Source organism: Pelobates fuscus, chromosome 1 (genome assembly GCF_036172605.1).
Source record: "Pelobates fuscus isolate aPelFus1 chromosome 1, aPelFus1.pri, whole genome shotgun sequence".
NCBI classification, from domain to species: domain Eukaryota; kingdom Metazoa; phylum Chordata; class Amphibia; order Anura; family Pelobatidae; genus Pelobates; species Pelobates fuscus.
Genome location: NC_086317.1, coordinates 112,874,510 through 112,946,598, shown reverse-complemented (window position 1 = coordinate 112,946,598; position 72,089 = coordinate 112,874,510).

The window sequence follows — 72,089 nt, the reverse complement described above, 5'->3', positions numbered from 1 at the left end:
TGTATTGCTGCCTCTAAGGAAAAAATGTCTTGAGTGTATGAAGGTATATAGAATGCTTTCTTTAGAGTTGCTAGCACTCGATTTCTCTTACTGTCAAGTAGGGAAATCTCTGCATCATGTTTTTTCAGTGGGAAAAAAACAGAAGGAGCCTGGAAGCTAGAAAGGGGCACTCACAGGCAAGGGGTTAACCCTAAGGGAACTACGAAGGTAGTGTACACAAAAAGGAGAATAATGAGTGCCCTGGTGTAACTAATACATAACTTTTAATAAAGCCCTTAAAACGTGGAAGTCACCACCAACAGTGTGGCTCAATATAGTTAATACATAGCTTTTAATCAAATCTTTAAAATCACAAGTGGAATTAACCACCTCAACTATAATAAAAGAGGAGCTGTTCAAAAGTTGTCAGTCTCCTCAGAGCAAAAAATCTATTAGTGCACAGGACTAATATTCTAAAAGTCCTAAGTATAACGGCAGCAGTACAATTGATAATTCATGCTATAAAGGTATAATTAACTGATGTGGAAATAGCCTCCGTGGAAATAATATAGGTCTGAGCCTGAATCGATGGAGGGGATTTCGAGGAGGCAAAATTGCCCTTAAGGTATCCGTTAGTCAGTTCGAATGCTCGTACCCCTATGATGAGTGGCACATACCATAAATCATACAGTTAGTCGTCAAGGGGAAACACTTTGACGAAAAATACGATGTCTCAAATCTATTACGTGGGGGACTGCGTGCAAGCAATATTGTCATGAAGGTACCAATTTCTCAGATAAAATGATCATTCCAATACGATTAACAGCATATACCTTAGGTCATACAGATAGTTAACCCAGCTGAGCGTTATTTCGAAGCGCACACCAACTCAAACCTGTGGGTGGTATATAGCCCTAAAATAACAGTGTATCAGTGTGATACCAGGATGCGTATAGGCGATATTAAATAGTGCCTGGTAAAGGCCTTATATGTTCCGAATATATCGGGGATCAATCACAGTCATCAGTGATCACCAGCAGCAACTATATAGTTGGACAACACGGCTAACCACTGTGATTGCACGGATCATACACCATTAGGACTGTTGGATACAGGGTTAATCAATCAAAAGAAAGGGGTTAATAATGAGAGGCTGAGACCTCCTAGCCGGAGATCGCTAATCTGCCCACAGCTGGTATGTAGCCCTTGAGTATACAGTGTATCAGTATGCTTAACAAAAGGACGTATTCCCCGGCTTTAAGTAGTGCCTGGAAAAAAGCCTTCTGAGATCCGATCACGGTTAGATAATAAACCCCCACTGAGATACTTGATAATTCACCTATAGTGTACTAAGTAAGGTGAAATATGTGAATAGTCATCGTAATAGTACAACAAAAGTACGGGAGGAACTGTTCAAAAGTTTTCAGTGTGCTCCGTGTACAAGTCTATTGTGCAAAAAAGGGATTTTTTTGCTCAAAGTGCTAGGGAGCCTAAATGGCGCCTAGTACAACAATTAAATACAAAATAACTGTATGCCGGGAAGGGTCACGGTTGACACAAATTCCCAGTAGTAACAATTATGGATACATAAATAGTCAGACTACCAACTGAGTGGGAAGGGATCTATGTACTGAAACGGCCGGGTAGCCAAGTTTGTTTTTTCTGTGTCACACCTGCTCTCCTTTACCCATCTGCATGCTTCATTATTTTTTTTTATGACCTAAAGGTGTTATTAAAGCTTTTGTATTTTTCAGTGTAAGTAATGATGTGGGATGTTGCCCCTTTGTCAACCACAAGCCCATCAAGTTGGAAATCTCTTATTTAGAAAATGTGTCTGTTATCATTAGAGATGTCGTGAACATAAAATTCGCGAACGGCGAACGCAAATGTCCGCAAATGTTAGCAAATGCTAACGGGCGTACCGGGCGAACCGCCATAGACTTCAATGGGCAGGCGAATTTTAAAACTCACAGGGACTCTTTCTGGCCACAATAGTGATGGAAAAGTTGTTTCAAGGGGACTAACACCTTGACTGTGGCATGCCGGAGGGGGATCCATGGCAAAACTCCCATGGAAAATTACATAGTTGATGCAGAGTCTGGTTTTAATCCATAAAGGGCATAAATCACCTAACATTCCTAAATTGTTTGGAATAACGTGCTTTAAAACATCAGGTATGATGTTGTATCGATCAGGTAGTGTAAGGGTTATGCCCGCTTCACAGTGACAGACCAAACTCCCCGTTTATCGCACCGCAAACACCGCAAACTGTTGTCAGAGGCAGACACACCAAAAAAATGCCACACTGCTGAGCTCTGCAATGACGGCATTCTGGTGATGGCAACAGCATGCGTTGATTGGCATGCTGTCTGGCTGACCCCGGGTGCTGATGCATGCTGTCTGACTGTGCCACTAGCTCCTTGCGACGACTTCCCCCTGCTTCCAACTCGTCTCCTCCTCCTCTCTGTCTCCCCATCTGAACTTTCCCCTTGTTCTTCTTCTCTTCTAGCGGGCACCCATGTGACATCCACGGACGCATCGTCATCATCAACCGATTCACTTGTATCTGACAACTCAGCAAAGGAAGCAGCAGCGGGTACAACATCATCATCATCACAGCGTACGTCCATGTGTGTAATGCTGCCTGACTGAGACATATCCCTGTTATCTACATCCTCTGGCAATAATGGTTGCGCATCAATCATTTCTTCCAACTGATGTGTAAATAACTCCTCTGACAGATCAAGTGAAGCGGCTGTGGTGCTAGTGTTGGTGGTGGTGGCAGGCGGGCGAGTGGTAACTTGAGAGGTGCCCGAAGCTAAGCTGGAGGAGGATGGTGCGTCAAGGTTCCGAGCGGAAGCTGTAGAAGATCGGGTGTCCTGTGTTAGCCAGTCAACTATTTTCGAGTTCAGGGTAGGTGGCCTCTGAACACTGAGCATTATTCTAGGGCCAAAGGGAATCACAGCACCATGACCACGACGGCCCCTGCGGGGTGGCCTGCCTCTGCCTGTCATTTTTTTTCGATTAGTGGTACTATGCGTGCAAGCTACTGTGACAACAGATATGAGTGGCACTGTGCACTGGCAGAAGTTGGCAGAGTAGACGCTGTAGGCCTGACACACACGCTTGCAGACAACTAACTGCTATTCAATCTATTACAGTCAAAAAATGTTATTTTTTTTTAAATGTATACTACTGTTACACCAGATATGAGTTGCACTGGTGTGACACTGTGCCCTAGCAGGCCCTGAATCGCACACGTGTGAAGGAAACTGACTGCTATTATTTCACAGTCAAATTTCTAGGTTTGTTTTAATGTACACTACTGTTACACCAGATATGAGTTGCACTGGTGTGACACTGTGCCCTGGCAGGCCCTGAAACGCACACGTGTGAAGGAAACTGACTGCTATTATACTACAGTAAACAAGTTTGTTTTTTTTAAATGCAAGCTATTGTGACACCAGATATGAGTGGTGGCACTGGACAAGTGGGCACAGTATACGCTGTGAGCCTGACACACACACTGGCAGGCAGGCAACTGCAATTAGATTACACAGGGAAAAAAAGCAGACTGATGTTCTAGCCCTAAAAAGGGCTTTTTGGGGTGCTGTCCTTACAGCAGAGATCAGATGAGTCCTTCAGGACTGTAGTGGACACTGAATACACTAGCCTAGCTATCGATTTCCTTATTAAATCAGCAGCAGCTACACTGTCCCTCCTCTCACAAAGAATGCAGCTTCCGGGGGGCGGGGCCTAGCTGTCATGGAGGAAAGACGCACTTCGTGTGAGCTCCCTCAATATCTCACTTTAAGCAGCTTTTAACAAGCGAATTTCACCCCAGAAGGGGATGACCCAGCAATGTTGCTCCTACCTGACCGACCCGACATGCTGTCGACAGAGTCTTACTTACCTCCGCGTGGCAAGTGTGACCTGGTGCTCAGCGGACAGGAGAGGTGGCCGCTCTCCCGGATCTCCTAGGAGCAGCTACTTCCCGGCAGGAGCTCCGTTACCCCCCTCCTCGGACCGGTGGGGGTTATCCCGGTCCACCCCTGAGAGGCTGTCTGGAGCTAATGGATGCACAGAGCACAGCCGCCCAGGCTGACATACTCATCTGCGACTCTCCCAATATGGCGGCAGCCGCGTGTCCTCCTGGTACCAGCAAAGCATGGCAGGATATTGAGTCTAAGCTGGACAGACTCTTTAATCAATTTTGGAAGCAAATAACAAGCAGGAAGCCCCAGCAAGCTCCACCACAGCCCCAACAAGCTCCACCACAGCTCAGCAAAGCAGTCCCCATTAAAATCCACCAACGCAAAGGCGTCGGAGACGGGACCGGAGGCACAAACAGAAATGCAGAGCCTGCCCCACGTCAAGCACTCGCCTCCACCTTAAGCCACCACAATCCCGCACCGGACATGAACCACCACCGGGACAGATCCGACCACCCGACAAAACAAGCTTCCACCACCTCAAGCCGCGAACCTGGCACTCAGCCAGAGACTTGCCATTGTTGTTCCAGGTATCAGGGACTCCCAGGGTCTGCACCTGGCGCCCAGAAGGGATCGGATGAGTGCAAGCAGTAAACAGCAGCCTGCCAAGCATGTCCCACTATAGCCGATCCTCCACACCATGCCTTTGATCACATGAACTACTCTCTGCACATTAACTAATCGTAAAGTAGCAAGCGTTTAAACATGTCATTATTTCACCTCCTAAAGAGTTTATTGTCGTAGTTCCTTACATGCCTTTACCTTAACCGTTCATGTATAATGTTAGTCACTAGTCTCAACTCATGGGGCGACTCACACTTGATTTATAACTAGTGGTGGAGCTGCTGATATAAATACACAGTTGATAACGTGCAAGCTACACCGTAAACATGACAGCCATCTTTCACAACAATGTACTGCTATATACTCATACCCTCAGTGCAACTAGCCATGATAGACGCACGTTCAGCCTAGCATGCTCAAATATAACACACTTCTGTCTAAAAAAAAAAAGAAAAAAAAAAAAAAAGAATGCAGCTTCCGAATGAATCAAAAATGGATGCTGTCCAGGAGGTGGGAGCTTCTGGGAGGGAGGGTCTGCTGCTGATTGGCTGGAATGTGTCTGCTGACTGTGAGGTACAGGGTCAAAGTTTACTCAATGATGACGAAAAGGGGGCGGACCGAACATCGCATATGTTCGCCGTCCGCGGCAAGCGCGAACAAGCTATGTTCGCCAGGAACTATTCGCCAGCGAACTATTCAGGACATCTCTAGTTATCATACTTATCTGCATCTTGTTTAACATTATCTCTTTTCTTGAGCCTACAATCTGCATCTCCATGTGTTACACCTCTATGCCTGGCTGCCATTTTGGTCACTAGAGCACACTATGACCCTGTGCCCCTTTTTGTTGCAATTGTAAAAAGTAATATTAGACTAATCTCTTATTCTGGATCTAGAAGTCACATGGTTAACTTTTAGCACTCTATCATCATTTGAATTAACACAGTAATTTTCAGTATCTTCAAAACGTAATTGTGTCTTAAACTATACAAAGGGTACTTTTTCATCATCTTTCAAAATATAAACAGCAAATGGCTTAAACAATTCAAGGAACATTTCACAATCATTGCTCTTCATTGCTCTTCATTGCCCAAATGCAAAAAATAAAGATAAATAAAAATAAAAATACATTTTTAGTAGATATGCCCTGTAACGGAACCTTCCGTTAATGGATGCTTCCTAGCTTGCGCCGAGGACCACAAGCACCGCACTGGACACCACAACCACCGCAGACTCCACAACCGCCGTAGCTTAACTGGTGCCTCGCCGTCTTCCGTCCACCCTGGATCAGCTTGTGTCCTCCAGGTCCGTGTGGGGAAGACCTCTCCTCCAGGAGAGTGTATCAGGAACAAGCTCTTAAAATAGCTAAGGGATTCAAGCTCAGGGGAGTATGCAGAGCATAGCAATCCCCAGTGTGATTATAGCAGCTCCCTCCAATAACGAGACAAGGTTAGATATTGAGGGATAAACAGGATCTCTTTTACTTGGCACCAAAGGGCCTTCTTTTATGCAGGGTTTCCCTACATAGGACCACCCACAGGGTTTTACAGAACAACCAATAACACACGTACATTACAGAAACCACTCCCAGCAATTATACACAAATCCTCCCCCTCTGCCTGTGATATAATTATGGTACACAATGGGTTAACATAATTATCACAAGCAGGAAAAATACAGTTTTTATACATGTACTATAACTTTAAAACCACACATCCAACCTTCATAAATCAAGTATTAATCAGCATACTTGAAATATGAACATACTCAAAAATCATGCAAATCCTTCCATTAGTTCAAAAGTTAGTCGGAATCCTTTGTGACCGACCGCGGCACATTTTCCTGCCCAAAACAGTTCCATAGATTTGGGCTGTGTGGTCGATCAATTTCACATGCGGGACTTAGTCTCTGTGGCTGAAAACTCAGTGCAGGAGAAGGTAAGGGTCAGCGGTGTTTGTTGAAATGTGTAGCCGATTTCAGTTCCATTTCAGACCTCATTCGAATGAACAAAGATGGCCGCCGCCGCCACGTGTTTGTTTGTCGAATGGCGTCCACTTTGACTACTTCAGCACTTCCAATAAAATTTAAAGAGGCAGCAAGAGTCTTTTAAAATTCAATCTGCTAAAATAGTCTTTAACAGGCAATATCTTCCAGGGGCCATAGTCTTAATTGTTCTCCAAAGTCACAATGTGCCCACCGACGGTTCTTAAAGGGCCATACACAGTCCAATAAAAGTCCATGAGCCCAAATGCTGATTTAAGAGGGTACAATCTCCCCGGGGCCATAGTCGCAGGGGAGGAGGCAGGCAAGCAGGTCTCTCCAGGACAAAGTGGCGAAGGGCACTTCGTCACATGCCCCTAACAAGACCATTCATGCACTCAATTATGCATTTTCCATTGGTGGTTGTAGCAGAGCTCCCTGTACCCCCGCTGGATACCTGCACCAAGGATCCCTTCATAGCTGGAACCAGGGAAAACCTTAGTGCTTCAGTCCCAGTTGCCGTGACTTGACTGGGGTCCTCCTGGAGCCTCTCCATGCTGGAATAGCTCTATTCCCTCCCAGGAACTAGCCGACACACAGTCCTGGGATCTGTAGTCATTACAAGGACTTTCCCCACTGATTCCTCTACAAGCTGGAACAAGGTGCTGTGCAGTGATTAGCCTTTCCCCTCCCAGTAACTAGATGACACGTAGTTCTGGCAGTACAACTGATTTTAATGAGCCAAACTCAGTCTTTTATGCACAGACCACAGCACAATACAATACAATACAAGCCCCTCCTAGGAATCTCTGGGCCTGGGAGATAATTGAGTTAAATATTGGTAAGCTCATTATCTCCCAGGAACAGAGAGCCTAACACAAAACATAAAATATTAAATTATCCCAAAACTTCATAAAAACATACAATAACCTCACATGTCCTACATCCCCAAATAGCCCTGATCTGAGCTCCCAAGTTGTTCAAATAGTGCTCAGATCAATGGAGTACAGGGGAAATGGAAATGCCACCGTGTCAAGTTTTGACCGGCCGCAAACGTGGTCCTATGCCCAAAATTGTTTCAGGGCGTTTGGTGCTTTGGTCGGTCAACTATCAGAAGCTCCTGAGGTCGCAATATGGGATGCTCTGCCTGGCTCTCAGGTAGTGTTTGTTTATTTGAGTCTCAGGCACCTTCCCTACAAAGAGCGCTCTCCTGGCCGGTTTCAAAGTAGTTCAAAATCCCAGCAGTCCCAGTCCGATTTGCAAGTCGGAGCCTCAATACCACTAAACACATCTCCTATGGCAGGTTTAACTTCCTGCTGGACTCTCTTGTCAGTCCCCCAAGGTTGTGGACTGCAGATGGGCTCTACGTCTTTCTTAGCTCTCGGCCCAGAGGTAGAGCGAGATGCCAGGACATCACCAAAGGTCTCTGCTTTTGCGGGTGTGTTGAGTTGCAGCATTCCCCTGCGAGGCTCATGCCGACTCCAAAATGCTGCGTGTATTTCATCGAAGGCTACTTGGGCTATTAAATGGCACAATCTCTAAACTTTGTTAAGTGTCTGGCTGATAGATTGAAGCTATCTCTGCTTTTGCGGGTGTGTTGAGTTGCAGCATTCCCCTGCGAGGCTCATGCCGACTCCAAAATGCTGCGTGTATTTCATCAAAGGCTGCTTGGGCTATTAAATGGCACAATCTCTAAACTTTGTTAAGTGTCTGGCTGATAGATTGAAGCTATCTCGGGAAGATCCTTGGGACTACTAGTCGGATAGTGCTGGAAGGAACTGCTTTCTGCTGTATTTTCCTAAGGAGTAATAAGGACTAACACTGAATCCCCAGCCTGGGACCAGTCTTCCTCTGTCTAATACAGCTACAAACTCACTGCTAATCAACAGTTGACTATGTAAGATTTCATTGTACCCAAACTTAAAAAAAAATAGGTATACAACTCTCAAAATCAGACTTTAGCAGATAGATCTTGCATTCAACAACTTTTAATAGATCTGCATCTTTAATTAAACCATACTTAATAAAACCATTCTGTTCAATGTTAAACTATTTGTTTTGTACATATCTAAATAATAACCGTATTAAATTGTTTGAGCATGTTACCGATAAAATACTTTCTAAATAAATTATTTTGTAATAATTGTTTCTATATGTATTTTTATATTTTCCTTGAAAATTGGAAAACTGACAACAAATTTGCAAAATTTCGGACAAATAGATTTTGAGAAGCAAATGCTTTCTTGAAGATACAAAAAAATAACTTTCTTGAAGAATATTGGTGAATAGCCATGTTGGGTTAATAGCCACTTTGGAAAATTGTACTAACCTGTTTGCACACTTTAGTTTAGTTTCTATGGAAAATTTACATTGTTATACTTTGTTTTATACTGCATTTCTTTACCGTGTGCTGGAAATACTATGATTTCTATTTTTGCTGTCTCTTATTTAAAGGGTTAGAGCTTGGTTTATGAGATGGGTATGTTTTCTGCTGATGGAGAAATCAGATTTCCCAGTGGCAAAGCTACATTATGAGCACCTCTCATAGAAGTAAATGAACGAACATATTTTTTTTTCTGTGATGTGAAGTATTATGTTCTAAGAGCACATTAAATCGAAGTGCACAAAATGCTCTCTTTTCCCCACACAAAGACTAATTTCTTCAACAACAGTTATAGTTCTCCTGAGTGCTAATTTATTCAGTAACATTGCATCCACCAAAATCTGTTGCCATAGCAACAATATAATAATATTTCAGAAGAAAAATACTATATATATATATATATATATATATATATATATATATATACATGTGTATATATATATATGTAGTATGTATGTATGTGTATATATATATATGTATATATATATAACAAATATATATATATATATATATATGTATATATATATATATATATATATATTTGCTATATATATATATATATACATATATATATATATACACATACATACATACATATATATATATATATATACACACACACGTAAAAATATGTATATATCTATTTATAATAAAAACATTTGTGAAATAAAAAACTCAGAGTATTTATTATCATTTGATTATTATTATATCAAATCTTTAAATGTTCAAATCTTTCTTTCCATATAAACAAATTACATTTTAATAACTGCTTCTCTGTCCTTTTACATTCAAAATATTTATTAGTTGAAACTTAAAAAAATGGCCCAATAGCTGCCCAGCTGCTAACTGCTAACTATTTTTTACATGGTCCCACCCTCAGCAGCCTCCCTCATACTAATATAGAGGTCATATTGACCCCCATATACGTTTGTGTTTGCTGTGGCAGCTGGCTAGCCCTTACTCAGCTGAGGATTTGTAATCTATTTGCCTGCTGACTGCTTGCACTGCCACTAGGAAAATAGTTTGCCTTTCTAATATCCAGGCCCAGATTTTAAGCATCAGGGTTTGGGTTTTAACCAGCCAATAGCATTCATTCTGCCTAAAATTCAGAGCCTGGTTTGCAAAATCCATATTCTTACATAATGTGACTTTGCAGTCCAAATGTACCTCTACTATACCAAACAGTTTTGTTCTGTACAGGGCAATTTGGACTTTGTTTTCCTAGCACTATAGGATCCCTTTAACACAAATACACCTTAGGTCTGCAGTGTGCCTCTTTACGAAGCATCTGATTGGAGCAGAATTCATCAATCCTCGGACACCTGCTGTTTAAAAATTGTTTTGGTGGTGAATTACGGGTTCCATTCAAGGCTTTCTTTTTACTTTTTTAGTTAACAAATAGAAAACTAGAATCTAAAGTAAGAAATCATTCCTCTAATGTTAAACATAAATATAGTATTTGTTTAATGTTTTTCAAGAAGATTTGATGCTTTTTGTATAAATCAGTCACTGCCATGTTTGATCTAAAGATATAGAGACAAATATAATTATTCAGAGGGAGCAATATCAAAGAGCACTTGGCAAATTAGATCTCATTCAGCTTCAGTGATTACAGCTGTACATTAAAGCAGTTGATCAACCCCCTTCACATTTAGCAATTGAGACCAACCTAATAGTTTATTACAGTGGGAATATTCAGTGCGAGGAGAGAAATGTGCTTTTCTGCAGCCAGTCAGGTGTGTACATGTATTTTGAGTGACCTATGGGGGCTGTGAGTTTCTCTTCATTGTGATATGTGGTGCATGTTTGCATTTATGTAAGCATTTCTTTTGGTGGGTTTGTGTGCATGTTTGTGTGTGTGTGTGTGTGTGTGTGTGTATGTCCTGTTTTTTTTTCTCAGGAAATGTCAGTAAACTTGTGCCTTCAAATTTAAAAAATAAAATAAAAACATTTTTAATAAAAAATACAAAATCGTGAGTGTACCGAAATGTGTAATCTCAAATTTTCTAGAACTTTAAATAAACCACTCAGGCTTTATATATATAGAAATAGTAAGTATATGTTGATTTCTCTTTCATTTGCCCTCACATCAGCCTTTCAAAACAGATTCATGTCTGCATTTTTTTGTTGCAAGATGTATGCTCTGGAGGTTAAGCAGAGAAATGAAATGAATGGCAACAACACATATATACACAATAGAGCTACTATTTATAGTTACTATTATTTTTGTATTATAAGTTTCTCGTAGAGGGAAAAAATACAGTGTTTTTGTTGCAGGTGAACTCTCACACAGAGGATTATTCTTTGATCAGGGAAAAGTGAACAAATAAGAAGAAAATGGCAAATTTTAGTACGAAAACAAATTCATGTATTTTGGTCTACATTGTTAGTGAACAACTCTAACAGAATATATTATATGATCACATTCCTATTGTGGTGGAATCTCGGTAAAAATAAATTTAGTAGGCCGAGATTACCACGTGGCATGTGTACGTGCATATGCTGACGTATCGATCAGTTGGTTGCACGAGGCAAGATACGATCAGTAGTGTACGGAGCATGTGCAAGAATACAGGATATAGTATTCCCCCTCCTCCATTGTGCTGGACAAGCCATGCGGTCAAACAGGAAGTTAATTCTTATTGTGTTGATTGGTTAAGAGAATGTGCGGGTGGAGCTTAATATGGGAGGAGTTATATGCCTATATAAGGAGCCTGCTCTATTGTCCGGGGCTCAGAACTTGTGGTATTTTGGTGACGCTAGTCCCTCTGAGTCCCGATCGGTGATCCAATAAAGAATCTCTTCCTTCCTGAAGAAACCTGTGTCCATCTCTCTGTACTTGGCTTCCGTCAGTTTCTCCGGTATCATTTGGTGCATTGGCCGGGAAGCTCATCGTTCAACGGTAGCTGAGAGGCAGAGGCGTGAGACGGTCTATCTTTGCCCACGTTCTCTACGGCTGCACCCCTGAACTTCTGCGTGGACCTCCCTTCGTCTCGGCGCCACTGGGCCGTTGTCCAGGAGATCATCGGCCTCTACGTGAGAAGTGCTGGGGTGTCCCCGTCGATGAGTGTGAACTCAGGTTCAGGAACGAGGAGGTAAGACAACTGCTGTTTTAGACGGCAGGACCCACTAGGGGTATACCGATTGTGCGGTAGGCCCAAAGGGGTTTTGAATCTGTGTATCTGCCCCCTCTGTCGGAGGGAAGGAGCGAAGGCGCACCGCTCGATCGAACGCTCTTTAGTCAGACCGTTTGATTTGGTTAGTCAGGCGGGGCGCTCTGGTGTAAAATAGCCCTAGCCGGACACCGGTGTCTTGTCTAGACTAGCGTTCTAGGGTGTATATTTTGTTCGCTAGGTCGGAGGGACCGGGAGACTAAGCGGCGTCTGTGTAAATCCGGTTCGCTAGTTCTCATCCTATCTGGGCTAAGTGGGAAGGCGTGTAAATTTGGAACCCACTAGACTTTTGATAGTACGACTAAGAGGCGTCTGTGTAAATTCGGTCCTCTAGTTCGTTGTATAGTGCGACTAAGAGGCGTCTGTGTAAATTCGGTTCTCTAGCTCGCTATATATGTGGTGATTGGGCAGTGTGGCTAACCAAAACGTATGTAGATTGTTTTTAGGTAGTCCATTCAAGGTACTGGCCAATAGTTTAGTTGGGAATTGTAAATGTGTTAGCGATTGTTTAGTAAAGTGTATATCTTGTTAGATAGCGCGAGCTCAGCCGTCTAGCGAGAGTGTTAATAGTGTGTTGCTGTATTATAATGCACGGTACCATAACCCTGTATATTTACTGACATTGTATAATAAGTACTAATCATTGTCGTCCATTGCATGTTTAACACCATAACCACTAATAATTGTATTGTGACCTTAACTTGTACTTTGACCTATGCTAACCGTACTGTAACCGCTATTTGTAAAAGACGATGTTACTGGGGTGTGTTATAGACGGGTAATTCGTATATAGAGAATTATAGCGTGGGTGACTGTATAGTTACGCCAAAGGGCATAATATTGATTATCTAGTGACTGGTGTAACAGCTGTGTGTGTACGGGAATTCCCTGAGTGTTTATTGTTATTGTGTACGTTTCACTTGGTAACCGTACCACGTGGTGCTGTTGCCAGAGGAAACGGGTGTGACTGTTGAATAGTACGCGTGTATAGTATTTGTTGTCGACGACGTTCCATTGTTAAGTATGGGTGCGTCGCAGTCAACGATTCCGGATCCCTTAGGTTGCATGGTAAAGAATTTTAAAAAGGGATTTAAAACTTGTGATTTTGGGGTTAAGATGTCTCCTGTACGTTTGGTTACTTTGTGCACTAGGGAGTGGCCTACTTTGGTTGCGGCATGGCCGCCACGTGGCAGTTTGGATCTAACTCTGGTACAGCGCTTACACGTGGCTGTATCAGGTAGGCCTGAACTTTACGGCCAGTTTCCTTATATTGACTGTTGGAGACAGGCCGTAAATGACTCGCCAAAATGGCTCCAGACATGCCACGAGGAGCAGTGTCGCCTCATGGTAGCTAGGACTTGTTCGTCCACTAGGACTGGTGTTAGGCCCATTTTGGACACGCCCCCTGAGTCCGAGATCCCTTTGCCGCCCCCTTATTTTCCGTTAAGAAGAAGTGACGCAAACGCAGGAAGCCCTGCACCCCTCCCCTCATTACCCCCATCCACTTCCGCTTCCTCCTCCAGTACAGGATCCACCCCCCCTCGTACTAAATCTCCCCTTCCGGAACCAGAACCCACCCCCATTAGAAACGAATATCCTGATTTGGCGCCACTTCAGACTTCCGGTCAAGCTTCATCTAGCTCGGCTCGAAGTGTTTTATTTACGACCTTTTCCCAAAACCAACCTCCCACATCCCCATACCCTACCTCTCCCCGACCGGAACCCATGACTGACGCCTCTCTACGTAGCCCCATCCAAACCCGACAGTTAACTGGTGCCCAACAATTAAAGCACTATCAGATGCCTCTTCGCCTAAATCCCGGGTCAGCTTATATCGATGCCGCAGGTCAAATGGCACACGCTGACCCAGTCTTCGTATATGTCCCATTTACCACAACCGACCTTTTAAACTGGAAGACCCATAATTCCTCGTATACTGAGAAACCACAAGCCATGACTGATCTGTTCACCTCAATAGTACAGACGCATAATCCGACATGGGCTGATTGCCAGCAGTTATTAATGACTTTATTTAATAATGAGGAAAGAACGAGAATAAATCAAGCAGCCATTAAAGCATTAGAGGATAGAGCCCGTGCTTTGAACCAAGCTAATCCAGCAGCATGGGCCGCAACACACTATCCCAATACCGATCCCGATTGGAACGTAAATGGTGCTGACATGGTTCAACTCAGAGCCTATAGAGACGCTATAATTGCTGGCATGAAAGCAGGAGGAAAGAAAGCCATTAACATGTCGAAGACAGTTGAGGTGATCCAGAAAAGCGATGAAGCGCCCAGTGTCTTTTATGACCGATTATTGGAGGCATACCGCTTGTATACCCCCTTTAATCCGGAAGACGCAGACAATTCCCGAATGGTTAACTCCGCCTTTGTCAGCCAAGCATACGGAGATATTAAGCGCAAGCTACAAAAGTTAGAAGGGTTTGCAGGTATGTCAATCACCCAACTAATGGAGGTAGCAAATAAGGTCTATATGAACAGGGATACAGAAAATAAGAAAGAGGAAGAGCGCAAGATGCGTAAAAAGGCTGATATGCTAGCGGTAGCGATCGCAGGCGTAGATAGACGGGGCCCAGATAGAGGCGATAGTAAGTGGAATGAGGAACCTCTAAGTAGGAATCAGTGCGCTTACTGTAGGGAAGAAGGGCATTGGAGAAATGAGTGTCCGGGAAGAGAACAGTCTGAGAGAGACAGACCTAGGTCAGGTTACGGAAACTTTAGAGGCAGAGCGAGAGGTAGAGGAGGCCCCGGAGGGAGTAATGGTTATAGAGGGAGTAATGGGAACAGAGGAAGTGTTAGGGAAGATAGATATATTCCAGCAGCGCAGAGGTCCCGCGATAGAGAAGGTAGGGACTTTGTAGGATTGGCTGACACGGTCATGGAGGACTATTGATACCGACCGGGCTCCATCCCCCTTGGTCGAGCGGAGCCTATGGTCGATGTATCAATAGGGGGGAAAAGGAGTGCGTTCATGATCGACACTGGTGCTGAACATTCAGTGGTGACTAATCTAGTTGCTCCTCCATCTGGAAGGACTATTACTGTGATAGGAGCAACTGGAAGAAGTGCTGAAAAACCGGTTCTTAAAAGTCGACTCTGTACATTGGGAGGCCACGTAGTGAAACACCAATTCCTTTATATGCCTGAATGTCCAGTCCAATTGCTGGGACGTGATATGCTATCAAAATTACAAGCGCAGATTACGTTCCTACCAAATGGAACAACATCCTTAAAGTTTAATGGACCTTCAGGTATTATGACTTTATCCGTACCAAAGGAAGAAGAGTGGCGACTTTATACAGTGTTGACTAGCCAAAACCCTAGGAGTGATGAGACATTATTCAACATACCAGGAGTTTGGGCAGAGAACAACCCACCAGGACTGGCCCGCAATATTCCACCCATAAAAATTGAACTAAAACTTGGGGTTTATCCAGTAAGCCTACGACAATACCACATCCCACAGAAGGCTAAGAAGAACATTCAATCCTATCTGGATAAATTCATACGGTATGGTATCCTAAAATTCTGTACTTCCCCCTGGAACACCCCATTGCTGCCTGTTCAGAAGCCCGGTACAGATGAGTATCGACCTGTGCAGGACTTAAGAGCAGTCAATGATGCGGTTGTTAGCATACATCCAGTTGTACCCAATCCATATAACCTGCTTGCTTTAATTCCGGGCGGGGCTACTTACTTCACAGTCTTAGATCTCAAAGATGCCTTCTTTTGCCTCCGAATTGCCGCAGAAAGTCAATGTATTTTCGCTTTCCAATGGGAGAATGCTGTAACGGGCTCAAAACGCCAAATGACTTGGACAAGACTGCCCCAAGGGTTTAAAAATTCACCTACCCTATTTGGTTCAGCCCTAAGTCAAGATCTATTGGATTTCGAGTCCATCCCAGGAGAGTGTGTATTGTTACAGTATGTAGATGACTTGTTGATAGCAGCAGTTACCAAAGAAAAATGTCAGCAAGCAACGCACGATCTACTACACATTCTCTGGAAGGCAGGATACAAGGTGTCTAGAAAGAAGGCTCAGTTGTGTTTGCCAACTGTCAAGTATCTGGGATTCCATATCTCTGAAGGTCAAAGGATTATGGGGCCAGAGAGAAAAGAAGCTGTCTGCCAAATACCAATACCCAAGAATAGAAGACAAGTGCGAGAATTCTTGGGGGCAGCAGGCTTCTGTAGGATATGGATTCCCAGCTATGCGATACTAGCAAAACCTCTGTACGCAGCCATCAAAGGTACAGAGCACGACCCCTTCTTATGGACCCAAGAACAGCAAACGGCATTTGAAGATGTGAAGAAGGCTTTGATGAGTGCCCCAGCATTAGGTCTACCTGATCACACACGACCATTCTACTTATACGTACATGAGCAAAGAAGAATGGCTGTGGGAGTATTGACACAGTACTTGGGATCATGGCAAAGACCTGTTGCCTACATGTCTAAGCAATTGGATGCAGTGGCCAGCGGACTTCCACCTTGTCTAAGAGCCGTAGCTGCAGCCGCCCTGCTAGTAGCTGAAGCCGATAAACTCACTCTGGGTCAAGAACTTTATGTACGAGTTCCACATGCAGTACAGACGTTGTTGGATTACAAAGGAAATCATTGGTTTAGTAATAGCCGTATGACCAAGTATCAAGCAATGTTGTGCGAAAACCCAAGAGTGCATTTAGAGACTGTAAACACTTTAAATCCGGCTACCCTTTTGCCACAACCTACTGAAAGTCAACATGATTGTTTGGAAGTAATGGATGAAGTATTCTCAAGTAGACCAGATCTTCGTGATTTTCCCATCCAGAACCCCGATGTTCAATATTACACCGACGGCAGTAGTTATGTGAAAGAAGGGATCCGCTATGCAGGATATGCAGTAACAACAATAGACAAGGTGATAGAAGCTCGGCCACTGGCAAAAGGAACATCAGCACAAAAGGCAGAATTAATAGCACTAACACGAGCGTTACAATTGGCTGAAGGTTTAAGAGTAAATATCTATACGGACTCTAAGTATGCGTTTTTAACCACTCATGCCCACGGAGCTTTGTATAAAGAAAGAGGACTACTGAATTCAGAAGGCAAAGAAATCAAGTACGCAGCTGAAATCCTACAACTATTGGAAGCAGTGTGGGAGCCGAAAGAAGTCGGTATTATTCACTGTCGAGCGCATCTGAGAGGAGATGGTGATGTAACCAAGGGAAATCGGATGGCAGATAGTGCAGCTAAGCGTGCTGCCGAATCAGGAAGACAGGAGTATGTGGGGCATATAGCTGCTCTAATACCAACCCCACTGTCTCAATGGACTCCAGTTTATACAGCTCAAGAAGAGGAGTGGTTAAAGACTGAACCGGGAAAGTATTTGGAGAACAAGTGGTATCAGCTAGAAGATGGAAGAATAGTTATACCAGCATCACTAGCAGTAGAAATTGTCCAGAACTATCATAACGGGACACATTCTGGGAGAGACAGTACAGAAGAATCTCTCAGGAAACATTTCTACATACCAAGACTCTCCAACTTGACTCAGGCCATTGTACGTAGATGTGTAACGTGTGCTAAAAATAATGCAAGACAAGGACCAGTAAAGCCACCAGGAGTCCAGTTTATGGGGGGACTCCCCATGTCCGATCTACAAATAGACTTTACAGTGATGCCTAAATCGGGTGGACATCGTTACCTGCTGGTAATTGTGTGCACCTATTCAGGCTGGGTAGAAGCATGTCCTACTCGTACAGAGAAAGCAGGAGAAGTTGTGAGATTCCTGCTACGAGAAATAATACCCCGATATGGACTACCCTGTTCTATAGGATCGGACAATGGTCCAGCTTTTGTTCACCAGTGCCTACAACAACTGACTCATATGCTTGGTATAAAGTGGAGGCTTCATACTGCATATCGACCCCAGAGTTCTGGTAAGGTAGAGAGAATGAATAGAACTATTAAGAACCAGTTGGCTAAAATGTGTCAGGAAACCCAACTTAAGTGGAACGTTCTCTTACCCATAGCTCTATTGCGAATCCGCAGTACCCCTACCAGAAGGATGGGCCTCTCTCCTTTTGAAATTATGTATGGGCGACCACCTCCCGTACTTGGTAACTTAAGGGGGGATTTGAGTCAGTTGGGAGAAGGAATTACCCGGCAGCAGGTTGTAGAGTTGGGTAAGACTATGGAGGAGGTACAGAAATGGGTACAAGATAGATTACCTGTGAATATTTATCCCCCTGTTCATAGTTATCATCCAGGAGACCAAGTGTGGATTAAAGAGTGGAATAATGTACCGTTAGGGCCCAAGTGGAGAGGTCCTTATGTTGTTCTTTTGTCTACCCCTACAGCGATAAAAGTAGCAGAAGTGACTCCGTGGATACATCACTCCAGGGTTAAACCAGCAGCAGTCGATTCTTGGCAAGTTACAGCAGATCCAGAGAATCCCTGCAAGATCCGGTTGAAACGCACTACTCAGTCGGAGTAACGAGGAATTATTGTGGATTACAAATTTTATTGTTACAGGTGTGAGTGAGAAGGCCATAATAAAGCCTGTCCGCTTACCATCACATAGTGTATAAGCCAGGAAAGTCTCGAAGAGACACCTGTGAAGACGAGCAGAACTCCATTCCCTGCAGCCCTCACATCCTGGAAGCTGAGGTTCCATCGCACGGACGAAGACTGAGGATGACGGCGAAAGATGTGCTTTTGATTGTGTTTATTTACATGTGTTTTTATATTCAGGAAGGTAGAGGTACCGACACTCCTAGCTGTGAGGTATGCATTAAGACTACGAGAACAGGTAACCATATTTCCCAAACCCTAATTTGGCATTCACAATACGAGTGTAAAGGAGAGGTATCAAGATGTAGATACCTAAATATAGACTATAGTGTGTGCCATTTAGGAGTAGGAGAACCTAAGTGCTTCAGTCCGGAGTATCAACCTCGTACAATTTGGTTGACTCTCAGGAATGGAGATCCTCAGGGGACCCTAATTAATAAGACGGTGTTAGAATCCGTATATTCTTCGGGTGTTCTGCTATTTGATGCATGTAAGGCGATATCAAGTGGTAGAAAGCCGTGGAATGTATGTGGGGATCTTAGATGGGAGAGGACGTATGGATCTAACGATAAATATATTTGTCCCAGTAGTAAAAATAAATATGTGAGTCCTAGATGCCCAAATAAAGACTATAACTTTTGCCCATATTGGTCTTGTGTGGGGTGGGCGACTTGGGGACAGACAGTAGATAAAGACATGATAGTGACTAAGTTGCCGACTAGCCCATATTGTAAGTCTATGGAATGCAACCCAGTCCATATACTTATAAATAACCCCGACAAGTTCCTAGATAAGTATGGAAATTTATTTGGGTTTCAGATATACGGGACGGGTTTAGATCCTGGGACATTATTGTTTATAGGAATAGAGACTGATACGGTATCCTCCCAGACTCATCAAGTATACCATTCCTTTTATGAAGAGATGAGTATAGATAATAAGATCCCCCATAGCGCTAAGAACCTGTTCATAGATTTAGCCGAAAGTATTGCCGGTAGTCTTAATGTTACCAACTGCTATGTGTGTGGAGGTACTAACATGGGAGACCAATGGCCTTGGGAAGCAAAGGAGGTAATGTCCGGTTCTGAGGCAGTTGACCAACTAATATCTGCACAAGCCGATTATCATTTGAGTGTTAGAGGTATATCTGAGTGGAGATTAAAGACCTCCATCATAGGTTATGTTTGCATAGCAAGGAAAGGAATAATGTATAATACTTCTGTAGGAGAATTAACTTGTCTAGGGCAAAAAGCTTATGATGATGATACTAAAAATACAACTTGGTGGTCGGCTTCAAATGTCTCAGAACCATCTAACCCGTTTGCTAGATATGCCAATTTAAAGGATGTGTGGTTTGATTTATCCATCACATCTACCTGGAGAGCCCCAGCAAATTTGTACTGGATCTGTGGTAAGAAAGCCTATTCGGAGTTGCCACAGGACTGGGAAGGGGCATGTGTGTTGGGTATGCTCAAACCATCCTTCTTCTTGTTACCGATTGAAACAGGTGAGACTTTAGGTGTTAAAGTGTATGATGTGAATCATAGGAAGAAAAGGGGACCCCTAGAGATAGGTACCTGGGAAGATAATGAATGGCCTCCCCAGCGTATCATAGATTATTATGGGCCAGCCACGTGGGCAGAAGATGGTACCTTTGGTTATAGAACCCCTATTTATATGCTCAACCGCATTATAAGGTTACAGGCGGTGGTTGAGATTATCACCAATGAAACATCACAAGCACTCAATCTCCTAGTGAAACATAATACCAGGATGAGGACAGCAGTATACCAGAATAGATTAGCCTTGGATTACCTTTTGGCAGTAGAGGGAGGTGTATGTGGGAAGTTTAACCTAAGCAATTGCTGTCTTCAAATAGACGACGAAGGGCAAGCAATAGCTGAGCTTACTAGCCATATGGTTAAACTAGCGCATGTGCCTACTCAGGTATGGAAAGGGTATAATCCAAGTAGTTGGTTTGGTAGCTGGTATGAGTGGTTTGGAGGGCTTAAGGCAGTGGTAGGTGGAGTCCTATTGATCTTATTGTTGTGTCTACTCCTACCGTGTCTTATCCCCTTAGTAGTTAGGTCTGTGCAAAGCCTGATAGGAAGTATAGCAGAGAGGAAGGCTGCTGCACAGATAATGGCGATATATAAATATAGGGCTCTAGATCAGGGAGAACCAATGCAGGAAGATGAATGTTGAAGATTCACATCATAAGATAAGTCTGGTCTGGTTCAAGGTAACTTGCGGTGTAAGCAAAACTAAGGTTATGTGATGCCTCAAGTAATTGTAAAATATCAAGAGGCATCAAAGGGGGGAATGTGGTGGAATCTCGGTAAAAATAAATTTAGTAGGCCGAGATTACCACGTGGCATGTGTACGTGCATATGCTGACGTATCGATCAGTTGGTTGCACGAGGCAAGATACGATCAGTAGTGTACGGAGCATGTGCAAGAATACAGGATATAGTATTCCCCCTCCTCCATTGTGCTGGACAAGCCATGCGGTCAAACAGGAAGTTAATTCTTATTGTGTTGATTGGTTAAGAGAATGTGCGGGTGGAGCTTAATATGGGAGGAGTTATATGCCTATATAAGGAGCCTGCACTATTGTCCGGGGCTCAGAACTTGTGGTATTTTGGTGACGCTAGTCCCTCTGAGTCCCGATCGGTGATCCAATAAAGAATCTCTTCCTTCCTGAAGAAACCTGTGTCCATCTCTCTGTACTTGGCTTCCGTCAGTTTCTCCGGTATCACTATAGGTCTTATGGTTAGTGGTATTGGCGGCTTGAGATTATTTAAGGTGGCAGGACCTAGACTCTACCCATGGAATTCATCTTCATCCTCTGTCTTGTGACCTGCTGGACACATGCCCCTATACCGTGCCTCCCAACAGTCCCAATTTTATAACATGACAGGAGGCTTCGTATTTGCTTAAGTCTCTCTTTACTAGAACTCCACAGCAGCACAGAAAAAACAACCAATCAGAAAAAAGTTAGGTACTATAAAACTCCCCTCCCCATGCATCATTTCTATTTCTTTGCTGCTCCGCATCAGTACAGGTCAGAGTACCTCTGCCTCCTGCTTATTGTGGGTGGCTTTGGGATTTATTGCTTATATTCAGTATTTTAGAGTCTATTTTGTAGATTGCACTTGTTTAATTTAGTCATACATATATTTATCTTCAGTAATCTATTTTTTATTTTCTTGTGAGATTTTATTCTTAGGTATTTATTAATTTATTTTTTCTGCCCTTGCTGGATTTGTTCCAGCATGATGTTTTATATCTTGTGTGATTTCTTTGTCCCCTGCAACTTCGCTGTAGTTTCCTATATATTTGTGGGGGGTCTTGGGGGTCCTTGCTGCTTTTTTCTTGGACTTGTGCCCCCCCTGCCCGTTTTCCCCTGGTTTGTGTATGCCCGTTTTTCTCATGCAATGTTTTTCCGCCTTTTCCTGGCGGTGTGTGCGCCGCTCGGGGGCTTCAGGAGGCTTACTACATCTGCCTCCTTCGACCCCCGAGCTCCGGGACCGCGGATTTCATCTCCGGCGGTCCCATGTACTTTGCCGGCCACAGGGGTACTCGCGTGCGCTTCCCCTAGTACCCAGCTGCCGGATCTTCTTTTCCCACGTGGCCGCTCGCTGCGGCCACCTCCGCCCGCGGACCTCGTGTGTCCGACCGGGCGGGGGAGAGTCCGACCGGTGCACCCCCCCCCCCCGTCGGTACTATTCAATAATTTGCTCGTTGGAGGTCTGCCTCCACCCAGTTCAGTTTTCCTGCTGCATGTCAGTTTATTTCTTTCATTACCTGACTACATGCAGTTTGTGCTTGCCCCTTCGGTTTAAGGGACAATGTAGACTTTTTCCCATGAGATATTATATCCAGGTAGATGTATATGTGGGTGTATGTACTTGTATTTATGTATTTATGTAGATTTGTGTGTGTGTGCATGTGTGTGTATAGATGTTGAGTTGTGTATATTTAGATTTCTTTTACTGGGAGTACATGCCTATAGGCAGTATACCATATACTGCCCTGTCTGTGACACAGACCTTATTTTGCCACTGTAGGCGTACTTCATACGCTTACTTCCTATGGGGGCCTGTACCCTGCATGCACCATATCTTCTGTACCAGAGGCCTACGTCTGGCCCATTATTGCATGGTACACCAGGACCTATTATGTCACTCAGATTACTGTGGGTTTAGCTGTCAGTGTATATCACGGATTGCTGACAGTTGCGCGGACAGTGTATATCACAAATTACTGTGAGTCTTTCCTGACAGTCTACGTCACAGATCGCTGTGAGTTTGCTACAGTGTATATCACAGTTTTTCTGCGAGTTCTGCTATTCGTGTGCTTCTCAGTATATATTTTTTCTGGCCCAGTTATGAGGACTCAGATGAGTCTACTCTGGTTTGGATATCCTGTCCATGGCACATATAGACATGACTGGACCGGGCTCTGACTACCTGGTATGGGAGACCAGTCTACGCTGTTACTATACGATTTAGTCAGGTTCTTGGGGAGAACCATTGAGTTGGCTACTTAGCCCTGCTCCTGGGAGTGTCCAGGGTTACAATAGCCTTCAGGTGATATGATGATGGTAACCTATAATGATGCTAAAAAATTTCAAACGGTCCCGTGTGGGCATGTGCTTACCGATTCACAGTTTAAGGTAAGTATCGCTCAGCGTGTCTTACATTCATGGACATGAGGGTCACCGGAACAACTCCCGCTTCTACCCACTAGAGCTGGAATACCACTGTTCGCCTGCTGGGCATTTAGGGGCTGCCAGTCCCGGTTCAGGTTACCCACACGGCATTACACTGTCTAATAGGGTTGGTGTCTAAGGGTCCCATGTTACAAGTTGCCCTGAGGATCTGCAATTTTTAGGGACCTCTAACCGGACGGAGGTCCCCGTCGCTCATTCAGTACCCATTGTAAAGCGCTACGGAATTGGAAGGCGCTATATAAATACATGGCAATAATAATATCGTGGTAATACACAACCCATTGATTGGCCTGCTATGTCTGTGCCCATAAGAATGGCCTGCTTTGTCTGTGCCCATAAGAATGGCCTGCTTTGTCTGTGCCCATAAGAATGGCCTGCTATGTCTGTGCCCATAAGAATGGCCTGCTATGTCTGTGCCCATAAGAATGGCCTGCTATGTCTGTGCCCATAAGAATGGCCTGCTATGTCTGTGCCCAAAAGAATGGCCGTCTATGTCTGTGCCCATAAGAATGGCCGTCTATGTCTGTGCCCATAAGAATGGCCTGCTATGTCTGTGCCCATAAGAATGGCCTGCTATGCCTGTGCCCATAAGAACGGCCTGCTATGTCCGTGCCCATAAGAACGGCCTGCTATGTCTGTGCCCATAAGAACGGCCTGCTGTGTCCGTGCCCATTTAAACGGCCTGCTGTGTCTGTGCCCATTAAAACGACCTGCTGTGTCTGTGCCCATTAAAACGACCTGCTGTGTCTGTGCCCATTAAAACGGCCTGCTATGTCTGTGCCCATTAAAACGGCCTGCTATGTCTGTGCATATTTGCCGGGATATCTATTCTGTGTCCATTCATTTGGCCTGCGCCCTACTGACGGGCCTGCACTATTGGTACCAAACCCCTTTTGGTCACAGGCCTGGGGGAATATCACTGAGGAAAACCCAGTGCCCACCAGTGACATGGAGATAGGCAGGTGTCCAGACAAACACCATTGCCATACTATCCAAGAGGACACCAGTGTACGGCCATGTGAATATGGTGGGAAGGGTGAAGGCCCTAAACCTCATGTCTGCAGGGCAAAGTTTCTTCTTATGAAGACCCGGACGCATCCAGGGTTTACTCCAAACCGGCGATGGCACATCTCCAAAGAGGACTTCGCACAGGCAAGGACCGGTACTCAGACTCCTACAGGAGTAAGCGGGTTTTTTCCTTGTCTTTACCAGCTACTCCGTATCTGCCTCCCGGACTCCTTATAGGTTCAGTAGTTTTTTCCTGCGTTGGGTTAGCTCCTGACCCTGTCCAGTGGGACTTACTTTTCTTACCTTCCGGCCTGCTGTTTGCCTTCTATCCGGATAGAATTGGTGTATTTTCTCTTGTCTACATTAATTGTTGCCTTTTTTGTTTTTTCATGACTTCCCTTTTCCCTTTCGCTCGGGTCGTCGTGAGGCCTGGCTTGACCTCTTCCGACCTCTCAGGCACTCGTGGATTGCGGAGAACGTCTCCAGCTTTCCTCAGGCTACCAACGGTCTACCTGGACCCCGCGCGCGCGCACGGGATCTGGTTAGTCGGTTGATAGTTTTTTCCACCGTTGTTTCCGTAGATTGCCCTCAGCCTTATGCTGATGTTAATAATTGGTGCGCCCTACGGTTTGACCACCCTGAATCTCTAGGGACTCTAGTATGCACCACGGGAGGGTGCGGCCCTCCATCACCTCGATCCGAGTATATTTATTTTCAGGAACAGAGGGCGAACCCTCTCATTCAGAACCGGATACTGATTCGTTATTAGAGGGCGCAGCCCCTCACTCGTCCTCAACCAGATTCTGGGCTGGTTACAGAGGACAGGTTGGGAGGACCCATTATCATAGAGAGAACCGGTCACGGATGTAGACTCTGCTGTTGGTTAATGTGAAGGACTTTTATGCAATTGCCTATATGCTTCAGTTTAATTCTCTCCCTGCTATTTTAAGGTCTATATTGTTCGGTTCCAAATGTCAAGAATGAATGTATTTTAAAGTGTTTTATGTATTTTTGTAACCATTTGGTTAATGGAGTCTGCCTCTAGCCCTGGATAATTGAATTACTTCCCCCTTTGTCTCCAGGATAGAGGCCTCTATAAAATCTGCTTAAGCCAGATTTAGCCATGCTGACAGGGGTTTTAAAAGATACTTTATTAACTTTTGAACCCCTGGTCTGATTCATGCCATTTTTTAATATGTTGTTCCCCTGAATGGATTGATTGTGAATATGTAATTTGTATGTGAATGTGATGTATGGTTTTATAGTTATGAATGTTAGGTAAAAAGTATGTTAAACTGTAAATGTTCTGGCCAGCAGATAATTGAGCTATGTATATTGCTAAAACTCAATTATCTAGCCTGGCCCAGAGGAGGAGTTTTGTGTTGCATAAATTGTGAGTTCTGTGTGCCAGTAAATCAGTCTTGTTCCAGCATTAAGTTTTGGCTCATGTGTGGATTATTCGGCGATTCCAGGGATATTTCTACTTGTGGAATATTGGGTGATTTTACTTTTATGGGAAGAAGGGAATGCTTGACGGGGATATTTTCTACTACCGTCACAGTTACTAACGGGCGCGGCCCGCTCAGGCTAACAGCCGGACACTCTTGCGGTATGCGATCACAGTAGTAGAGAGCGCGGCTCTCTCATGCACTCGGCGCTCTACAGTACCGGCCATCTGTTCATCACACTGGCTTGTACCTGTGCATGACATTGATGACTACATAGAGGGGCGTCCCTCCTGCGTTCAATTAGAGCTGACATCCATGCTACTGACTTCATTCTAGAGGACTGCCTGATCTTGCAAGAATTGCATGTTTAGACTAGATCCCTCTATTCTATCTCCTGTAATGGATCTACTGGATCCGGACCACTGTGAATCACGCAAGAAATACTCAGAAGTATAACGGGGGGAGTCTCACACTTAATTACACACTCTCCTGGAGATGGTACGGCTAACGGATGGCTCTCCGGTATTATGAGAGTGCAGGTTTTTGGCATATTCTGCGCCATTTGATACAGAGATTGCTTTTTGTTTGGAGATTCAGACCATTACGAACAAACTGCGCAGACAGTTTCTCCCATGTCAAGAGGTCAGGAGATACGGAGACCTTCATGGAGCAAACAGGCACTGCCTTGCTCGGGTAACAATATTATGGGAGGCCTATTACCCGGTCTGAAGGTAAAACCGTACGTATGGATCACATGGTAAGACCGGAAACCCCGGTTGTCTTGACTTCCCCGGTCATTATGATCTTGGGATAGATGGCAGGACTGCCCCGTCTCCTCGGAGCGCGTACCTGGTGAACATGGTTCGGAGATAGAGGACCCTCCGTCTATGCTCTATTTATCCCTCACGGGAGCCGTTTTGTTGGATTCGCGCTAACCTATTTTTCAACTACCGTCGAGGAGACCTCCGAGACTTTATGGAGGTACTTGGCGTGCCCCGACTCCTACACAGACATCTTTCACTCTTGGACGAGGGCATTTCTGGATGGAAACCTGCGTTCCGGTTTGCTTTTCCCATTCCTTTGAAGATTTTCTGGGATTCACTATTCCCGGAGTAGTCGACCACCGTTTCCTCCACACAAGTTCAGTTCGGATCCCTGAATGGACGTCTTTTGGAGTCTTTTCTCTACTGCGTCCTAGGATTACACAGTCCATTTGGAATATTGGTATCACTTAGAATACGGCTGGTCTGGCCACACTATTGCCTGCAATATGAATTTATCCTCGGATGAGACATCTCACCGGGTGGGACAGGAAGGAACGGAAGATCCTCCTCAGTTTTTCTATTGCGATTTTGGTGGCGGACTTAGGCGCATTCCTTGAGATTGGAGATCTACCTGCAAGGCCGCATCGCCGAATGACCCTGGCACGTTCGGAAGAGCCGCCTTACGGATCATGAGTTGAGACATGGTGGCAGTTTCTTCTCACGACCCTAAGTCTTTGATCCGTCTGCTGTCATTTATCGTACTTGGAATGTCCATTTAGGATTACTCCGATATTTCCTTGGAATGGATACCAGCGACACAAACAGCGTTGGATTGGTGAACTGAGCGTTGAAACAGCAAATACGAAGCCTCCTGTCATGTTATAAAATTGTAGATTATGCTAGCTTTAGTGTACCTATAATCTTAATTTTATTAATGACAGGAGGCGAGTATTTCCCACCCATTCTTGTCCCTCCCTTGTTTATTGTTATGCTTTAGATTATCAGGTGCGTATGCAACTCTGTTTGTTGTCTCTGCTACCTGTCGCTTGTTTCTTATGTCTGTGTTTTTTCACATGTAGGGTTGGGATATCTACATATTAAGGTTAATTTTGGTCACTACATTAGGTACCTACATATTTCTTCAGAGTACATTTCATTGGATAATCAACCCGTTCGATTCTGTTTTTCTCTCGTTTCAGTTTACAGTCCTTCAACACTATCAAGTTTGACAGTTACTCTGTCGGATGGTGGACATCGTTATATTCATCGTATCTAGGACTTTATTTCTTCCCCATGATGTTCTCTGCCTTTTATTCTGGTTTGTCGCAGCTTGAAAGAGGAAATGATGCATGGGGAGGGGAGTTTTATAGTACCTAACTTTTTTCTGATTGGTTGTTTTTTCTGTGCTGCTGTGGAGTTCTAGTAAAGAGAGACTTAAGCAAATACTCGCCTCCTGTCATTAATAAAATTAAGATTATAGGTACACTAAAGCTAGCATAATCTACAATTTTGGCAGGACTTTCCCAATTTTCAGGTCCTGTCACATCATCCCAACTTAGTTCACTGTCCCCAAGTGTCACACTTTCCCCAACAAGCATAGAGCAATAGCCTCATTAGAGAGAGAACTAAAACATATTGCAATATGAGAAAGGTAGGAGGAGACCGTGCCCAAAACAATATATAGAAAGATTTATATGTACACAGGTTTTTTTTTAAAGTTGTACACAGTTGACCTAAAAAATAACAGCAGAAAATATAATAGTGCAGTACAGTATATTTGATGAATAGGTACTGAAATAATCTGTAAGAAATAAAGTAATGTACTTACATTTACCAGAGCAGAACTTGCTCTGGTATATACAGCATTGGTGGTATAATCCTCACCTAGGAATATGATGGTACCAGGAAGCGTACCAGGAAGCGGACATCATATTCCTAGGTGGGGATTATACCACCAATGCTGTATATACCATGCTGTATATACCAGAGCAAGTTTTGCTGTGGTAAATGTAAACACATTACTTTATTTCTTTTTTTATATCTATTAGTACTTACTTCACCTCGTCCTTGTGCAATACAGCAGAGCTCTTTCAAATGTGAGTGATAACCACATAAGATTATTTCACTACCTATTCATCAGATATACTGTACTGCACTATTATATTTTCTGCTTTTATTTTTTAGGTCAACTGTGTGCACAGCTTAAAAAAACCTTTGTACGTATAAATCTCTATATATATTGTTTGGGTCACGGTCTCCTTCTACCTTTCTCATATTCCACTATCTACAAGTTTTGTGAATCCTTTTATTGGTTACTGCAGCACCTATTACTGAGCACCTATTACTTTGCTTTTATGTCTTCTAAAACATATTGCAAGTTGTCAGTCAGCCCTCCCCTTTTGGACGAAGACAGCAGCACATCTACTGGCATCTCATTTCCTGGACTGCTGGAGCAGGGACAGGGCTCGAGTCCTGCAGGAACGCGTGGGAACGGCGTTCCTGCACTTTTTCCACAGCAGGAACGCCGTTCCCATTACTAGTCCTGCAGGCCCCAGGGCTGGCACAAGCGGCTGCGAGAGCAGGGGGAGCACAAATCCGAATCCCCTGCCTCTGACTGGGGACTCGGATTTCTAAACTCACCTCTCCCCCTGCAGTCAGTGGAGTCGTCCAGCCTCTCCTGATGATGTCAGTAGGAGGGGGCGTGACTTTCCCTGCTCTTCTCACAGGACCGCTGGGGAGCAGAGGAAGCAACGCCCCCTCCTCCTGGCATCATCAGGAGAGGCCGGCTTACTCCACTGACTGCAGGCTGCAGGTTCCAGATCCTTTCCCACCCCTCCTGGCCCAAGATAAGCCTCAGGGAGGGGGGAAGGCACTTTAGGTTTTTTTTTGTGTGTTTTTTTTATCCCTTTCCTCAGTCCCTGTCCCTGTCCCCCTAGTTAAGGCCCTGTCCCCATATTTAAGGCCCTGTCCCCCCTCCTCAGTCCCTGTCCCCCTATTTAAGGCCCTGTCCCCCCTCCTCAGTTCCTGCCCCCCCCCAGTCCCTGTCCCCCTATTTAAGGCCCTGTCCCCCTCCTCAGTCCCTGTCCCCCTATTTAAGGCCCTGTCCCCCCTCCTCAGTCCCTGTCTCCCTCCTTAGTCCTTTTCACCAGTCCATGCCGCCCTCCTCAAGCCCTATCCCCTTACTCAGTCCCTGTCCCCCTCCCCAGTCCCTGTCCCCCTATTTAAGGCCCTGTCCCCCCTCCTCAGTCCCTGTCCCCCTATTTAAGGCCCTGTCCCCTCTCCTCAGTTCCTGCCCCCCTCCTCAGTTCCTGTCCCCCTCCTCAGTCCCTGTCCCCCTATTTAAGGCCCTGTCCCCCTCCTCAGTCCCTGTCCCCCTATTTAAGGCCCTGTCCCCCTATTTAAGGCCCTGTCCCCCTCCTCAGTTCCTGCCCCCCTACTCAGTCCCTGTCCCCCTATTTAAGGCCCTGTCCCCCTCCTCAGTTCCTGCCCCCCTCCTCAGTCCCTGTCCCCCTATTTAAGGCCCTGTCCCCCCTCCTCAGTTCCTGCCCCCCTCCTCAGTCCCTGCCCTTCTATTTAAGGCCCTGTCCCCCCTCCTCAGTCCCTGTCCCCCTATTTAAGGCCCTGTCCCCCCTCCTCAGTCCCTGTCCCCCTATTTAAGGCCCTGTCCCCCCTCCTCAGTCCCTGTCCCCCTATTTGAGGCCCTGCCCCCCCTCCTCAGTCCCTGTCTCCCTCCTTAGTCCTTTTACCCAGTCCATGCCCTCCTCCTCAAGCCCTATCCCCTTACTCAGTCCCTGTCCCCCTCCTCAGTCCCTGCCCCCATCCTCAGGCCTGTCCCTTTCCCGAGGCCCTGTTCCCCTTCCTCAGTTCCTGCCCCCCTTCCTCAGTTCCTGCCCCCCTCCTCAGGTCCTGTCTCCCTCCTCAGGCTCTGTCTCCCTCCTCAGGCCCTGTCCCCCTTCCTCAGGCCCTGTCCCCCTTCCTCAGGCCCTGTCCCCCTTCCTGAGTCCCTGTCCCTTTCCTGAGTCCCTGTCCCTTTCCTGAGTCCCTGTCCCCCTCCTCAGTCCCTGTCCCCCTCCTCAGTCCCTGTCTCCCTCCTCAGTCACTGTCTCCCTCAGTCCCTGTCCCCCTCCTAAGTCCCTTTCCCGAGTCCCTGTCCCCCTATTTAAGGCCCTGTCCCGTTACTCAGTCCCTGTCTCCCTCCTCAGCCCCTGTCCCTTTCCTCAGCCCCTGTCCCCTTACTCAGTCCCTGTCTCCCTCCTCAGTCCCTGCCCCCCTCCTCAAGCCCTGTCTCCCTCCTCAGTCCTTGCCCCCCTCCTCAGTCCCTGTCCCTTTCCTCAGTCTCTGTCCCCCTCCTCAAGCCCTGTCCCCTTACTCAGTCCCTGTCTCCCTCCTCAGTCCCTGTCTTCTTACTCAGGCCCTGTCCCCCTCCTCAGCCCCTGCTCCCTTCATCAGCCCCTGCCCCCCTCCTCAGCCTCTGTCCCCCTCCTCAGCCTCTGTCCCCCTCCTCAGCCTCTGTCCCCCTCCTCAGCCCATGGCCCCTTCCTCAGCCCATGCCCCCCCTCCTCCTAAGCTCCTGTCCCTCTTCCTCAGCCCTGCCACCTTACTCAGCCCATGGCCCCTTCCTCAACCCATGTCCCCCCCTCCTCCTAAGCTCCTGTCCCTTTTCCACAGCACTGTCTTACTTAGCCCCTGCCCCCCTCCTCAGCCCCTGTCCCCCTCCTCAGCCCCTGTCCACCTTACTCAGCCCCTGTCCACCTTACTCAGCCCCTGTCAACCTTACTCAGCCCAGTGCTCTTACTCAGCCCCTGCATACGAGCATCAGCCCCTGTCCCCCTCCTCAGTCCCTGCCCCTCTTCTTCAACCCTGCCCCTCTTCCTCAGCCCCTGCCCCTCTTCCTCAGCCCCTGCCCCTCTTCCTCAGCCCCTGTCCCTCTTCCTCAGCCCCTGTCCCTCTTCCTCAGCCCCTGTCCCTTTCCTCAGCCCCTGTCCCCCTCCTCAGCCCCTCAGTTCCTGTCCCTTTCCTCAGCCCCTCAGTTCCTGTCCCTTTCCTCAGCCCCTATCCCTTACCTCAGCCCATGTCCCCTTCCTCAGCCCATCCCCCCCCACCCTCCTAAGCTCCTGTCCCTCTTCCTCAGCTCCTGTCCCCCTCCTCAGCCCCATGCCCTTACTCAGCCCCTGCATACAAGCGTATAATTTTTTCGGGGGGCGGGGGGAGGGGGGGGGAGGGGGCGGGGAGTGGATCTGGGGTGAGTTCCTGCACTTTTTTTACCCAGGACTTGACCCCTGAGCAGGGAGGTATACCCTATACATTCCAACCATCCATCATTTGCACATTATGCCCTGTTCAACACCTTAAACCTATAGATACATGAATGTGAAAAGAGAGCCACTTTATTTATTTAAAAATGATCTTTTGTTCACTTATGTGCAGAACAGAGGTGGAGGTGGATACTGTGAGTGCATGAATTAAGGAATGATATAGCAGCTGCTGTCGTTATGATGTGGACATAACGCATGCACGTTCCTCTAGTTCCAGTGCCTGCCTGCACAAATGGGTACCATTGCAACCCTGCACCAGGGTTGTCAAACTCTGGCCACCCAGGTTTTGTTGAACTACAACTCCCATAATTCTCTGTAAATGTATTTAATTCAAAGAATTCTAGGAGTTCTAGTCTATCAACATTTGGTATAATACAGATTAAGGAACAGTGCACACATAAGGCTGCTTAAAATGACCTATCTCAGCAAACAAATATAGGGATTTAGTTCCACCATACGGTCATTGTCTTTACTATATACGTTTGGAATCCAGACCAGAATACTTTTGGGTTAAGCACACTGCCCAGCCCATCCAGCTTTAGAGGCCCCTTTGGAGGTGACCACATGTATATATTTGAGGAGGTTTTGGATAGTAATTTCTCTTTAATTATAATTTTCATTAAGCAGATATATAATTTGCATTGTGAATATATGCATTAAAGCATCACATTAATTATTTCGTTTTGACACTGCATTTTTATTTTATTGCATTTATTACATTAATTTTGCATTATATTTATATTCATAATGTTCTTACATCTCATTATTTAAATACACTTTACCTTGTTTTGCCCTAGCACTATTTGATTTGTCGCCCACATTGGAATAAGTGTAGAACCCATCGATAGTGAGGTACTGTGAAGTAGTTGTGGGCTTAACACAGTACGGCCATATGGTGGAACTGAATCCTCATATTTGTTTTCTGAGACAGGCAATTTTAATTAACTTTATAGAATTTAGAAATGTTTTTTTTATGTGTGTGCTTTTCCTTAATCTGTATTATGTATAAATTTTGCTCACTAGGGCAGCACCATTCCTGCAAGATGCATGTTCCAGGTGTGCCCCCAATTCCCTTTTGTCTTTACTGTTAACATTTGATAGGCTGGAGATTGACAACCCTACCCTGAATATTAACATGCGCAGTAGAAGACACGCAGCATCATTTCTTGACAATTGTCCAGCTGTCATATATTGCTAATTAGTAAGCTGGATGTGCTCTGCCGAGAAGGAGGGCAAGATAATAACAATTAGACATATAGATGACAACACAGGTTTCTCCTAACAAATTAGTTTTCTTTTAAAATTACAGTCACCAAAAATATTTTTAAATTAACGATATCAATACATTTGGCACTTAATCCTCTGCTCACTGACAAAAAGTTTTCTATATAAGTTTTCTATATAAATCACAGAAAGCGTGTCTTAATTCTTTAACGGGATTAGGTATGTAGAGAGTGTAGGCGGCTAATTTCCAGCGTCCCATAGCCTTGATAATGTGAGCGGGTATGTTATTAGTGGATGCTGAAGATTCTGCCCCTATACGGAAAGAGTGACCTGAAAAATGATTGGGGTTTAGGCCGAGCCTAGTTAACAGTAGTCGTACGTAAAGCATAGATTTCGCTGTGGTCAGAGTGTATCCATGCAGTTCATGTGGTTGTTTTTGGACTGATAGAAAATAAGTGTCCAAAACTTGTACTGGGCACCACTTATTATGAGTAGGATATAAGGGGATTTTAATAGTATGTCCTATGGTGCTGGTTTTTGATTGTCTTAAGAATAGAGCGTAATGGTCGGTATGTTTTTGTAAGTCAATCATTCTCAGGTAGTCTGGGGCTGTAATGGCCCTAGTCGTAAATTTGTTGGGACGTAGAAACCCATAAAAAGCTAAATATAGGGCTGTCTTTATTGCGGTATTAGACATGGGTTCAAAAGGAGAAGAATATAATTAATTGGTTAGTGAGTGGAATATGTTGTTGTCTATGGGTAATCTTTGTGAGGGAACATGTGTGTCTAATTTTTTAATGCCTTTAAGTACTGTTTTAATTTGATATGAGGTCAGGAAACCTGTAGCGTTGGGTTGTCAGATAAGCATATGGTGCTGGATGCCTGTAAGGTACAGCTTTATAGTATTGAAGGATAATTTAAGGTTGATGTGGCAAAAAGAAATGAAACCTAATATCGAATCTAAAGCAAACATGTAGTTGATTTGACATTTTGTGATAAATTTTGTGAATACGTGAAAGACCCTATCATATGTTTTCCTGGTGTTTATTGAAAGTGCAAGGTGAGAAATGTGACGTGCGTGATTTAACAAAGCCTTTAATCCATTATCATGTCTTGAAAAAGTGGGGCAGGTGTCGCCAGTCTGGAAGTGGTGTGTAGTGTCACATTTAAAAACATCTCACCTAGGCAAAAAATAATGGGGGTTTAGTTACATTATATGATCATATATTGCATAAGCCTACCACAACTTCAATGTACCCCAATCTTGGCAGATCCTACTCTAGCAGCCTAAAGCTTGCTCTTATGAGATTAATCCACTTACTTGGACTCTCTGCAAGTCAAGGCTAAATAGGGTCCTGGAATGAGGCACCCGTGACAGGGAAGGGAGCAAAACCAAGGAGTTGGCCTGGACTCCCAAATATATATATATAAATAAAACCAAGAGGGCTGCACTCACCTGAACATGCATACATTATAGGTTCCTGCTGGGGCCAAAATACAAAATCCAGCGCACTCGCTTATTCACTAAACAGTGATTTCAAATATTAGAGATTGTAATAGTTTTATTTGAAAACACCTCACCTAGGTTTAGTTACATTAAATGATCATATATTGCATAAGCCTGCCTCTTTGTCCATGTTGTAGATTCAACTTCTGTTGTGTCCTAATATGTTTCATTTGCACAAGTACAAAGAACAAGGGCAGGGGATTAAATATGTCTCTCTACAGAGATAACCCACAAAGAAGATGGATCAGAAGATTGGCAGGTCTGTCTGTTGCTACAGGGCCACCAATTTTAAATAGGAAGTCTTTATGAGACATTAAATAATATGCCAGATCTGTATTTTTTGGAAGACACTAGCTATTATATGTTTATTTTATTAAAACGGCCCCCAACATACAGACTTTCAAAACAGATTCATATCTGTACCTTTTTATTGCAGGATGTATGATCTAAAGGTTAAGTAAAGATCATATCAGATCTGTATTCATTTTTTTTTTTTAAAGCCACTGAATGCTAGCTCCTTATATTAAAAATATGTGTTTTACTTCTTTATTACAGACAACATAAATTAGTTTGCACAATACTGTGCTTAACATACAGATTATATGTTGTGGTTATGTTCCATAACCCCTAATTATACAAGAACACTCTAAAGCTATGTCGTCGTGAGTGAAGCCTCTCTGTGTGCCTCTACTCCCCATCCCCTTTTATATATCTCTTCCCCCCCCCCCTCAGAACCTTTTGTATATCTCTTTCTCCCCTTCCCCTTCCCCATCCCCTCTACAGTACCTTGCAAAAGTATTCACCCACTTGGCATTTTTTGTGTTTTGTTGCCTCACAACCTGGAATTAACATGGATTGTTTGAGGATTTGCATCATTTAATTTACAGAACATGCCCACAACTTTGAAATTTTTTATTTTTTTTTTATTGTGAAGCAAACAACAAATAGGACAAAATAACAGAAAAGGTCAATGTGGATAACTATTCACCCCCCTAAAGTCAATACTTTGTAGAGCCACCTTTTTGCGGCAATCACAGCTCCAAGTAGCTTTGGATAAGTCTCTATGAGCTTGCCACATCTTACCACTGGGATTTTTACCCATTCCTCCTTCCAAAACTGCTCCAGCTCCTTCAAGTTAGAATGTTTGCGCTTGTGAACAGCAATCTTTAAGTCTGACCACACATTTTCTATTGAATTGAGTTCTGGGCTTTAACTAGGCCATTCCAACACATTTACATGTTTCCCCTTAAAGCACTCAAGTGTTGCTTTAGCAGTGTGTTTGGGGTCATTGTCCTGCTGGAAGGTGAACCTCCGTCTTTGCCTCAAATCACGCACATAGTGGTACAGGTTTTGCTCAAGAATATCCCTGTATTTAGCACAATCCATCTTTCCCTCAACTCTGAGCAGTTTCCCAGTCCCGGCTGCTGGAAAACATCCCCACAGCATGATGCTGCCACCACCATGTTTCACTGTGGGGATGGTGTTCTTTGGGTGATGTGATGTGTTGGGTTTGTGCCAGACATAGCGTTTTCTTTGATGGCCGAAAAGTTAAATTTTAGTCTCATTAGACCAGAGCACCTTCCTCCATACATTTTGGGAGTCTCCCACATGCCTTTTCACAAACTCAAAATGTACCATTTTGTTTTTTGCTGAAAGTAATGGCTTCCTTCTGGCCACTCTGCCATAAAGCCCAACTGTATGGAGCGTGCGGCTTATTGTCGTCCTATGTACAGATATGCCAGTCTCTGCTGTGGAACTCTGCAGCTCCTCCATGGTTTCCTTAGGTCTCTGTGCTGCCTCTCTGATTAATGCCCTCCTTGTCCGGTCCGTGAGTTTTGGTGGGAGCCGTCTCTTGGCAGGTTTGCTGTTGTGCTATGTTCTCTCCTTTTGGTTATGATAGATTTGATGGTGCTCCTGGGGATCATCAAAGATTTGGATATTTTTTTATAACCTAACCCTGACTTGTACTTCTCAACAACATTGTCCCTTACTTGTTTGGAGAGTCCCTTGGTCTTCATGGCAGTGTTTGGTTAGTGGTGCCTCTTGCTTAGCTGTTGCAGCCTCTGGGGCCTTTCAAAAAAAGGTGTGTATATGTAATGGCAGATCATGTGACACTTAGATTGCACACAGGTGGACATCATTTCACTAATTATGTGATTTCTGAAGATAATTGGTTGCACCAGAGCTTTTTATGGGCTTCATAACAAAGGGGTGAATACATACGCACATGCCAATTTTCTGTTTTCTATTTCTTAAAAATAGTGTCAGGTATATATTTTTCTCATTTTTAATTCACCAACTTAGACTGTTGTGTTCTGATCCATCACATAAAATTCATATTAATAAAACATTGAACTCTAATGTAAGAAAAAAGGTAAAAAGTCAAGGCGGGTGAATACTTTTGCAAGGCACTGTATGTCTCTTTATCCCCCCCAGCCCCTCTGTGTATCTCTTCTCCTGCACCTTGTCTCTTTCTCCCACAGCCCCTCTATGTCCCCTCTGAGTGTCTCTCTCCAGTCCATGTCTATATCTTTACCCTTTCCCCAGCTCCTGTTTGTCTTATTTGCCCCTTCCCTAGCCCATGTCTGCCTCTTTTTCCCCTTCCCCAGTCCCTCTGTGTCTATTCCCCTCCTGACCCTCCGTGTGTCTCTCTCTCCACAGCCTCTTTTGTGGTTCTCTTTCTCCCCTTCCCCACCCCCTCTAAGTCCATTTCTTTTATCATCCCCATATGTGTATCTCTTCCTCCCACTGTTTACTGTCTAAATATGTTCATTTCCCAGATGTTTTTTTTATTAAGGATGAATGCATAAGTAAAAAATATAAATGAAGTAAATGTATATACTTTTACTGTTTAAGTTTTTCTCAATGCAATCTATACACATAATTGCTATATTAAGATATTTTTATATGCTAGCTGTGAATCTCTTTCTTCAAATAAATGTTATGCTAATATTTTTTCAATCAAAAAGTGCTCGGTAGCGAAGGGATTAAAATGTCTTACTGATGACTAACTGCCTCAAAAAATATTATGCAAAAGCCAAAAATGCATACATGTTACAATGCACTGTACCCTTTTAAACTATATGCCAAAATAAATGTAACACTTAACAAATATTTTAAAATGAAAATGCTCTCGCACCTACCTAAAAGGAGGAAAGAATTAGCAAGTGCAAATGTTTTATTTAAACTACCTTAACCACAACTAAAATGTTTAAACATATTAATACTACACCTACACAGAATTGTATATTCTCCTGATTAACCCTATCACTCTCTAAATCAAATAAACATTTTTATTTGGAATGAAAAATTGGACATTTGTACCTTTGGTCTTTAATAACCAACAAGACAAAAAACATTTTCCTTATTTGATCAAATATAAACTGATTAAATGGAAAGCTATTCCATTTGTAGATACTCAAAAGTACAAAAAAAATGTAAATTGATACAAAACACATTAAGATAAAAAAATACATTAAAGATAAACAAGATTATGCAAATGACCAAGTAAGAACATATAACTTATATTATGGAAACATACCTACAATGGGGAAGAACCTCAATAAAACACTGCTACAATAGAGGTAGCCCCAGTAGCCCTATGAGACAGATTATACACCATATAGATCTAAACAAAAGACTTTTGCTCACTGGAACACTTCTAATTACAAACATGAACAACATACTACAATAAAAATATAAAAACCCTGAAAATACACATCATGACTATCTGGGCAAAACACATTATCTTTCACAACCACTTAACAAAATATTTCCTAATACGATGTACAATCAAAATCAAAGCAAAGCAATAGAAACGCACTACAAAGACCACGACAGGGCAAGGAAGTGATGTCAATGAGAGGTATAAATAATCCTAGGTGTGTGCTGATAGGCTAGGAAACCAATTAGCGTAATTAGTGCACCGGTGTAATATGATTGTTCAGCCCAGAACAAACATGGGCTACTGTCCATTTAAGGTGCCAGGAAGCAGATAAGGCGCACACCCTCTATCTTGTATTTGTATGCACACACATGCGCACACCTATGTGTAATGACGGAACATCACAGGAGAGGAGAGCTGGCATCTGAGACAATGGCGATCGGAGAGGCGTGGGCCGAGGAGAGGTATGACAGATGCATAAACAAAGTACAAAAGAGTCCTCAAAATCTCCAGTTGATATCCAGCATTTATGGGCACCCAAATCTCAGTCCTTTGTAAGGGACTTAAATATGCTCCAACCCATAAGTTTGAGCCTTTTCAAGCATTTCTAAATATTAACAAATTTGTCAGCAACCTACCCTTTAAATATTTTTTCTAAGTAAAAACACTACTTTAAGAGACATTTCTAAAGAAAATCCAGATCACTTTACTATAATTAGAACTGAATGAAAAAACAAAGAACTGGACTGTCCAGTGACCTTAGATAAAATAAAAAATAACTTTTAATGAATTCTCAATGTATTAATAAAATAAACTTTTAATGAATTAATTTAATAAGAGCTGAATAGATATCAGGCTCTAGACGGACATAACATAAAGGAAAGGAAAAAAGAGAAAACGTAAATAAACGTATATGTCCCTACTAGAATAATAAGTTTCTCAGACTGCAGGTGCAGACTTATACTGAATGTTTACGCTAAGAGATAGTAACTGGTCTCAATGTATTCGTGACACAGAGTCATCAGAACAAAGTGTCTGAGTTTAATGTGTGAGACGTACAGAGTACTGGCAGTGCCTCGGACAGGGAAGCTCCCTGGAGAGTGTCAAAATAACGTGCAACAGCCAGTACTGAGGTAGTAGTAGGGGCAAAGAGAAAGAGATATATGAACAAATAGGTAGTCAGACAGGTAAAGCCAGAGATATACTAGGGTGAGTATTATGTCTCAGTCCCAAAAGGGGTTTTTTTTGGATATACTGATAAATATCAAGTCTGGACCTAATAAATTGTCCAGAACAGGCAGATCATGCCATTAATCTGGGCTGGCTTGTGAGTTAGACCATTGTGTATTTTTACCAGACATATCTTCCAGTCCCTAAGTAAGGGTAGTTGTTTATTTTATAACACCTCACATGCTCCACTATTTTGGTTGGTGTTTAGTATATCTTCCTCTTTTTGGTTGTTGGTGTCTATGTCAGGGTGGATTTGTTCCTTAGCCCTACCCCCTTTTGATTATTGGTAAAACTCTGTCATTTCTGGAGTCTGATCATAAATATGTATGTCTCTTTAAGAAAGAACTTATAAGGGCTGTGTGGCACTCAGAAAAATAATAATCCAGTGCAGCCTAGAACAAACTTAAAGTGCATTGTCACTCAACAAAAATTGGAAGATACCAAACAAAAGTTTCAAAGTGCACACAGTGATTAGAATGTGTTACCTTTTTAAAAATATATGTAGAGGGGTCTTATTCATAAAAGAACCCTATATGACATAACTATCAAAAAAGGAACCATAGCATAATCTGTTAAAATATAAGTAACAGTAGTAGAGTTAAAATGTCACACTAACATCTTACAGAGCCCTCATAGAATGGCTCTGAACTGTAACAGCATTTTATCCACCATTGGGATAACGAAATTGTAGTTGAGTTTTTTTCTGGAACCATAAAATGTCCCGAAGATGGTAGTAGATGGTAAACATAAAATTTTATTCCATGTACATTAAAAGAACAAATAATAAAATCAACACAACGCTTTTCGACCTAGTGCAGGTCTTCCTCAGGTGAAATCTACAATAATAGTGACAAACAGGCTGTTTTTGTAAAAATAAATATAATTACATCCAGGTGAGTTAATTACTTTACCACGCTTGATATCCATATATGGTCCGAACCAATTTTCCCAAGCACGTGACTTTACCAGTCCCACTAGGCTCTCCGTCTACATTCCAGCCATGCTATTGTTTTGTTTTGTTTTCTCGCTTCCCCCGCATAACCTTATGGACCTTGTAGTCCTGACACTTTGAGGCACGTTTCAGATGAAAGCTCTCAGATGGGAGCTGAAATGTAGTGATTTTACTGGATCATGTAAATGAAAGGTTTATATTTTGCAATACTAGTCCCTGGGGTGCGGTCTTTTTTTTTTTTTTTGGTAACATTTTTGCCAATCCTGCACCGGGCTTTACTGGTTGTAACCAGGAGTGCAAGTTTTTGGAATACTTACATTTCCCACAGAAATATCACATTTGCAATGGTGAAACTACTGCAAAGGGATTCTAGATAGGCAAAAGAGTTCAGCAAAGAATCACCTTTTTGACAAAATTTCTACCCTAAAACATGGATTCCTTGGAGTTTATGTCTGCTGTATACTACAGCTTTGAAACACAAAACAGGAAGAGATGCAAAGCCAGATAACCACTCATGGACAGCCGTATTGTTGTTAATGCATCAGCCAAGCGGTAATAGCAAGCTGGTAACCAAACTCCAGGGAATCCATGTTTAAAATGGAATAGTGAAGCAAAAAGGTGGCTCTTTGTTGAACTCATTTGCCTATGTACACCCGGAGCTTTGTTTATCTTAACTTTCTTTAGTTACTGCAGCACCTTGTCTTGAGGCATCCAATCACAATTTTTCTGCAAGTTTTTTGATGCAAGCTCTTTGTATCTTTAGGATCCTCCTTAATATTGACTCAGGGAAAATAGTTATTTAAAAAGTCTGCCTTTTCCTGGTCATCATTAACTTACCTATGGGCCCAGGTCTTAAGCTGTGATAGGGGCCCCAAAATGTTTGATGGCAGCCCTGACTATTAGTATTATATGCCTTGTGACTGTTATCTGTGTACATTGTAAGTAGTACTTTCACATTATGTATGCATATATGTAATACATTTTTAGAGAGATAGAATATATCTGTACATCCCATCTCCACCTACTCCTCCTTCCCTACAGAAAAGTATGCTTGTGGATTCTCAACTTCCTTTGCATTCCTTCTTTCTCCAAATCCAGACCTGAACCCTAATACTCATCAGCAAAAGCAAACATTTCCAAAATGCTACAATTTACTGTGATTTGCACAAGTATTGCCAACTTTATCAAACATTATTAATTGTTTTCTACTTATAATTATTTGCATGTTAACTGTGTGTTGGTGTTTTTATGCATTTGCAATAGTTCAAAGAAATTTTCATAAATTAATATTGGACTTGTATAGACATAGATAGTGACTATTGACCGTGCATATGGACTGTGCGATCAGCAATTGCAATGTACATAGGGATATGTTCCAATGAAAGGGAAGGATTAAAGTCAAAATTATGAGCACAATTCACCTGTATGAATTACAATCCCCGCTAGTCCCAATGTAACACATCAAAAAATAACAGAATCGGGTCAGTGGCACATCACTATAGCTATAGCAAAATCTAAGCTACCAGTGAGTGGCGAATTAAAATAGCTACATTTATAGCTGATTACTTAAGCTGCTATTGACTAATTACCAAAAACTGATGACAAATAACTATTTGGCTAATCCATTCTTCTCTTATCTAAACAGATAAATTATCTATAGCAGCTATTGTCCTTTTCAACCAAAACTAAACAGCAATTAGTAAATAGCCTGAAAATGTTAATGTAACTAATTACTAACAAAACACAACATCTAGACTGGCTTTTAGATTAAGGGTTAGATTTAATTATCACACTAATCACTGCCAAGTGACCTGCTAACAGGATAACAATTTAAAGTGCTAGTAAAACACTTAGCTCTCTGCATGACATTTTTTTCAACTTTCCAAGTCAATAATTGTTGATGGTGAATCACAAAACAGGAAAAAACGCCGTAAATCTCGAAAAAAAAATTTTATTTAACCTATTCCCTACCAATTCTTCTGGGATAGCTACAGTGTCAAGGTCTTAGAATGTCTTTGCTCAAGCTAACGGCAGTGTTTCAGTTCTTTTCAAAAGCTTAATTTTGGCATTTTTGGCATTATAGACACTGATCAAAGGATGTATCTGGTAGTGCTAAGTGCTGCATTTTTAGGCATCCAGAAGTCTAGATTATTCTTTTTCTTCTTCGTCTTGTCTTGCTAGTGCTTCAATTAAGTGTTATACATATTCAGAATGTATTCATTTTCACATATGACATTATACTGGAGATTCCCCTACTTATGGTTGACAGTTTATTATTTAATTTAGGGACAGTGAAGAATATCTAATATTCCAAATTATATTTTTAGAGATAAAATAAAAAAGATATGAAAGTATTTAAATGTAGAGGTATACAGTAAGAATAGCATGGAAACAGAAATATGCTATAAAATTTTTTAAAAAAAGGTGGGGTTGGAGTTAATCACTAATCACCTATCAGACCAGACGCATGTCACCTCAGCTCCTGATGAATATTGCTTTTAAGCTAATTTCTCATATATCTTGGCCCCTGCAAGAGGCTTACCGAGTTACCAATGGCATCAGTACACCATGGGGAAGCACTCCCGAAAATCCTGAAGGCATATCGAGAGCCAAATTCGAGATATTGGCATTCTTCTATCGCAGCCATGTAGTCTTAAATGGAGGGATTGGGCCCGACCCACCCCACGACTGTCTTTCGGCCTAGGATGGTGAGGACCTCGAGCTATCAGAAGCACCATCTGTTCACTGCAGGAGCAGGGCTCAGCCACAACCATGACCCGAACCTCTTGCTTTCAAAAGTGATCTTACCTCAATGGTGACAGACCTCAAGGCCTTCTTTGCCTCTGAGATGACTGTGCTGGGGGAAGACTTGGGTTCGCTGACAGGATGGATACGGGCTACAGAGGAAGATATCCATGACATACAAGTCAAACAAGATTCAACAGCAGCACAATTACTGGAAGTTACAAACACATGTGCGCAGCTAGGTGCGGGGGATACCCAACACCATTAATTCAGCCGAACTGCAGCAATTCATACGGAGGTTGCTCTCCGCTACCTTACCACCTAAACAGGTGAAGGACCATCTTTATATGGACTCTACCGAATCCTGGGCCGGTCCAATACCAACGCCCTGTCACCACAGGATGTCATTTTGTGCTTCAAATCACGGCCTGATGAAGAAAATATTCCTGAAAGCAGTCAGGGACTCCACACTATATCTCTTTGAGGAACACTCTTTAAGCTTTTTTCAAGATCTAAGTTTCCCAACACTGCAGTGGCATGCATCACTGAAGGGGGCGACTTCACACCTGCGGACAGCCACCATCACCTACAGATGGGGATACCCAAGACAACTTATAATTGAAAAAGATGGCCAACGCTATCGAATGACATCTGCATCTGAAGTGGACATGTTCCTCCATTCACTGGGATTCTCTGCTCCTGCCACCACTAATAGCTCAACCAGATCGACACATCAGTAGAACGTGGCTAATGTGATGGTCTTCACTCCATCAGGTTCTCTGGCCCTGTGTTGAAACTACCTAAAAGGGCACTTAGTTCACCACTGCTACTTTATTTGATTTATTTTCTAGTATGTTTACCTTGTTTACTGCTCTGTAATTTACAGATGATTTTAAGATTTAAACTTCCCAGCTCATTATGTGGTTCACATGGGGTTTTACCGCTATTAGATACCATGCCTTATAGGTCTCCTTGGTTTCTTCACTACCTTATGTAAGTAGTGTCCAGTAAACCCCTGACATGCTCTCTGATTCCTACCCCCCCTTAAGCTCCAAGGATATGGAGTTTCTTATTCCTCAGATAAGCCACTCACACTTCTTATTAATGTTGCCACCTGCACATAGGTGCTTGCAAACCATCTAATCATCCCCTTAGGTAATCTTATCTTAATTATTTGCCTTGCTTCATACACAAATCTGTTGCTGTAATATCTAATATGCTCACATGGTTCTGCTTATGATTTATGGCTTAACCTCTGTATAGTACCATAGTACCACTCTAAAAGGCCCTGAACCAGATACTGGTCAAATCTGTCTTTGGTACAACTGTTGAAGCACCAGGTATACCTATGTATAAGTTCTCCTTACCATATGTTATCTTCTCTTTTAAAATTGTGCTTATATGTCAATGACATGCTCATGTTTTACTATATTTGACATTGTGATTGCTCTCGCTGTTGTGCCACTGCAAGCCTATCTGTTATTATAGAGGACAAGACAAATAAAGGTTGAGCCAAAACAGACTATAGTACAGCTAATGGTAAAGTCCAGAATATGGTGGTAAATCTTGAGAAAAACCTTAAGAGAGATACCAAAGCAAAAGTCCTTAAATATGCCAGATGGACAGCCAACAGCTTGTGTAGGGGAATATTCTCTGTGTAGACCAAATGGAGACGGCTTCTGTGTCGTAGAGCTTAAACTAGCTCTAGTACGGATGGCATACAGCGGTACAATTTCCGCTTTTAGGATAAGTAGAGAGGTATTGGTCTTTTAATCCGTATGTGGACAAAAGAGAGAAATGATGGTGCAATATGTCTAGTACAGATGGATAAATAATTGGACAACAGGGTCTATTGTAGTCGTACTCACATGTAGTAGAGCTTGAACCAGCTCTAGTATGAACGCTTATAGGATACATGGAGAGTGGAGAGTGGAAAGTATCGTATCAATATGTAGACCATAGAGAGGGTACGAGAGAAGAGAGACAACTGATAGTGCTCGCTGTAAAAATAGATCTTAGGAGTATAAGTAATAAAATGTGTACTCACTTGTGCTTGAGCAGGTGGACTGCTCAATGACTCTGGCGTGAGTGGTATAATCCCCACCTAGGATTTCTTTGGAGTAATACTCAGCAGGAAAAAATAAAATCAGGATACCAAGCAGCAATAGTAAGAATAAAAAATACAAATATATATAAAAAGTAAAATGGCACAATCAAAGTATGTTAAATGTAGCCAAAATACCTTTATTGGAATACAGAATAAAATTATAAAATATCCACAACGTGTTTCACCTATGAGGGCTTTCTCAAGTGGAGACAAAAAAGACATGCTTAGTAGGGTGGGTTTTATGTAGGGGGACTGATTTTTAAACAGTTAAAGATTTGGTGCCCAAATTACATCATAGAAGACAATTGACATTTTTAAATTACTATAAAAAAATATGCATATACAAAGAATACAATACAGGGCATTGATCCCTAAAATGTGGCATTAAAATGAACGTTATAAATGTGTTAAAAACTTTATTTTAGGTGGTAACGTGATCGTCAGCCATATCTGAAACTGGGCCGTACCTCGTGACATACCGCTAGGTGTATTGGGAAATTTAGTTGAGTAAGGGGGTGTGAGTTGCGGCCATGTGGGCCGGGCTGGAGGGGAGGTATAAAAGAATTTAGCTACGTGTGAGGGGGCTTGGTTGTTGGCCGTGGGGCATGGTTAGCAGGGGAATAGGATGCAACAAATCGTGCTGTGAAGACTGAAGGGAAGGATTCCATAGTGGGGCATAGAATAAGTCTGTGAAGGGGGAAATATTTGTGAATAGGGCACAGAGTATCTGTCTATCTAGGCAGGAGAAAACCCATAGAATATTATAAATACAAATTAAAAGCTAAGGGAGAAAGGGATCTAGTGAGGGGAATTTAAAAATATTTTATGGATACAAGTATAAATACATACATTATACATAAAGCATAAATAAGAGAAATAAAATAAATATATCCAATAGCTATATAAAATTAGATAAACCGAAGAGGACAAATTGCTACAATTATTCTTATAAAGGTTCCCTATAAAAAGGCTTATTGATTCATGAAGATTTTAATAAAAAATTAAAAAGGTCAAAATCTGCATTTAACGCTTCTGGGTTAAGGGTTTTTAAGAGGAAAACCCAATACATTTCTTTCTGACCTAAAATCTTTTGGATATCACCACCTCTCCAAGGGAGTTATTTTTTAGTGCTGAATAATTATGCATCACAGTAGAAATGCAACTATTTATGTACAAGTAGAGATTATCATTGGGTTGATGGACTTTCAATAAAATTAAAATCTTACATATAAATAGAGAACAAAATAGCTTGAAAGAGAAAAAAAGCCTTGACATAAGAAGATTTTATGTAATTCAATGGTATCAATAATTCAAACGTTTCCTTATTGTCTATAGGAAACATGTACAAAAGCAATATAGAGACAATGTAGAGGCAAATAAATATAACATTAAGGAAACTGTCCAGGAGGTAAGTTTGTGAGAAACTGGTATTTCATTCAGTGTGTCAGTTAAATCTGAGAGAAGCATTTAAGCTGAGCACATAGCTCTTGAAAAAAAATCTATAGTTATCCTTAAAAATGTAAAATTAATATATGGTAGCATGGCCATTCAATCATCAAAAAAGAAAAAAAAGTGGAGAAGTAAATTACCGCATCTGCAAAGCTTAATTTCCATATTCATTCATGAAGCTCACAAGACTAACACCTAAAAATGTTGCCAAATTCCCCGTGTAACTAACTTATAACAAACACTTTTGTAAAATTACTTCATCATATAATCTCTTAACTAGTTGCTTAAAATATGACTAATACTCCACAAAGTTGGCTTTGAAGCTCTAACCGTCAGGGCATCCACTTCATGGAGCATTTGGTCGCCTAATTCACAACCATACCGTTTGTTCAGCATTTTTTTTTTTTTACATTCTTTGGTTGTTATAACAATATTTGGTGCCGATGCGTTTTGCTACGTTGCATTGTTATCTTGTAATCATTTTTCTGTTAAAGAAGTTCCCTGAGGTGACATATTTTAAAGGTAACAGAGACTAATCTATTTTATCAAGTTTTTTATTTGCATATATATCGAATGAGCATTTAAATTATTTTACACTTTTAAGTAGATTGTAATAACTACAATTTGCTTATTTTGTGAATAAAAGTCCTGCAACTACAACTTTAAAAGATCAAGTTAATTTCTAGCGTACCATGCAATTAGAATAAACCTAGATCAACATTTTGTCACACCTTACAGGCATTTATATAATAGATAAAACTTCATAATAGTTTGACTATAGAGGTTTTTGCAAATTGTATTGATTGCTAATTACTGATTAAATAGTTTGTAAACAATTGTTGAATTCTTTGAAATTAATAATTTGTGTATCATCCTAAATAATACACACAATTGTTAAGATAACTGTAAGCACAGTGGGAGATATTTGAGAATTGATTTATAATAAGTATTCAGTAGCATTTCCAAACAGCATTTATTACATTATAAGTGTACCCTGCTGACAAGTTTTAAGCATGCAATTAATGTTTATTCTCCGTAGTATGGAGTCATTCCTGTACATTTGAAATATTTTAGAATAATTTGACATTACCATTTTTGTTGACATTTAACATTATTTCATATTAATTAAGAATGTTTCCATGGTTAACTGCTGGGAGCTACTGTAGTTTATATATCCACAAGGGAGCAATCCTTGACATGAATAGTTGTGTTAGGAACTGTAATTTATGTTATTAAACAGCACATATTTCATTTGATTTTTACCACACTCTGTGATTTATGAATTTTCCCAGTAGGGGATAGAGTTACATATGAATTTGAATAGAAAAGTAAAACAATCGAACCTCTATAACAATAAAGTAAAACTATAAGTTCGACATAAAGGATCAAAAAAGAAATCCATGTTAATTTAAATAAAATATAGTGATATAAGTATCATAGAAAACCATTGGAGACATTGAATTAAAGGGATACAATGGTAATAACAAAGTCTCAGTCCACAAAGTGTTTTTTCTGAGATTTAAAAAGTGTTACGTTTTTGTGATATTTAAAAAAAAAATCTAAATGAAACAGATATGATATAAAGCTTAACAAAAATATTATGATACAGGGCTGTCCATTCAATCATATTTTCCTGAATGCCAAATATTTTCCTGTAGTGTAGACAATCCATATGTTACAAGAAATTAGTAAATAGAAGCGTTAATATGCCCATTGCCTAGATCAGTGGTAATCAACCTGGTCCCTACCGCCCACTAGTAGGCGATTCAAGCTATTATGGTGGGCAGTGGTGGGTTTTATCTGCCACCCTTGGTTCTCTGGCACAACAACTTGCTCTGCACAGGCATGCGCCTCCCACCAGCCATCAAGAGAGACCTCACAAAAACAACCAACATGCATTGTGCGAACGCCTCTGTTTGCTAAATCTCTCCTGACGGCTAAAAGGAAGCGCGCATGTGGCTGCACTCCTGATCAAGACGGACGGGGGCTTGATGATGTAACATGCCAGAATAGTAGGGGAGCTGATGCACTCAATGTGAACGCAATGACAGGAGGAAGCATGGCGTTTAGTGTGACTGATATTTTCCTTGGGAAAGCTACGTTCTGCTATTTTATTTTGGCAAGCTAAGTTCTTTTATTTTCTATTTACTAGGTTTACTTAACATAAAATAAAAAAAGGAAAAGAAAAAGAAGTAAAGGAAGGAGAAGGAGAGAATAAAGAGAAAGGAAAAAGTGTCCCCTGATATAGAAAGATTCTTTTTTTCTGTTTTTTTTTGTTTTTTTTAGTGTTGGATAATAATAAAGTGGGCTACCTAGTTCAGCCTTCTTGCTGGTGATTGCAATAAGAGATGAGCATTTGTATGGTCTCTAAGGGTCCTAAGCAAATCAAGGTATTCCCTCTGGGTGGTTCGTTTCAAGTATGATGCTCTGCTAATTAGCAGCTTGCCAGGTGGTTGTTGGTTGAACCTCAGGTGTTACATGTTCCTTAAAGTAGTAAGTAATTTCTTCAGTCAGTTTGGTCCTAAATTCATTGTCACAGAGTAGGGTGTCGTTTAGGCGCCATGGGGCTCTTCCTCTGTGATTGAATGTGTCTTTTAGTGTTATATCTGTCAGAGTATGGTCTGACCATACTATTTCCCCTATTCGACAGTCCACTACTGATATGAGCATGTCCCTCGACAAGAGTATCATGTCAATCCTCAAATAAGTTTTATGTACCGCAGAGTAGTACATATATTCCCTTTCATTGGGGTTGAGAGTGTGCCAGATATCATATAAGCCATAGTCTGACACTAATTTGGTAATGGTTTGGGAGTTGTCGTGTCTCTATGTGGATGGAGAACATGGTTGAAGTCTCCGCACACCAGCAGCAAATTTGCCTGCTGTGTGGGAAGTTTGTTTAACACTTTATGTAGAAAATTACGTTGGTTTACATTGGGACCATATATGCCTACTAAAGTGTATGTGACATAATTTATTTTACAGTAGAGAATTAGATATCTCCCCTGTAAAGATATCTCCCCTCTATCATGTCCCGCTACCGGCATTAGCCGTGAACCATGCCATGTCATGTATTAGGTAAACCTGGCCCCCTAGCAGGGAGCAACCAAAGGATGGGAGATAGTCTGGCTGGTAGGGCCTCGGCCGCACCACCACGATCTAGTGTGCCCGATCACCCGTGGGGGCCATTCGAGGATCTAGTAGCCTATAACCTCCATACGGTGCAGTGTAAAGTGGCTTAAGGGTATGGTATAGCACCCAGAGGGTATACTCGCCATGTAGATATTATAACTGCGGCACTTAATGGAGCGGTAGCGTTGAGTGGGGGGGGGGGGCTAAACTCAATACCAGAAGGCACATAGAAGCCAATTTTTGGGATACAGCTTGATAAATATCATGTCCATTTCAGGGCCAGCGATGACTGCCTGTGAATTTACAAGGATGTGTAATTAGTCCGTCATGGTACCTGTAAAGGGAAGTAGCATTTTGCCATATCATCCTGGTAGACATAATAGCCTTATCCCCACTCAACATCACTAATCTATAGGTATGACTGCATTCAGGATTTCATCTAATAAAGGCAGTGGTTTCATATGAAGCCTCACGGCTACACCCTCGTATTACCTACCATCCAGTCTTCCCATCTCAGGGTCCCAGACAAGTGCCCATAGGGTTTCAGTACATTTGTACATCTTAGGGCAAGAGGCCTAGTCTAACTATATATGAGCATATGTTATGTAGGTATGCAGTTTGTCTGCGTCTTATGTGCATAGAAATAGAGGAAGTGAGGTCTGTCCTTGGAGTAATTGTGGGCTGTTGTCTTGGGACATGAATACTTGCTGTGTGTCAGCCGTTAGTCCAACTCTTGTTGGATGTTCTGCTCCAGTCGAGCTGCAGCCTCCCTGAGGGTGACATGTGAGGTTCGGGCTGTTGTTCAGTAACACCCCAGGACTGCAGCTTGCGAAGCCCATCTGCCGGAGAGGTTATTATTGTCGTGCTTCCGTTTTTTGTGACTATTATTTTCGTGGGATATCCCCATCTGAAGCGGATGCCATTAACACATAGCGAGTTGGCAACTTGGGAGAATTCCTTCCTTTTACGTAGTGTTGTTGCCAAGAGGTCGGCAAAGATCTTGACCATCGGATAATCCTCTGGCAATTTAGATTTTTTGCTCCTTGATGTGATAATAATGGGCTCGTAGGAGTACATCTCTTGATGCGGTATCTGGCAGGAGCTGAGGGCGTGGAATACTGTGCACGCGATCGACCAGCAACATGCCCGCCGGTATTTCAGGCATGTAAGTGTGCAGGAAACCCCGTATATAGGCCAGTGAGTCTGCGGGAAGTATGGTTTCCGGAACCCTCCTGAGCCGCAGGTTATTACGGCGGCATTTGTCCTTGAGATTCGCCAGTTTTGTTTCAGTGGCTTCTAGCTTGTGCTCTAGTTTTTCCACATGGTTGGCAAGATCATTGTGTGCGGTGGCATAGTCGTCCATTTTGGATCCTATGTGAGATGTTCTTTTGCCCAGTTCTTGCATATCCTTTCTTAGGGAGTCCATAGAATATTGCCATGTGGTTATCAGCTTCAGGGATAACGCATCCAATGCTTGTAGTAGGTCATTTTTGGTGATAATCTCTGAGTCAGACGAGGCCCCCATAGTTGGTATGGAAGTACTGTCCTCTGTTTTTTCATCTCCATATTTAGGGAAGGCCTGTTCCTCTTTGTGCTCGGTTTGTGTTTTTTCTGGCCAAACAAGTTTGTTTTTTCCGCTTTAGTGGCGCTCTTCTTGCTCTTGTGCAGTGCCATGTTTTTTTTTGTTTTGCAGGAGGCGTTCTACATGTAAGTATTGGATCAGATTGCAAGCCCGTATGCCAGAGCGGTTAGCCATGCCCCCGGTGATTGCAATAAAGAAGGAGAAAAGAGAAGAAGTAAGGAAAAGGAGAAAAAAAAAGAAAAGGAAGAAAAAAAAAGAAAAAATTTTTTAAAAAGCAAAAAAAAAGGTAAAAGAAATTCTTCTTTATTTTTTATTTATTGTTTTAACATTTAACTTTATTTTTCTTCAATTTAAGCAGCTCCCACGCTACCAGGCGCTGCATCGATGGAGATGAGGAAATTCACTAAATTCTAATTTTTAATGTATAAAGATGCATAACGTAGAAATAAAAAACATTTTTTTTTGCTCTTGCACTAAATAATTTAGTTAATGCAGCACCGGTGGTCGGTTAGGAAATTTTACCATAAAAAAAGATGCATAAGTGGGCGGTAGGTATTAAAAGGTTGACTATCCCTGGATTAGATGGTATATTAGACAACTATACTTGGACTATAACCAAGGTAAATTGTTTTAAAAATATGGAGCAGGATTCATTCTAAACATTTACTGCAATGATAAATTGAGTTTGAGGCATCTTAAATTTGAGAATGTAAGGAAACTGCTAGGACTTCAGTCACATCCGGTTCCTTCTCCAGTGAGTTCTGTTTGCATTTAATACACTAATCTTTTGCAAACACAAGCTTTTCACAGGAATTTTAATACAGGATCATCAAAGAAACAACAAACGTGTGCTATTTGTGAGAATTGCTAACAAAAAGTGCTAACAAAATTTACAAGCAGTCGGAAAGTCTCATTAAAACAGTGAGCAGAAGAGATAAATTCTCCACGTGTAGGATACCAACATTTAGCTCAATGGGTATGGTCTCACGAAAGATAACAGGGTCTAGTAGTGGTCTACCATCTATGGCCTCAACGGACAAGGGTGTCTCCCTTAGCTGGGATGGGAAATTGTTTTTACTAGCAAAGGCTTGGTCGATAAAATTCTCAGCAGCACCGGAATCTATCAAAGCCATAGCCCTTACTACTTCCCTCCCGCAAGTTAAGGAAACTGGTAGCAGAAGCCTGTGATCTTTATAATTAGGAGTAGAGGACAAAATAGAAACACCCAAGGCCTGTCCTCTAGAGAGACTTAGGTGCGAGCGTTTCCCGGGCGGTTAGAACAGTTCGAGAGTAAATGACCCTTAGCTCCACAATACATACACAAACCCTCTCTTCTCCTGTACTGTCTTTCCTCCTCAGAGAGGCGGGTATACCCTATCTGCATAGGTTTAGGAAGCAAAGATACCGTGGAGTCAGGACTTGGAAAAGCGGGGGCTAACCTAAAAGAAGGTCTCGGTTCCTCTCTCGAGTGTTCTGTCTCTCTCTTAAACGTTCATCTATACGAGAGATGAACGAAATTAAATCCTCTAAATTCTCAGGGAGTTCTCTGGTAGCAACCTCATCAAGGATTACTTCAGATAAGCCATTCAAAAATACATCCATATACGCCTGCTCATTCCACTTGACCTCTGACGCCAGAGACCTGAACTCTAGTGCATAATCCACCAGCGTTCGGTTCTCCTGTCTCAGACGCAACAGTAATCTGGCTGCATTAACCTTTCTACCTGGAGGGTCAAATGTTCTTCTAAAAGCAGCTACAAAGGCGTTATAGTTACAAACTAATGGGTTATCGTTCTCCCATAATGGGTTGGCCCATCTCAGAGCTTTCTCAATAAGTAGGGTGATAATAAATCCTACCTTTGCCCTATCTGTAGGATAAGAGCGAGGTTGCAATTCAAAATGGATACTAATTTGGTTTAAGAAACCACGACACTTCTCAGGAGCCCCACCATAGCGTACTGGGGGGGTAATGCGAGAAGAAGCACCCACTGTGGCTACCTCTAGACCTGAACCGACAGGAGAAACAGGGGTATTACGTATCTCCTCTGGTGGGTTATTGGCACGAGATAATAGAGCCTGTAGCGCAAGCGCCATCTGATCCATTCTGTGATCCATGGCTTCAAACCTAGGATCAGGAGAGGCAAGCTGACTGTTTGTACCTGCAGGATCCATTGGCCCTGTCGTAATGTCAGGATCGGGACAGGGATCCAACACGCAGAGTACAAACAGTAGCCAGATACGTATACCGGACCTTAGAATGGCCGGACTAACGTAAGTAGTACAGTATAGAATGGTCAAAGACAAGCCGAGGTCGAGGGTAACAGAAGACAGGTAAGCGAGAGACAAGCCGAATCAAGGGTAACAGAGATAAGCAGAGTAAGGTAAACAAGCCGGGTCAAAAACAAAAGGGATAATAGAATACACAAGCACTGAGTGACTAGAACAAGCTACAACCACGAAAGGGCAATGAGCTAATGAAAGAAGCTCTGTTAAATACCCTGTTCAGAGCAGTAACCACGCCTCCGAGGCGTCCTGATTGGTCCTGCAGCAATTGAGTGACAGGTCGTTCCGGAGGAGTGTCCTGATGACAACTTCCTGCCTAGATGCTGAAAAAGGCAGTCACTCCCTCGCGGCCGGCCTTGCATGACCGGATAGACCGTGGGAAAGGGAGCCATCAGGCCGTCTGGATGGAGGAACAGCTAAGTCTCTACCTCTTTCGGAGGTAGAGACCGCAGGTACCCTGACAGTTATTAATTTATAGTTACTTTCTTGAGTTGCTACATTGAGGGAAGAACCATGTGCAAACAGGAAAATTTTTCTCTATTCCAACTACGTCACAGAAAGCTGTAATGAGTGGGTCCATCTGGAGGTTCATTTTGGTAATTCGACCCACTGATTTTGATTGAGTAGATCATAAAATACAGAAAGATATTTTTTGCGGGTGGTGCGGAACAGTAAACTTTGAACTTAGAATGGTTACGGTTACCTTTCTGAAAGCCAATAAAATGGGTTATTTGTCTTTAGTGGAATGACTTTAACACAGTTGAGATATCTGTGTGCGTAATAGAGGCCAATGTTCTAATCCTGGATGGGGCTAACATATTACCCAATCTAAGGTATGTGGAAGACTGATAATACTCTCTATATTGTTGTCCGCTTAAACCTGGCTTAAATAGATGATTGTGTTATAGTGCGTAGAAAGGAGAAGGGAAAGGCAATATGTTCTTTGCAAGTCTAATCTTTGACCATATTCATAATGTAAGCGTTATTCTAGGGTGTAGTGGTTGAATCAGGAATGTGCTTCTCATTTGGTGCCATGGGATAGTATTATAGAAGCTTGTAATGAGAAACATTTCAATTAAACCCATTATTTCTCATTTTTGGGTATGGACCACTCATGCTCTGGTCAGTCTATTTGCTTTTTAATATAAGTCAAGATCATGAAGCCTCAGGCCTCCATCTGCCTTCGAACATATTAATAGATTATATGCCAATCTAGGATGTCTGTATGACCATATAAATGCCTTAAATAGTTTACATATTGTATTGAAGAATATTTTGTGAAGATGTATAGGCAGTACTTGGGTAATTTAAAGCAAGCTGGGGAGCAGATTCATTTTCAAAATATTGGTTCTACATAAGCATCCAAAATGTGGCAAATGCCACTTTTTCAAGTCTTGTTATATAGATTGTATTAAAGGAGAAAAATGTAAGCCATAGAGTTGTGATGGTGTGTTTGAAAGGAAGACTACTAAGTATTTTATAGCTTTGTCAGCCCAAGCAAAGGTGAAGTATGGCCAAACTGTTTGTTTCATCTGAGGTTCTACGTGTAGTGCCAAAATTTCACATTTAGAGAGATTGGCTTTGAAATTAGAGATTTTGTAAAATATTACAGTTTCCCAAAATATGTAAGGTAGTGTGGGTAAAGAATCAAAGACCGTAAACAAAAGAACCAGCTGACACTTTAAACTCTCCTGTACAAAGATAATATCTGCTTTTAATCTAGCAAATTCTTCCTCAATTTTTTTAATATATACTTAATAAAAAAAAAAAGTGTTTTCAAAACTTAAAGGGACACTATAGTCACCCAGACCACTTCAGTTCAATGAAGTGGCCTGGGTGCCAGGTCCCCCAGGTTTTAACCCTTCAGATGTAAACATAGCAGTTTCAGATGTTTACATTGCAGGATTAATCTAGCCTCTAGTGGCTGTCTTCCTGAGAGGCGCTTTTGCGACGCTGGATGCGAAAATAGCATCCAGCGTACATAACGTCCATATGAAAGCATTGAGAAATGCTTTCCTATGGACTGTTTGAATGCGTGCTCCACTCGGGAGCTGATGACGGCGGGGGACGAGAGGTCACCATCGCCGAGGGAGCCCAGAGTTGGGTTAAAGTAAGTAACTGATGGGGTTTTAACCCCTTCAGCGCCAAGGGAGGGGGACCTTAAGGGTGGGGGAGTCCTAAGGATGATATAGTGTCAGGACAACGAGTTTGCTTAACTGACACTATAGTGATCCTTTAATAAAAGTATTATTATAGTAAAAGTAGTTTTGAGGTGACAGCTATCCTTTAAATTCTATAGACCCATATAAATGAATTGGTACAGTCAGCCATTAACACTATCACTACCAAGCACTTTTTGTTTAAATTTTTTTACCATAACATTAATTTTAAACTTGAGGTACATCGCTAGCACAATAAGGTAGGATAATACAGTAACTTGTATGTACATTGCTGTTCAGAAATACACACACACAAAAAAAAATTTATCCATCCAAATATGTATAAAAATATTGTGGGTTTGTGACATGTTTTAGACACTACATAGTATGCCTTACTGTACAATAGTTCACATAAGCAGGGGTATTCACTATTATCAAAATTATTGTTTTTTTCTATTATGAGTTAACCCCTTCAGGACCGGACTGTTTTTGCGATGTTTGTACGTTAAGGACCAGAGCTATTTTAACATTTTTGTGGTGTTTATGTTTAGCTGTAATTTTCCGCTCTCTCATTTACTGTTCCGATACAAATTATATATTGTTTTTTTCAGGACAAAAAGGGCTTTCTCTACATACTATTATTGTTATCATGTCATATAATTTAATTTAAAAATAATAATAAAATATGGTGAAAAATTAAAAAAAAAAAGTTTTTTGACTTTTACTTAAAAAATCTTTTACTGATCTACAAAATGAAACAAACTGCTAAATAGATACAACATTTTGTCCTGAGTTTAAAAACAACCAATGTTTATGTGTTTTTATTCATTGAGGCAGTCAGCTAGACCTTTATCCTCATCTACATACCTTCCTTCTTTTGTTTTTAATCTAACTAATCCTTGTTTTACTTTTCTTTTCTCATTTATGTATCTAAAAAAAGTTTTGTCCCCCTTTTTTACTGACTGTGCTATTTTCTCTTCTGTGTGTGATTTGGAAGCTCTTATAACTTGCTTAGCCTCTTTCTGCCTAATCTTATAGGTAATTCTGTCTTCCTCACTCTGGGTTTTTTTATAATTACTAAATTCTAACTTTTTGTTTTTTACTATTTTGGCCACATCTGCGGAGTACCACAGTGGTTTCTTGAATTTTTTGCTTTTACTGACAAGCCTAATGCAATTTTCTGTTGCCTTCAGTAGTGCAACTTTTAAATAATCCCATTTCTTTTGGACTCCATTTAAATTGCTCCAGTCTGATAATGACTCCTTTACACATATTCTAATTTTAGAAAAGTCTGTTTTTCTAAAGTCTAAAACTTTTGTTTTTGTGTGGTGTGACTCAGTCACTGTTCTTATATTAAAGGACCACTCTAGTGCCAGGAAAGCATACTCGTTTTCCTGGCACTAGAGTGCCCTGAGGGTGCCCCCACCCTCAGGGACCCCCTCCCGCCCGGCTCTGGAAAGGGGTTAAATCTTGCCTTTTTCCAGCGCTGGGCGGAGAGATCTCCTCCTGCTCTCCTCCTCCGATCCTCCTCTTCTCCTCCCCGTCGGCTGAATGCGCACGCGCGGCAAGAGCTGCGCGCGCATTCAGCCGGTCACATAGGAAAGCATTCATAATGCTTTCCTATGGACGCTGGCGTGCTCTCACTGTGAAAATCACAGTGAGAAGCACGCAAGCGCCTCTAGTGGCTGTCAATGAGACAGCCACTAGAGGACATAGGGGGAAGGCTTAACCCATTCATAAACATAGCAGTTTCTCTGAAACTGCTATGTTTATGAAAAAATGGGTTAACCCTAGAAGGTAAAACAAAAAGGAGGAAGAGTCTGCGCTAATTCAATTAAGCAGCAACCCTAAAAGGGAGATCCCTCGGGAAACCCTTTATTGAAAACAAGAAAATGCAAGAATGGGGGTCAAGGGCTGCGCTTGAACAAAAGAAGTAAAAAGTGTATAAAAATATATATAGATAAAATAAGCAATAATAATAAAATCAAGTAAAGTTCATCCGGATGTATAGAAAAATAAATATAAATGAAATTGAAACAGTCTCACTGGTGTGTAATGATACGGTAATAATCCTCAAGTGTTGCTCCGTCCGTATGGTAGGTAGTCCATATATGTGAAAATAAAAGAGAAAAGAAAAAGCTGCCAATGGTGAAATATTGTATGTCCAGATGTGGTATATATTCAAAGGAAATGTATTTCACTCACATTTGTTGGAGCTTTAGCCAGCTCTAGGAGAAAAGACACTTAGTGGTTTGATCCCCACTATCGGATGTACTTAGATGGTTGGTCCGTCTATCCGGCTTGGGATTCCTGTAGTGTAGGCTAGGACCTACTCAGATATGCGTTGTTCTTTAATGCTGGGGAGATAGGTCCGCCTTTCCGGTATTGGATGGTAGATGTCCACGGAATATATATAAAACAGCAAATAGTGCTCTCAGTGTGAACAACAAGGTAATATATTTAAAAGAGTTATACTTACAAGAATAGAGCAGACAGGTACTGCTCTATTGCCACAGCGCTGGTGGAATTATCCCCACCTAAGGATTTCTTTTGACGGGATACACTCCGAATAAAAAATAAAAAATAGAAGGATAAAAAGTAATAATAAAACTATAGTATGATAATATAAAAGTATATATAAAAAATATATAAAAAATATATAAAAAATGCCAGGAGTAGAAAAAGTGTATAAAATACAATAAAAATAAGTATACAATTGGTCCTAGTATAAAAGGTAACCAAAAATAACTTTTATTGATTAAAATACACTTATTAAAACCATTTACGCGTTTCACCTTTGGGGTTTTCTCAAAATGGTAAAACCCCAAAGGTGAAACGCGTAAATGGTTTTAATAAGTGTATTTTAATCAATAAAAGTTATTTTTGGTTACCTTTTATACTAGGACCAATTGTATACTTATTTTTATTGTATTTTATACACTTTTTCTACTCCTGGCATTTTTTATATATTTTTTATATATTTTTTATATATACTTTTATATTATCATACTATAGTTTTATTATTACTTTTTATCCTTCTATTTTTTATTTTTTATTCGGAGTGTATCCCGTCAAAAGAAATCCTTAGGTGGGGATAATTCCACCAGCGCTGTGGCAATAGAGCAGTACCTGTCTGCTCTATTCTTGTAAGTATAACTCTTTTAAATATATTACCTTGTTGTTCACACTGAGAGCACTATTTGCTGTTTTATATATATTCCGTGGACATCTACCATCCAATACCGGAAAGGCGGACCTATCTCCCCAGCATTAAAGAACAACGCATATCTGAGTAGGTCCTAGCCTACACTACAGGAATCCCAAGCCGGATAGACGGACCAACCATCTAAGTACATCCGATAGTGGGGATCAAACCACTAAGTGTCTTTTCTCCTAGAGCTGGCTAAAGCTCCAACAAATGTGAGTGAAATACATTTCCTTTGAATATATACCACATCTGGACGTACAATATTTCACCATTGGCAGCTTTTTCTTTTCTCTTTTATTTTCACATATATGGACTACCTACCATACGGACGGAGCAACACTTGAGGATTATTACCGTATCATTACACACCAGTGAGACTGTTTCAATTTCATTTATATTTATTTTTCTATACATCCGAATGAACTTTACTTGATTTTATTATTATTGCTTATTTTATCTATATATATTTTTATACACTTTTTACTTCTTTTGTTCAAGCGCAGCCCTTGACCCCCATTCTTGCATTAACCCTAGAAGGACCTGGCACCCAGACCACCTCATTAAGCTGAAGTGGTCCGGGTGCCTAGAGTGGTCCTTTAAACCACACCGACTGATGATCACTGGATCCTAAACTTTCACCTACAGTAATATCTGATACCAAATCTCCATTTGTTAACACTAAATCTAGTATGGCCTCTTTACGAGTTAGCTCCTCAACGACTTGTTTTAGAGACAATCCCAGTAGGGAGTTTAGAATATGTGTGCTCCTGGCACAAGTAGCTATTTTTGTTTTCCAATTCACATCAGGAAGATTAAAGCCACCCATGATGATAACTTCCCCCTTCATTGTCATTTTATCTATTTCTTCAACTAGTAGATTATCTAACTCTTTAATTTGTCCTGGGGGCCTATAAATCACACCTACACGAGTTACTGTGTGATTACCAAATTCTAACGTAACCCAAACGGACTCTATGTTCGCCTCACTAACCTTTATTAGGCTAGATTTTATGCTATCTTTTACATACAGGGCCACCCCTCCCCCTTTCTTGCCTTCCCTGTCTTTTCTATATAAAGAGTACCCTGGTATTGCTATGTCCCAGTCATTTTTCTCATTATACCATGTCTCAGTAACAGTGACTAAATCTACACTATCAGTTGCCATTATTGCCACAAGTTCATGGATCTTATTTCCTAAACTGCGAGCATTTGTAGACATGTATCCACTTTCGCTCTCGCACAGTTTGTACAGTTTTATGCCATACCTAGAACGCTTTGAGGGGATGTATTGTCTGAACCCTAATCTCCCTTTGTATTTCATTAGTGATTCATCTATGGATACATTTTGTTGGGGGGTATAAACATCCGAAAATTTGTCCTGAAAATGGTCTAGCAGTGGGCGTATTTTATGAAGCCTATCGTATTGGGGGTGATCTCTAGGGTGACAGAGGGTATTGTCACTGAAATGTAAAAAATCTCAGCAGTAACTCATATCTGGCTCTAGGCATGGTTAGGGAGAATACTGGACTAGACATTATTGGGTTGGTGCTCCAGTATGAGCGAATCAATGGCTTCTTTATAATCCCCATGAGTATTGTAAGAGCCCAATGTTTATGTGTTTTTTGCTTTTATTTGCAAGTTATAGGACTATAAGTACAAGTAGGAAATTGCTGTTTCAAAATGTACATTTTTCAAATGTATCAATAGGGACATTGTAACACTGCTATGTCATAAATCTCCAAAAAAAACACCACACATGTATATATTTTTCTTAAACTAGATAACCCAGGGTTTTCATCTAATAATATTTTGATATTTTCTATGCAGCCATTTTACCACAAACCTTGCAAAAGTAGTTTATTTTTTTATTTTTTTCACATACATTGCAATTCAGGTATAAATTCACAGATTCTGTTAGGTGTCACTGCCAAACAACACCCCATTATGTGTCCAGCAACATCTCCCGAGTACAGGGATACCCACATGTATAGGTGTGTTGGGTTGTTGGGGGGCTAAAAGGCCACATTTGGCAGGTGCGCATATCAGTTTCCCAGCTTGGAATTTTGACATGTAGCCAACCTGCATGCATGTCCTATTTGGGACATTTTTGAAGCCGGCCAATGTATTTTACCCCATCAAACCATATATTTTTGAAAAGTAGACACCCTAGGGTATTTCACATGGTGGTATTTTAACAATTTCCATGCACTAATTCTACCACCAGGCTTTGTCAAACATTGAGGTAGTACATTTTTTTCAGTTTTTTTTCACACACATTGTACTTTAGGCATGAATTAACAAATCCTGTTATGTGTCACTGCCAAAAAACACCCCAATATGTGTTCAGCAACATCTCCCGAGTACAGTGATACCACCCATGTATAGGCCTGTCAGGTTCTTTGGGGGCTAAAAGGCCACGTTTGGCAGATGCGTTTATCAGTTTCCCAACTTGGTATTTTGACATGTAATCAACTTGCGCCCATGTCCCATTTGATCCAATGTATTTTACCCCCATCAAACCATCTATTTTTGAAAAGTAGACAACCCAGGGTATTTTAAATGGTGGCATTTTAACACTTTTCATGCACTGAATTCTACCACCAGCCTTTGTCAAACTTTTGGGTAGTAATCTTTTTGTTTCTTTGTCACACACATTGTACTTTAGGCATGAAGTAACAGATCTGGTTATGTGTCACTGCCAAACAACACCCCGATATGTTCAGCAACATCTCCCGAGTACAGTGATAACCCCCCATGTATATGGTTGCTGGGTTGTTTGGGGGCCAAAAGGCAACAATCAGAACTTGTACATGTCAGTTTTTCAACTTGATATATAGGTATGCTTGGTCTATCTTCAGTTTGACATATTTTTGCACCCCCCAGTTAATGTTACCATCATGACAGTACATATAGTATATATTTTTATAAAGTAGACATCAAAGGTTATAGAAGATGGGGTGTTTTGACTTCTTTCCCCCAACAATTTTGCCCCCCAAAGAAAGTTTGTGGTAATTTTTTAATTCACCCAGTTTTGGCCTACTGGTTATGTGTTACTGCCAGAAAACTTGTTAGACCAAATGTGCAGGTAGCAAATGTACATTTAGCAGCAATCTTTAAACTGACTCCTGCAAATAGAATCTAACTGAAGATTTGGGGGAAGGAAACTGACTAACAAAACATGGCTGCTTTCCAAAGAAACAAAAAATTAAATACAAATTCAGGAACACTTCTTACAACTGTTCTGTGTGGTACAGCTTGAAACATGTTCCTACACACAGTCCTTCCCTAAACTAACTCCTGTCACAAAAATCTAATGAAGATTTGGGGGAAGGAAACTGACTGACTAAGACAAACCAAAACAGACCAAAACAGATCAAGACAGACCAAGACACAGATTTTTAAAACAAATGTAACCCTTTCAGGGAAAAAAAATACAGACAGTACAAATGCACTACTGTGACAGATCTGGCAGGGAAGGGGTTAAAAATGATATTTTATTCACTTTAGATACTGTATAAAGCTCTGGAACACTTCTGCTGCAACAAACTATCACGATCTCTGTCTCTCTCGCCTCACAAAATACTACAGAGGAGAGATGGGCAGAGATCACTGGGTTTGTAACACCCACTTTGACAGCAGCCAATTGTGAGCGATCGCGGATCGTTCACACACCGCAATTGACTGTTACTATCTGCCTGGGATGTCTGGCAGATAGTTACAGCATTATACCGGCGGGAGCAATCTTTGAACGCTTCCTGCAGCCCGTTTTTTGCTATGACGGTTCAGGACCGTCAGCGGTCCAAAGGCACATTTTACCGCTGACGGTCCTGAACCGTCAGCGGTCCTGAAGGGGTTAAAGGTGAATTTAACGTTAATTTAAAATATTTCAGATTATAGACAAACATAGCTGAACGTAAATCATAGCTAGCTAGGACAATGTTTTCAATTGTCTATATTGTTCTAAAGATAGTACATGCTATTTCATGACCTTGTCAAATTGTCTTGCTTACCCTACTTAGGTTTGACTATTTGATTATCATTAAGTTAGAAAATGTTGATATTGTTCATATAGTTATAAAGCTCAGAAACAGAATTACAAATACATAAGTTATGTATTTTTGTTAACTTTGACTTGTCGGGGACTAAACCTCGATCTAGTCACTTGCTCTCTTCTTCTTCCTGGCATCCATCTAAAAAAAAAAAAGCTACATGCATGTAGGGTATAGGTATAATCATTAAACTATAATCCATAGTATCTATACTATAGTATAACCAGGGGTAGGCAACCTTCGGCACTAGTGCCATGCACGGCACTCGAGGTGTCTTTGCACGGCACTCAAGGCTGCTAGAGCCAAACACACTCTGGCCTATCAGGAGTCCCAGTAAAATTTCAGATATCTTGTGAATGGGAATCCACACTGTAGTAGAGCAGCCATCGACAGCTATCCCAGCTCCTGTCCTTAACCTGTACCTGGCCAGCCTGGTCCCCACTGGAACCCAGGGAACCCACCCGCACTGCTAGATATACACAGAAATGCAGAATAACCCTCCCCTCATACAAATAATATGAACAGCCCACACACACACACACAACACACAATGCCCACAAGCGCAACACCACTAACAATCCACATACATGCACACAACCCCACATGCAGCCTCTCACATACAATACCCCAAACAGCCCCCACACACTACCAAACACACAATGTGACATATCTATCCACACACAATTCCACAAGCAGCCCTCATACACAGCCCACATTCATAGGTATCATACATGATACCATAAACTACTAACGAACATATACAATATAATAGCTCATATACGCACAAATACAACGATACAAAGCAATTACAGTCAAAATAACACAAGCAGAATACGGCAGCATACACACCTCAATTTAAAAAAAAATAGGATCGGCACACTACGGGACATCACACTCCTATATCGGCACAGTGCTGCTAAAAGGTTGCCTACCCCTGAATCACTATTAGAAGTCACTATTGTGACCATCTTTCTTTCCAGATGGTCACAATAGTAACCCAATTGCTATAGCTCTTTTTTATGATTATCCTTTCTCCTTATCTCTAATTGTTACTTTATTTTAAAAACATAAGTACTGCTTTAGGGGTTATATCTCCATTACCATTACTGCTCAGATTGGTCTACCTGTATGTTTCCATAGATACAGTTGCAAGAAAAAGTATGTGAACCCTTTGGAATGATATGGATGTCTGCACAAATTGGTCATAAAATGTGATCTGATCATCATCTAAGTCACTACAATAGACAATCACAGTCTGCTTAAACTAACAACACACAAAGAATGAAATGTTGCAATGTTTTTATTGAACACACCAAGTAAACATTCACAGTGCAGGTGGAAAAAGTATGTGAACCCTTGGATTTAATAACTGGTTGAACCTCATTTGGCAGCAATAACTTCAACCAAATGTTTCCTGTAGTTGCAGATCAGATGTGCACAACGGTCAGGAGTAATTCTTGACCATTCCTCTTTACAGAACTGTTTCAGTTCAGCAATATTCTTGGGATGTCTGGTGTGAATCGCTTTCTTGAGGTCATGCCACAGCATCTCAATTGGGTTGAGGTCAGGACTCTGACTGGGCCACTTCTTGTATTTTCTTCTGTTTAAGCCATTCTGTTGTTGATTTACTTCTATGCTATGGATCATTGTCCATCTTTTGTTGAGCTTCAGCTGGTAGACAGATGGCCTTAAGTTCTCCTGCAAATGTCTTGATAAACTTGGGAATTCATTTTTCCTTCGATGATAGCAATCCGTCCAGGCCCTGACGCAGCAAAGCAGCCCCAAACCATGATGCCCCCACCACCATACTTCACAGTTGGGATGAGGTTTTGATGTTGGTGTGCTGTGCCTCTTTTTTGCCACACATAGTGTTGTGTGTTTCTTCCAAACAACTCAACTTTGGTTTCATCTGTCCACAGAATATTTTGCCATTACTGCTGTGGAACATCCAGTTGCGCTTGTGCAAACTGTAAACATGCAGCAATGTTTTGTTTGGACAGCAGTGGCCTCCTCTGTGGTATCCTCCCATGAAATCCATTCTTGTTTAGTGTTTTATGTATTGTAGATTCGCTAACAGGGATGTTGGCATTTGCCAGTGACTTTTGTAAGTCTTTAGCTGACACTCTAGGATTCTTCTTCACCTCATTGAGCAGTTTGCTTTGCTCTTGCAGTCATCTTTACAGGACGGCCACTCCTAGGGAGAGTAGCAGCAGTGCTGAACTTTCTCCATTTATAGACAATTTGCCTTACCGTGGACTGATGAACAGCAAGGCTTTTGGATATACTTTTATAACCCTTTCCAGCTTTATGCAAGTCAACAATTCTTAATCGTAGGTCTTCTGAGAGCTCTTTTGTGTGAGTTATCATTCACATCAGGCAATGCTTCTTGTGAAAAGCAAAACCAAAACTGGTGTGTGTTTTTTAAAGGGCAGGGCAGCTGTAACCAACACCTTCAATCTCATCTCATTGATTGGACTCCAGTTGGCTGACATCTAACTCCAATTAGCTCTTGGAAATGTCATTAGTCTAGGGGTTCACATACTTTTTCCACCTGCACTGTGAATGTTTACATGGTGTGTTCAATAAAAACATGGCAACATTTCATTCTTTGTGTGTTATTAGTTTAAGCAGACTGTGATTGTGTATTGTTGTGACTTAGATGATGATCAGATCACATTTTATGACCAATGTTTGCAGAAATCCATATCATTCCAAAGGGTTCACATACTTTTTCTTGCAAATGTATATATTAGTTATTAGAAGATGACCCTGTGCTAACTTTAATTCCCCTTCCTTCTGTGTTTCCCTTGCAATAATGTTGACATTTAATTTGACTTATTTAGAATCACATATCTTGTACACAATTAAAACCACATTTTTAGACTCACAACCTAATTCTGCAACACGCCTGGAATTTCTTGGCCAGTATTCTGAATGATAATTTTAGCTGTGGGCTGTCAAAATATAAAGCTAATCTATCCAGGAACATGCCATAATTGGATTTTTTTTAATTTTTTTTTTTTATCTACAGCAGTTTGCAACTTTTCCAAAAAAACAACGAAAAACAAAGTTTCTGCTTTAGCTGACACATCTATTACTTTAACAGACTAAATCTCTTTCCCTCCTGCTCTTCAATTAATCAAAGCATCTTCAATGACTTGACCGTAATCGGATTCTAGTACTTAGATGGTAACACAATGATGTAATAGCGCACCCTACTCATTTGCTTAACCCCTTCAGGACCGCTGACGGTTCAGGACCGTCAGCGGTAAAACGTGCGTTTGGACCGCTGACGGTCCTGAACCGTCATAACGGTCTGGGGCTACTTACCTGATCGCCGTCGGTCCCACGGCGGCGATCAGTGCTCCACCCGGTCCAGGGGGACTGCCTGTCTGCCCGGGCAGTCCCCCCTCGGCAGATCAGGACCCCACGGCCATGTGATCACTCGATCACATGACCGCAATAGGGGTCTTTGTATCTGCCTGCAGGGGGACTGTCTGTGCTGACAGGCAGTCTCCCTGCAAGTAAAAAATCCCAAAAATAAAGTAAAAAAAAACCAGTGTAAAATCAGTGTAAAAATAAATAAATAATATGTGTATATATATATGATATATATACATGTATTATATCTATATATAATATATGTATATGTATCATATATATATATAATGTCATATTAAGTGTATTTTTATATTTATATATACGTATATTAATATAAAAATACACTTATATTTAAATTACACACGAATATATACAATATATATATAATTGCTATATATATGGTATATATATATTATTATAAAATACAAATAATATGTTAATAAAAATAAATAACAAAAAATAAAAATAATTTTTAATAATTATAAAAAAATATTTATATATGCAATTTTATTCTAACAGTATTTTGATATATATATATATATATATTTATATCAAAATATACTTAGAATGTAATGATATATATATCTATGTATAAATAAATAAATAAAAACAATACGAAATATACATATGTCCATATACATAATTACATAAATAATTTCATAAATATACACGTAGACGTCAAATATATAAATATGTATATATATTAAAATTCTACATGTGTATTTATGTAATATTTTTACCTAATTAAGTAATTTTAATGATTGCAATTTGAGGGACCTGCCTGCCAACCCAGGCCGAAAGTCCAGATAATTTAATTTGCTAGCACTGTGTTTAACCCTGTAACTTTCTATGACACCCTAAAACCTGTACATGGGGGTACTGTTTTACTCGGGAGACTTCGCTGAACACAAATATTAGTGTTTCAAAACAGTAAAACATATCACAGCGATGATATTGTCAGTGAAAGTGAATTTTTTTGCATTTTTCACACACAAACAGCACTTTCACTGAGGATATTATTGCTGTGATACATTTTACTGTTCTGATACACTAATATTTGTGTTCAGCGAAGTCTCCTGAGTATAACAGTACCCCACATGTAGAGGTTTTATAGTGTTTGTGAAAGTTACAGGGTCAAATATAAGGCTTGATTTTACTTTTTTTTTTTATTGAAATTTGTCGGATTGGTTAGGTTGCCTTTGAGAGCGTATGGTAGCCAAGGAATGAGAATTAGCCCCATGATGGCATACCATTTGCAAAAGAAGACAACCCAAGGTATTGCAAATGGGGTATGTTCAGCCTTTTTTAGTAGCCACTTAGTCACAAACACCGGCCAAAGTTAGCGTTTCTTGCATTTTTAACACACAAACAAATATAAATGCTAACTTTGGCCAGTGTTTGTGACTAAGTGGCTACTAAAAAAAACTGGACATACCCAATTTTGAATACCCTGGGTTGTCTACTTTAAAAAAAATATGTACATGTTAGGTGTGTTTCGGGGATTTATGACAGATAACGGTGTTACAAGGTCACTATTGATACATTTAAAATATATATATATTGAAACAGCAATTTCCTACTTGTATTTATAGGCCTATAACTTGCAAAAAAAAGCAATAAAGCATGTAAACACTGGGTGTTTTTAAACTCGGGACAAAATTTTGAATCTATTTAGCTGTTTTTTTCATTAGCTTTTGTAGATAAGTAAAAGATTTTTCAAGTAAAAGTCCAAAAACATGTTTTTTTTTTAAATTTTTCACCATATTTTATTATTTTTTTTAAATACAATATTGGACATAATACAAATAATGGTATGTAAAGAAAGCCCCTTTTGTCCTGAAAAAAACAATATATAACTTGTATGGGAACCGTAAATGAGAGAGCGGAAAATTACAGCTAAACACAAACACCACAAAAGTGTTAAAACTGCTCTGGTCCTTAACGTACAAACATCGCAAAAACAGGCCGGTCCTGAAGGGGTTAATATAATTAGAAAACCACAGGTCAACAATAACATGTATATTGACCTGTATGGATATAACCCCCCTTACACAGTATTTTATCATTCTGTAATCTGAATTGTCAACTCTCTCAATGTGTGGAGCCTCGCAGTAGTCTGATCCTCTGCTTGGGATGATAGGTCAGGACATATTTCTTTTTAGTTCTTCAGATAGTGACATCATACAGTGACTTAATTTCTCACGGAACCCACTACACTGAGACACTAGGCTCCTTTACAAAAAAAAAATATATAGAGAGAGAGGCAGTATTGTATAATGCTATATACATGCTAATAATACTAAATATTAATAGAGAAATAAAATGCAACTCATTACTATATCCAGCAGTTATATGTATATTTAGCATTGAGTCAAACTTTACTTGAGTCCCTAGCATATTGAAATAATTATTAGAAATAATTTAAATCAACAATAAATTCAGTTCAAAACATTACCATATTTGAGCACAACTGTCTCCAAGAGAAACATAGGTAAATGCCACATACAAAGAGGTCTATGAAAGAATTGCATCAAAAGTTTAGAATCAAAAACTTAAGTCATTCACCAGCACTGTGCAATGGTTCTAGAGCTTTGGTGGCACAACCATACAGACTTCTCCTGTATTAGAATGAAAAGCACAGACTTCTGCAGTATCTGAATGAAAATCAACAAAATTGCTGGCTCCAAGGAAAGAGGTAAGTTTAAGAAAACTTAGTTTAAAGATAAATTTGTATTCAGTAAATCCATAAAAGTGATTTCTCTATACAAGGCCAAAGTGTCAAAATAATTTATACAAGCAATCAAGCAATCGCTTTACGCATTCCATGTAACTTGTGCACTTGATCAGAGGCACATTAACCTGGCGTTGCCTCCCACCATAAATAGAATAGTGATCATTGCAGGTCAAACCTCCAGTTAATTGCCAGCACAATATGAAAGCAATACAAAAGATCTCTAAATTACACATGAAACAAGGGTGGTGAGCATTAAACTGTTGGCAACCTTACAATGCAATTTGTACAGCAAAATTAAAATAAAAGATAAAATAAAGTTAAAAGTTAAAATAGAGATAAAATAAAGAATTAAAAAAAATAAAAAAAATAAAAAAAAATAAAATAAAGATAAATTCATTGCTCAATATAAACTCACAATAAACAGATGAATATGACTTATTTTTAGATATGTATGTCTGCACAGGGTAAATAAAATGCACTTTACACAATATGTACATGTAAATATGCATCATTCATAAGAAAGGATACAGAGCTTCTGTGTGACATGTCTGCAAAAATCAATACAAAATAGTAATAGGGTAAAAACACAATAATATACATTTAAACACACAAACAAAATTCAAGTTTAGGTATCTTAAAAAAAAGTATCAATATCAATGTTTATCAATATCAATGTTATTACAAGTTTAATTCAACACAGAAATCAATTCTTCCGAAATAGTAAGTACCGTTAAAATGAAGGATATGTACAGGTGATATGTCGTCCACTGTACTGAATGGGCATAGAATCCTGTAGTATACACTGGCAAAAATACCTTGTAAAACAAGAAAGTTAAGCTAGGGGGAGGGTAAAATTATTTTTAATTTCTTTTTTATGTTATTAAAATAAAAAAACAAACATGCCCCCTCCAACACACTCAACTGTAAACTATCTGAATTGATGTAATGTTCTATATTGCATATTTTGGTCTTAGATTCATTGTAATTTCTCCATAAATTCAAGTTTGTGAATAGAATTCCGCATCCGAGCTAAAGTTTGCAAGTTGTCAAATCCCTACAACTTTAGTAAATATATATCTTGGTAGATCTTCTTCATTTCAAACCTCTTTTGCATAATTTAGCACTTAAAACCATTATAGAAAACAAAATAAAAAAGTCACAAAATGTTCCTGAAATTAACATACTTAAAACTCAAATGGCATCAACAATTTTTTTGTATTATTTTTAAAAGAATGTTTTCAATTTACAGTTCTGGAATATGTTTTCACTTTAGAATTATTATCATAATAAATAACTGTGATAGTTACCATAATTAATATAAATTGTATTTTCCATTTAGACCATGGAGTTATCTTCTCCATTAATATAAATTTATATAACCTCCACTTGGTACCAAAAACATCTGTCAAGACATACTGCAATTAATTGAGTAAATAGAATATGCGTCACTAAAAAGCTTTGTTCTAGTTAGACCAGATTAATATAATAGCTATCCATATGAAGGTGTGATGCCCACAGCTAGATCAAGTTTTGCCTGGTATTTAAATGTAACATATGTCACCCATTACTGTGGGAGATAAATAAACAACAAAGGCATATAAGATAATTGACTGTGGGAAAATGTGGACCAATTAAACATGTTTTTATTTTCTCATCATTTTCTACAAATTGAACCATTGCAAGCATAACATTAGGCATATCTATTAAGAACGCACATTATTAAAAAAAAGATGTCCAACTGTGCCCCTTGAGATGAGGTTCTGGAAACAACCATAGAACCCTGACTGGAAGAGAAGTGAGGTTCTGGGGGGCAAAATTTGATAACTCTGGAGTTGAAACTATAAAAAGTTACATACTACAAAATTGAAACAACCAAGACAATTACTGCCTTTTTAATATTCAGATACATGTTTGTTTTATGCATTCTGAAAAGGGTAAAACAATATATCAGTCTAGGTAGAGAGACAGAACACAAATTAGCACATAAATATATATTTTAGCTGCATTAAAGGCACAATTAATTTGTCTTACATGGAACAAAAAGCAATATTTGTTATTAATAACATACTAACATATGTCACAGTGCTGTACTATGGATGGATGAGACATTCAGCAAGTCACGTTTGACCTTAGAGGAAAAAATCCTGTGAGGACCCTACAGTGGGCTTACAATATCAAGCAAATGTTTATCATTATATTATTGATGTTGAGTCTGGTTAGTATTTTTTTTTTCTGCCTTTACATATGTTGGGATCCAAGTTTAGTTTTTATATGTATTCATTTGTATTATAATTATTGTTTTGTGGTAAGCAACTATGGATATAAAGAAATCAGCAGGACCAGATGGCTTAAAAATACAGACTTCAGAGCACAGGGTTAGTCTCTGAACAGGAACCTGTTTATTTGGTTTGTGATGCTTAAAGGTACATATACCTGGTGGCAATGATCCTGCCACATCTATTGATTGTTAAATCAATACATCATGCATATGATTATTAATTCATATTCTGATTGTAACATACCCCCACTTCAACCAGTTATAGTTACAACAGATTCTGATATCAATTGTTATGGAAGTGTTAAAACCATACAAAGGTAGAGCTAAAATATGAATACCATCAATATTTATTCTGAGTGTTTTTATAACTCACTTTTAGAAATAATAAAAATCCAAATCATCTTAAGCTACACCCAACAGCCGCTGGTAAATATACTTAAACAATTAAGATTCACATTGTCAAGCATCCAATCTCACGGACGTGAC